At 40.6% G+C, this 72089-nt stretch overlaps 1 protein-coding gene across 2 annotated transcripts; it reads right to left on the bottom strand.

Moving 5' to 3' along the window:
- Positions 1-46853: 46853 nt before the first annotated feature.
- On the bottom strand, positions 46854-66202 carry SARAF (store-operated calcium entry associated regulatory factor). Of its 2 annotated transcripts, none has more exons than XM_060653147.3 (6): positions 65929-66202; positions 56339-56517; positions 53155-53572; positions 51146-51275; positions 50354-50448; positions 46854-47892 (listed from the first exon to the last, which is right to left on the bottom strand). In XM_060653147.3, the coding sequence occupies exons 1-6, from the start codon at positions 66026-66028 to the stop codon at positions 47867-47869; spliced, it is 948 nt and encodes a 315-aa protein (XP_060509130.2). In that variant the 5' UTR covers positions 66029-66202; the 3' UTR covers positions 46854-47866. The 2 variants fall into 2 exon arrangements, with proteins under 2 accessions (XP_060509130.2, XP_060509129.2); XM_060653146.3 differs by having other exon boundaries at positions 50354-50508; positions 65929-66198.
- Positions 66203-72089: the final 5887 nt, after the last annotated feature.

Genomic DNA, 72089 nt, shown 5'->3' with positions numbered 1-72089 from the left:
GTAGTAAGGAATTAAAGCTGTTTGGAGAGGGGCGCCTGGGTGGTTCAGTCTGTTAAGCCTCTGACTTCAGCTTGGGTCGTGATCTTGCAGTTCATGAGTTCAAGCCCCGCGTCCGACCCTGTGCTCTCAGCAAAGAGCCTGGAGCCTGCTTTGGATTCTTTGTCTCCCTTTCTCTCTGCCCCCTCCACACTCATGCTCTGTCTCTCTCTCTCTGTCTCAAAAATAAACATTAAAAAAGAAAAAAAAGAAACTCTTTGGGGATAGGTAGGTAGGTAGATAGATTTATAGACTTGCATATATAATATATAGATATTATGTAATTATATAATACATGCTATAATGTTATTATTAATTCTAGAAAGATAATTTTATATAATATCTATTATATGTAGACATAAATATGTAGTGTATTAACATATTATTTCTATTTATATAAATAGGAAACAGGGTGCCTGGGTGGCTCAGTCCGGTGAATGCCCGACTTCAGCTCAGGTCATGATCCCGCAGTCTATGAGTTCAAGCCCCGCGTCAGGTTCTGTGCTGACATCTTGGAGCCTGGAGCCTGTTTCAAATTCTGTGTCTCCCTCTCTCTCTGCCCCTCCCGCACTTGCACTCTGTCTCTCTCTCTCTCTCTCTCAAAAAAATAAACATTTAAAAAAATTTAAATAAAAAAATAAATAGGAAACTATAGAATATAATATAGACATTTATAATATATATCTAGATAATCTACTTTTATATATCACGTAAAATTGCCTCATATAATTTTCATGGTTTCTACTTATCCATAACATGAAGTAGGTTTAACAGAAAAATCAGAGGTGGAGGAGAAAACTGGAAGAAGTCCTACACCTTCCTTCCCCTTGGACCTCCACCAAACACAAGGAGGCCATTTCGTAGCAGCCAGTCACACACACAAAGTGGGGACACCGAAGTTTTTCTTTCCAGGAAGCCGCTTTATTTGTGCCTGCAGGGGCTCAGTGGGCTAAGACCGAAAAGGCTGAGCCCCCAGTGTAGCAGGGTATTGCCTTTTGTACAATTTTTGCTCCTTTGTCTCCCGTATATGGTAACCTGCCTTCTGAATGGGCGGTCTATGTTACAGACTTGTGAGGAAGGTCGTGAATGCACACATAGCCAAGTTGCCCTCCCTTGTTTCGAGGTTTTCACCACATTCCTTTGAGTTGAGCTCTATCATATCCTCCCCTTTTGATGCTTGGACCCCCTATTTTGGGTCAGAGAGCATCATCTTGGTTTAGAGGTTTACATTTCCATAACATCATCATATCAGTGGCTGTTTTCCTTTTGACCATTATCTCAATGAGGCTGGAGACAGACTGTATAACCAGGGGAGCTAGGCAAGATAGGATTAAACAAACTCCCAGAATTAAGAGGATAATACCTATGAGGGTTTTGAATCCCCCAAGAGTTGAAAACTGTCCTGTAAATACTTCCCCGGGGTTCCAACCTTTCCAGGTCTGGACTGGGACATGAGTGACCTTTCTCATTCGATCTGTGATCTCCTCTATGACTTTTCTTTCATCACCTACCTGGTGGCAGCGGTTGCTCAGTTCTACAAACTCCTCCCTCAGAAGCAAGCAAGTAATCTACGCCCAAGCGATTTTGACAGACAGTATTGCAGTTTGGTTTGCTGCTTGGCTAGTAAGTTAAGAGCTCTGGCAGTTTCATCGGTTATAATTTCTACAACTGCTTGCAGTCTGATTATGCGGTTTCGCATGTAAATGGGAATGCGGCAGCCCCAGGACTCATCGTCTGCCCAGGTGGCAGGGCCACAGATTGGATTATATGCTCAGGAGGCCATTCATCGTCTTTCCAATTGCCAATTTCTAGGACACGTCGTTTCCTTTGAGTCTCCCTGTCCCCATATGCTTGGACTCCCAAATGTTCCCCTCTGGCAGGTGGGATCAGGAAGAAAGATGGACAAAGAGTTCCCAGCACACATGACCCTGACCAGCCTGAGGGAAGTACTGTATAGGCTGTCCTTCCACATATCCAGTATAGTCCACTTAAGGCCTGCCATTTGATGGCTGCATTGACATTGTCCCAGTCCTCTCAGAAAAGAGAAGTTAGAAAAGGGGTGGGGATTTGGCTCAAGAAGATATGGGAACCCTCACCATTGGGTTTCCTGGGTGGTTGAGTTAAAAATCTCTGGCCTAGGCACATTAAGCTTCCAAAAGATATGGTGAACTTTCTTCCCCACTGGGCAAGGCAGTTTTTCCCAATAATTGAGGTTTTGACAACCCAAACCCTGGTAGTAGGACTAGGGTTTTCTGTTCCATTATAAGGTTCGCAGGCATCTAATCCTCTAGCCTCCCATGGCCATTGATCCCCCATGGTGGTTCCCCCACATACATAGCAAGAAGAGACCTTAAGAATCTGGGCTATAGTCTCTTCTAGGGCTAGAAACAAGTTACTAGCTATGACTGAAATGGGAGGGGAGCTACTTTTTTTTTCTTAATGTTTATTTATTTTTGAGAGAGAGAGAGAGAGAAAGAGAGAGAGAGAACTAGTCAGGGAGGGGCAGAGAGAGAGGGCGACACAGACTCCGAAGCAGGCTCCAGGCTCTAAGCCATCAGCACAGAGCCCAACGCAGGGCTCAAACCCATTGACCCAGAAGGGAGCTACTTCTTATTTCTTCATAGAAGGAGTGGAAGGGATGTGGTTGGATGGACAGTAGTGACTCTCTTGAAATGTAACACAGTCCCGGGGCGCCTGGGTGGCTCAGTCGGTTAAGCGTCCGACTTTGGCTCAGGTCATGATCTCGCGGTCCGTGAGTTCGAGCCCCGCGTTGGGCTCTCTGCTGACAGCTCAGAGCCTGGAGCCTGTTTCAGATTCTGTGTCTCCCTCTCTCTCTGCCCCTCCCCTGTTCATGCTCTGTCTCTCTCTGTCTCAAAAATAAATAAGTATTTTTAAAAAATTGAAATGTAGCACACAGTCCCTGGGTCTCTGCCTCACCCATGGATCTGCATGGCAATTCTGGTGCCTCATTGCCATTTGGAATCTCCTGGGTTAACTATGGCAAAATTAACAGGGTAACAGGCCTTTGATCGACACCCCGATGTAGCAGCCCCCTTCTGAAGGAGCGCTGTTGTGCCTTTTTTCCAAGTAGCCCATGAAACATCTCCAGCTGAGGCATAAAAACTCAGGTGTATAGGCACATAAACAGTTTTCCTCACACATGTATTTGTCATTGAGTCGGTATTCCCACTCCCAATCTAAGCCTCTGCATGGTATATCAAGAGTCCTTGGGTCCTCTATGACAAGTGCCCACTTTTTTCATATGACAGATGCCTCTGGGCCAATACCTATAACTGCATATATGTCAAACAGCGTTGACACTGGTCGTTTTGGGTAATTTCTGTCCATCTGACAAAGCCCCCCCACCTCCCCAACTCTTGGTAGGATCGGACTTCTAACCAATCTTCACTGGGAGTACTGTGGGTCAAAGCAAGTGTTTTGACTCTCCTGTTGGCAGATAGGATAGGTGGTCTTATTGTGTCTGCTGGTCCCCAGGACTTTTCCTTGGCAAGAGAAGTGGGTATGGTATAGTAAGGTCCAAGTGACTTCCTGGCCTGACCTGGTTATACGAATACATGGGTCACGTGATGAGGAATCTAGGGCTACCAAAAGGGTCCAGATTAGAAGCGACCAGGACCAACGAAGCATCCTATCCATAAAAGGAAGGTGAGCGCTAGCAGAAACCTCTCACCACACTGCCCTCCGGCCAGAGTGGCCTCTGCCAACCCTATGGCAAAAAGTAGAGCAAGAATCACCACAGTGAGACACAAGGGGTGACAGTGCATCACAGTAAGGAAACATAGAAAATAAGGACAGTCGATTTGTTCCAGCGGACCATCGATTCCTCAAGCTTCTGCCATGCGTGGATTAGTCAGCTTCCGGAGTGACTAAAGCAGGGCTGCAGTCTCCCAGAGCCTCTGGAGTTGCAGACTGCTTCTTCTGTATGGTCAGCTTGCACGGCGTTGATGGATCAGGAATGCACTCCCAGTTTCGAGATGCCGGCTTCACTCTGCTGTGGTGAATCCAGGGACCCCCTTAGCTACCATTACTGCAGTAGGGATGGACAAAATGACAGTGAACGGACCCCTCCAGAGGGGTTTTAGGGGTTGGACATTCCATTCCTTCACCCATACAGCATCCCCTGGTTTAAAGGGTGAGCATCTGTGGTCAGACTCACAGGTAATCACTCCCTAACCCAGTGGTATACGGTGGTTAGGGTAGAGCCGAGGGCCCACATCTGCTGCCTTAGAGTTAGACTGCCTAACTCATTTCAATCCCACCCTTATGCCCTTGATAATGGGGGGAGGGCGCCCATAAAGGATTTCATAAGGGAAGAACCCCATCTGCTTAGTGGGGCTACACCTGATTCTTAACAAGGTGATTGGCAACACCTGGTCCCGGTGTAGGCGGGCTTCCTGACATAGTTTACTTAATTGCAGCTTCAGGGTTCCTTCATTCGTTCCACCTTTCCGGAGCTCTGGGGTCGGTGTGCCATGTGTAACTTCTAGGTAACCTTTAACCCCTTTCCTCCAGCCACACCACCTCAGCCATGAACAGGGCCCGTTATCTGATCCCAGAGTGAGAGGGATCCCAAGTCAAGGAATGATTTCTTTTACAAGAAGTCGGGCCACGTCATGTACCTTTTCTGTGCGAGTAGGGAAGGCCGCCACCCAGCCTGAGAAAGTGCACACAAAGACCAACAGCTATTCACAGCCCCGAGCCCTGGGGGACTGCAGTGAAGTCCACCATCATATTTTGAACCGGGGCTCCCCGGACACCCTGTACCCCGAGGGTGGCCTTGGGCCCCTGATGTGGGTTATTCCAGACACACATCACACATTCCTCGCATACTGCTCAGGCTACGCTGGAGAGTCGGGAGATGGAGAAACGTCGGCTCCACATAGTCTGGAGAGCTGTCCGGCCCATATGGGTTTTCTGATGGAAATGCTTGACGAAAGCTGGAGCCAGGACCTCAGGAATTGCCACTCGGTCATCTTTAACTTTCCACCATCCACTTGGGAGGTAGCTTCCATTGTCAGTCTCAAACCAGGTACTCTCATGTTGTGAGTAATTAGGGTCTCATTCTGCCAGTGGACTAGGGAACAGTGCGGTGGCTAAAGCTGCTGAGTCTGCTGCTCCTTTGGAGGCCACAAGCTTTGCCTCTCCATCTGCCTTAGGGTTTCCCTGTGCAGCCGTGGTGTCTCCCCTTTGATGTCCCGACAATGCATGACTGCCACCCTCTTAGGGGCCCACACAGCATCTGAGAGTTCAAGGATTTCCTCACTGACCAGACCCTTTATCTGGTGTCAAAACACCTACGACCCACAGTGCCCGGAGAAGAGGAATCCCGTGTACCAGATGCGCTCCAAGAAAGGAAGCACAATGTGTAAATGCATCTAGAGCCATCAAGCCTGACCTCTCCTTCCCCTCCTCATATCCTCCTTCCCAGAACCAGCAGCTGCCCCCAAAATCCCTGAGTGTGCAAAACCTTCGTGTCACAAATTACACATTTTGATTTAAATCTCATGGATGAATGGACTAGTACGTGCTAAACATGACATGAGATGAAGTCACCTTCTAAAAGTCGTCCAGTCAAGTTAAATCGGCAGGTGTAGCACACAGAAAATCGAGATAAAATAAATAGCATAATGACATTTAACAGTGCACAACTTCACGGCAGAGTCCGTCAGTGTTTCTTTAGTACACATCACCTGAAAAAACTTATTTTAAAACTTCTATTTAGAAAAAAATAAAATAGGGGCACCTGGGTGGCTCAGTCAGTTAAGCGTCCGACTTTGGCTCAGGTCATGATCTCGTGGTCCGTGGGTTCGAGCCCCGCGTCGGGCTATGTGCTGACAGCTCAGAGCCTGGAGCCTGTTTCAGATTCTGTGTCTCCCTCTTTCTCTGACCCTCCCCTGTTCATGCTCTCTCTCTCTCTCTCTGTCTCAAAAATAAATAAATGTTGAAAATAAAAAAATAAAAAAATAAAATAAAAAGCAAATTCAAACCATAAAAAAAAAAATCTACTTAGTAGGCCTGGAGTAGGCTTGTGTTCTTTTAAAGATCATGAGGTGATTTTGATGCTAGGAGGTCAAAAAGATACAGCACAGAGATGTACCACAATAGGTATCACAGATTACTTAGGGTTTTCCTTGCAATAATCAAATTACAACTACAATTTCTTTTAAGTTTATGAATTTATTTTGAGAAAGAGAGAAAGCATAAGTCGGGGGGAGTGGGCAGACAGACGGGGAGAGAGAGAATCCCGAGCAGGCTCCGAGCTGTCAGTGCAGAGCTGGACGCAGGTTTGAGTCCATGAACCGCAATATCATGGCCTGAACCAAAGTCAGATACTTAACCGACTGAGCCACCCAGGCGCCTCATGGCTAAAATTATTTAAAACTATCTGTTTTGGGGGGCACTTGGGTGGCTCAGTCACTTAAACATCCAACTCTTGATTTCGGCTCAAGTCATGATCTCGTGGTTGTGAGATTGATCTCCTAGTCAGGCTCTGCACTGAGTGTGGAAACTGTTTAAGATTCTCTCTCTCTCTCTCTCAAAATAAATAAATGAACATTAAGCATTTAAAAATATATATATCTGTTTTCTTTACTAGCCAGTTCCATTACCACACCAGTTACCACTCAGCAAAACCAACTACTCGATGTCGAAAAGGAAAATCAAAGACTAGTGAAGTGACACTCATTCAAATCTCAAACACACTCCTTGACTTCAATCCAGATAAACAAAAAATCTATTGTGTACCTCTGTGAACATCAGGCAAAAAATATATTCACCTCTTCTTTTGAGGGACTACTAAATTTTGTTGCTGTGGGTTGAATTGGGAATTGTGGGAAGCTACTGTAGTTGGTACTGTGAAAACTTGAATTTTTTTTTAATTTTTTTAATGTTTATTTTTGAAAGAGAGAGTGTGTGTGAGCAGGGGAGGGGCAGAGAGAGAGGGGGAGACAGAATCTGAAGCAGGCTCCAGGTTCCAAGCAGTCAGCACAGAGCCCGCCACAGGGCTGGAACTCATGAACTACAAGATCATGACCTGAGCCAAAGTCGGATGCTTAACCGACTGAGCCACCCAGACGCCCCAAAATTTGAATATTTTGAACTTCCTCAAGCCTTAGAACCTGAAAACTTCAGTACCACCCCACCACCACCACCACTACATCTCCCCAGGACCTTCGGCCTTTCACCAGCAGGATCCAGCTCTATAACACTAAGAGGAAAAACATTGTTAAAAGAAAACCATGATCTGTTTTATGTCTGTATTTCTAGCTCAAAATGGGTTCTCAATGTTTTTTACTATAATAATGAAAAAAAACCCCAGCAAATTGCCCAAATTATTTTTCTCTAACTCAAAGACCTCTGAAAAGGGAAGAAAATAATGAGTCGTTTCAGGGGGATTTATATGAATATTTCAGTTGACATTAGAGGTAGAGGATACCTCTGGCTTCTTGTCATCTTGGTCAATCTCAGCCTCTGGGGCCAGAAACACAATCCCCAGGCCAGACCTGCTAGGGCCACACCCACAGCAGCCAACTTGGTGACCTCTCCTAAATCATGGACAGCAAGCTCCATGTGAGCTAGTGCCGGCCCCACTTGCTAGGAAAGAGCCGTGCAATTCAAAAATGGAAGCCATCATGGTCATCATTTCACCTTTTACAAACCTGGTCATTTTACAACCAGAGAAACAGACACCCAGAGATTCAAGGTCACGGAGCTAATGCCACCCCCTCTAGAATTCAGATAGGAGAAACCCCCATGCTCCCTGCAGTCCAAACTTGGTCTCTCCAATTTTCGTTCTTTTGGAAAGAGCGTTACAGAAATGAGAGCGGACCCCACGCACAGCCTTGTTATGACAATATTTTTAGCTCTGCTGGGGGCCCACTAAAACTTGTTCTCCGGTGGAAAGGGGGCTAAATGACTCCCAGTGAGTGACAATCACTTCTCAAGGAGACAGAGGACATCAAGTAGGAAACAGGCGCTCATGGGGTCACTGTGTTCCCTACACGGAGCCCAGAGCTAAAAGGCAAAGGGAAGGCTCTGTCCAAGCAAGGGAGCCAGCTAAGCTTTGGTTTGAGGTTTCCTTTATACAGATTGTAGGGAAGGAGGTGCTCCCAGAAAAGGGGGGGGGGTTCGGGAATGCTCCATCTACACCTCCAAGCTGTGGCAGGGCCAAGTGCCTAAGCACACGGAAGAACATCTCAGCAGCCCAGGCAAACTCAAGGTAGGTCTGGGCTGTCAAGCGCTGGCAGGGGCAGGATGGGAGGTTGGCCTCCGGGTTCCAGTGCCAGAGGTGTGGGCAGGCAAGGAAGGAGGAGGCTCTTTCCGCTGACTCACCTCCTCCCCCTGCAGCTGCTCTCCCTCTCCCACTCTGCCTGCTCCACTCCCACCTTTTCCCGGTTTGGGTTCAAACCTTAGCAACTAGCTCCAACAGCTAACAACACCTGCCCACTCAAAAACCTGGCGTGCCATCACGGGACCGGCACAGAATCTACTATTTTGACACAGCGCCTTCCGTTGAAGCCAAGATGTTCGGGAGAAAGAGAGAAGGAGCTCAGTGGGCTGGCTCCTGGCAACCTAGTCGCCTCATAAACTCGCATTTGCATTTGCTTCCCCAGGTCCCCACCCCCCGCCCCAGTCAGTGGAGCGCACAGAAACAGGTGGCAGGCGTGGACTCTGGCAGATGCATCACGCGCCCACAGCAGATGCAACGTCACTTTCCTTGCAGGTTTCTTGGCACCTTCTGGCCCTTCGTGAGCCAGCACCTCACAGGAGCCTGCTTCCTGGTGCGGGATCCAGCCCCTTTGGTATAACCGTCCAGGATGTGTCACTCAGCCCACAAGAACTAGGGGCCGGCGTTTTCTGGGTCACAGAAGCCTCTGCCTACACCTCACTGCCTGTAGGTCCTTCCAGGTCACAGACACATGAAGTACAGGACAGGCCCAGGTCACAGAGGCCTTGAGGAAAATGAGCATCCCCAAGCAATGGCAACAGCCAAAAGGAGGTTTATGCACCCCTCCAGATCTAACCATTTACTTGTCCCGGCCTGGACAAGCCAAATGATGCCCCATTTTCACACAGCTCTCTCCACACTCATCAGTATATTTAATTAAATTTAAAAAAAAAGATTTGGGGGGCACCTGGGTGACTCAGTTGGTTAAGTGTCTGACTCTTGATTTCAGCCCAGGTCACGATCTCATGGTTCATGGGTTCGAACCCCATGTCTGGCTCTGCACTGGCAGCGTGGAACCTGCCTGGGATTCTCTCTCTCCCTCTCTCTCTGCCTTTCTCTCTCTTTCTCAAAATAAATAAACTTTTTAAAAAACCTTTTTTTGTTGTTGAAATGGCTACCGAATGTTAGATTTCAAGTCACCAGAACTTTCTGTGTATGAGGTCAAGTGCCTGACCTCAAGGCACTGATGTTCTCATAGGAAAAACAAGGCAGGCAATTATAGGTAACACATGTGTAGTTGGTTCTGGGGCTATAAGAACCAACTTATATATGTTGGGGATATAAGAAATGCCTTTTTTTTAGTTAAATTAAATCTAATGAGAGCTTACTTTCCAAAGGTGATGAAAAGTCTAGTGTCTATTATATGAAGCTTATAGGATCCAAATAATCAGAAGTTCCTGATCATCACCCCAAGGTGATATACACTGCTTTGCTCCCAATCCAGGATATACATACTACATGTATTCAATGGCAGGCAGTTTTATTCGCTCCTCCATGCTGAGTTCAACCATGAGGGAGAATCCCTTAATAACCAGTGTTCAGACAGTCTGGCAGCCATTGACTTTGTAGGTCTTTCCATCGCTGAGATGCTGAATTCAGATAAGTTCAGCTCTTCCCTGTCTGTGGAACTCACAGTCCTCTTTCTAGCCCTGGGGGAGCTTGGCCACTGCCTCTCAAGCTTCCAGTCCCTCAGCTCAAATCGCACCTCATTCCTGTGTCCCACAGCCCTATCATATGTCTTCTTCATAGCACTGATGACTCTCTGAAACCAATGGATTTACTGAGTATGTGTCGGTTTTCAGCGTCCCTCAGAAGAACATCAATTCTATACGAGGAGGATCCTTGCCAAGCCTACTTGCTACTATCTACCCAATATCTAGAAAAGTGGCTGGTGCATGTCAGTGACAAATATCTGTTGAATGAATAAGTGCATATGCCAAGTCTCCAACCTCTTCCTTCTCTTCTACTCTCCAACATTCTTCTGCCAACAAACCTTACCCCTAATGGATCTAGATCTTCAAAAACAGCATAACCCAGGGATGGAAAAATGAGAGTCTTTTCATTGTTCCAAACTGAGTCCATACCAGCATAAAACTCAATTTTCCAATCACTTATTACACATATATATACAGATGTATCTATGATGTCAGGATTATTTTTAGGAAACGGAATTGAATTAGAGATTGAGCTGGATCTGAATTCAACAATTTGCAGAAAGATGATTCAGACTGGCCTTAAGGTTGCTTTCACATCTGTTTGCTACCCAACTAACTGACAGGCAATGAAAAGAATATACACAAGAATAAAGGTACAGATGAGTAGAACACTTTCTGTTGCCTTCCTAATTCCTCACACTCTGTGTGAGGCCCCAGGATTGAGTGGTTTCATCAGGTCAAGTAGAATAAGGAATCCACCAAGATAGAAGAACCCAGAATAAGTCACTGACTTTCATAGGAGCTTCCTAAACCATATGGGGACACTTTGGCTGCCTGGTTGCCTATATCTGCACTCTATTTCCAACAGTACCCATGGGCCAGCTTCAGGTGTGGCCCAATAGGCTTGGCTACAACCCACTGTAGAGATTATGGTAGAGAATAGCTTGGTATCTATCAGATTACTCTTTAAGTCTTGATCTACGGTTTAAGCAAGGAGAGTAATGTGCTATGGAATATAGGAAGAAGAAGCTGCTTTCAAACCTATTAAGTGGTTTTGTTTAAAAACTTGGAGAAGAGGGTCGCCTGGGTGGCTCAGTCGTTTAAGCGTCCAACTCTTGGTTTCAGCTGTGATCATGATCTAACAGTTCATGGGATGGAGCCCAACAATGGGCTCCATGCTGACAGCCAGGAACCTACTTGGGATTTTCTCTCTCCCACTGCCTCTCTGCAACTCGCGTGCACAGGCACGTGCACTCTCTCCCTCTGTCTCTCTCAAAATAAATAATTTTTTTATTTTTTTTTTAACTTGGAGAAGAGTAGAAGTTGAGCATGCTGAGCATGTAGAGAAGAATAACCCACAAAAACAAGGCTGGCTCAAAAGGAGACTGTGGATAGGAGTTTGCATTGAGAGACTAGAGCCATCTGGTGGAGAATATTGAAAGCAACGAAAAATAATAATCAGTGAAAATCTGCTAATGAAATCAAATCAAATGGCAACTGGAAGAAACCCTTCATTTTTACATATGATGAAATTGAGACCTAGCTAATTTTAAACTGAAAGAATTAGATAGTGGCATTATTAAAACTGGTCGCCCTTGGATATCATTTAAGTCCAATATGAACCAAAAAGTGGAGAAATTTGTATTTGAAGAGGCTCAATTATCAGGGGATTTGCACACTACCCTAAAACTTCTCAATTCTTGCCTCTCCCATTAGCCATGAATCTATAAAGGATTAATCATGATCTCTTAGTCTGTCTTGATTCTCTACCTGGTTGATTTCTAAGATCACACAACCAGATTCCCAGCTATTTGTCACAGCCTCCCTACCCAGCCTGAAGGACTCCCAAAGGGGAGGGAAGCAGAGGGGCCAGCACCCCATCAAGGGTTAGGATCGCCCTCTCAACACCACCTCTCGTCATTAGTGGCAATGATGAGATTCCAAATCAGACGATCCTACCTCAACTTCAGAAGAATTATGAAAAAGAAAAAAAGAATTAGAAATATTTACCTTGTTCTCATTTAATTTAGGAAGGTTCTTATTTAGTTTAGTTTAGGTGTCTTTGGGCTTGAAACTTACAAAATGGGTCCATTGTGAACAAGTTTTGCACACATGTGGCCATAGGTTTGTTATTAACACAAGTAAGGCATACAGGCTACTGTGCAGAAAGAAGCAAACTCTATTACTTATTTCAGTAGAGAAATAACTCCGAGGCCCCATCTCAAAGATAAATACAAATAACCAAAAGAAAAAGACAATAAGAAACTACAACACTCAGGATTCTTATCTACAATTCATGAAATCCACACAGGCTAGTCCAAGCAGTCAAGGGACTTGCTGAAGGATAGTAGACAGCCAGCAGAATTACTAGGAGGGATAGAAGGCCAAGTGCTGAAGCTACATGAGCAGGAAGAACACACAACTACGTTGTGGAGTCTTCTGTTGAAGTACCATTGCCACACTGCTCTGAGATTTAAAAACCTCCACTATCGCTTTCCCCCAAGGAACCAGCCAACTGTCACCACACTAATCAAAAGATCATTGCACCATGGAGCAGAACTACTGTGCATTCACCAAAACTCATGACTAGATTATATTTCTGTTGCTGTTAGGTGTGGCATGTGCCTGAATTCTGGCCAATAGAATGTAGGTAGACAGGAAGGGTACTGTCTCCAGGAAAAGTCTGTAGAAACCTCCTTAGATCGTCCTCTCTCACCTCTTCCACTGCCTAAGTCCCTGAGAGACCACATGGAAGGCTGCTCCACCAGGAACTCCCACATCAGACTTTGATAATAAGTGAGAAGTAAATGTATTATCGTTTCAGTGCCGAGAATGAGATTGATACAGCAGCTACTGTTACCCTAAAGATACCACTCACATTTCTCCCTTGTAAATTAAGCCTTAGATAGGCCCATCTGATTGGAAGAATCTAGGTTATATGCTGAACACTAGCTGCAAGTTTTCTGACGTCATTCTTGTGAAAGCAAGATTCTGAATGTGCACAGTTACCAAGATGTAGAGAGAACACTTAAAGAAATTATAAATGAGGCATGATCCCTACAGAAAGGAACGGTCCAAAGAAAATGAAGCCCAAATGGCCAGTAAATATATGAAAGGATTGTCAATTTCACTAGTAATCGTGGAAATGCAATTTTATACCAAAAACAGACCACTGTATAGCCAATAGACTGCAAAATTTTGTTAATTATTTACAAATTGAGTAATGATGTGGATAAATGGGGTTCTTTCTTATCACCTTGGCCAAAGTATAAATTATTGCAAGCAAAACAGACATTATATAATAAAGTTGAAGACATACATAGCAACACAACCCATAAAGTCTGCTTCTAGACACATATCTTAGCAATAGAGTGTCTCACACTAACAGATAAATGCTTCAGCTGGAAAATCACACATGGCTTTTACTCATACCCCATTGGCCAGAACTAGTCACATGCAAGGGGCAAGGAAAAGGATTCCTCTCACATGTCCACAGGGGGAATAAACCTGGAGATTACTTAGTACTAGAAATCTCTACCACACTTTTCAAAGAATAGCAATGTTGAAGCTTTCCTTGCATGCATCAGCAAAGAAAGTCTAACTACAAGACCTTCTCACAATGCAGAGACTTGTTGTTATTGAAGGACTGCAAGAACTTGTTATTGAAACAGAACCCATAGTTGATGAAAAGGAAATTTTTGTAGAGCTAAATTTAAGAAAGGTAAAAAGTAAATTCCAGTGATGAGATCAGAGTGATTCATCCCTTGTCCAACGTAAAAACTCAGTCTATGATGACATCCTGCCATCCGTTGTATCTGAGAGTCCCAGTAATCTACATGTAAAACCACTTCTCAAGAACTCTTCATCAAGAGTAACAGTGTCTTGTTTATTTGCAAGTGGTCCAGGAAGGCATCTTGATATCCATATGTTGAAAACCAGCCAACAGGTAGCAGCAATTAGGCCTATGAAGGGTATAGATACAATCATTTAGAGAGTCCAAGTTCAGACATGTCTGTACTATTGAATCCACACAATCTCCTAGACTATTTAAGCAACCAGCAAAAAACCTACTGCCTTCCACCTCTGTTTCAATTCAAATTAAGGTGATGTTTTCATACTTGGTTCTCACACCAGCACCTAGCTTAATACCTGTCACACAGACACTTTGTTAAATGAATTGATCAGTCCACCATCAACCTGGATAATCATATGCATACCATTGGTATCCACCCTGCAAACTAAACTCCAGGACAAACACATAGCCCATAAAATCACTCCCAGAGCTAAATAGTTGTATACGTACAAGGATTTTTGTCCAAATGCCAAAGGGAGATAGAGAAGGAAGATGGGAAACGTCCCAGCTGGCACGGCTCTGTATACCCCACTGCCAAAGGAAGCACAGAGACAGAAATGGATCTTCGTGCCAATTCAGTGAATTCAGAGGCTGAGAGATTTCATCCCAACTCTCCTCATGAATGACTGAGGTGAATCATTTATTCTACGTTCTTGTTTTGCCATCTTTAACAAGCAGAGTGAAACAGAGGGGACTGAAGTTCTGATCAGCTTCCCAGGCATGCAGAAAGGAAGAGCTTCTCTGGCTGAATACTAGGCTCCCAGCTTTAAAGGCCCAATTTTCCTGTTTGATTTGGAAATTGAGGTAAAAATCCACACAGACGAAAAATTGCAAATTTACCTGTGTAAAGCATATATACACCCCTAGGTCTCGGTGATTTAAGTCCAAATCCATCTTGATCTTTGAAGGAAGTGGTCTCTGAAAAAAGTTTTCACAAGATTATGGAAAGATCATAACTGAGCAGAACTACCTAGATATTAGTGGGAAACTTCCCCAGGAGAATGCAGGCAATAAAATAGATGCTGCTACTATGATAAAACAGCAAAGGGAGGAATCTGGGAACACCCTCGCCCAATTCAGATGGCATCTACATGGGATCCAAGTAACCCAAATATCTTCTCAGATGCCTACTTCTCAGCTTTTTCCTCTCTTAATGTAGTTTGCTACTTCAGGTTCCCCTTCTCCTGGCTCTAGATTTTATGCTATTAGAGTTTTCCTCGCTCAGAGTCAGCTAAAAACAATTCATATTATTATAGTGGCCACCTACTAGGACTTACTACCTGTCAGACACTGTGCAGTGCTTTACATTAGGTCTCTCTCTCTCTACACCCCCCATTCCAAGAGAAGCATCATCATTCCATTTTTTAAGTATTTATTATTTTACTTATTTTATTTATTTGTTTGTTCATTTATTTTGAGAGAGAGAGAGATCGCTAGCAAGGGAGGGGCAGAGAGAGGAGAGACAGAATCCCAAGCAGGCTCTGTGCAGCATGGAGCCCACCATGGGTCTGGATCCCAAGAACCATGAGATCATACCTGATATGAAATCAAGAGTCAGACGCTCAACTGACTGAACCATCCAGACACCCTACATCATTCCCTTTTAACAAATGAGGTAGCTGAGGCTCAAAGATGCTGACTGGAGGATTAGAGCTCACAAAACCAGCAAAGTGTAAAGCTAGACCTCAGGGTTCTTTTTTTTTTTTTTTAATGTTTATTTATTTTTGAGAGAGACAGAACACAAGTGTGGGAGGGGCAGAGAGAAGGAGACAGAGGATCTGAAGCAGGCTCCAGGCTCAGTGTCATCAGCACAGACCCCAAAGCAGGGCTCGAACTCATGAACCATGAGATCATAACCTGAGCCAAAGTCGAACACTTAACCGACTAAGCCACCCAGGTGCCCCGGGCACCTGCACTTTAAAAGACCACCACCCCATGTTGGGGGTTTTGTTTTCTAAAATGAGTCCTTGTCCTTTAGTGACATCCACTGAAATATTTCCAGATGAAATGTGATGGCTAAGTAATCTTGAGGGTGGTAACAGATGAAGCACCATTGGCCAAAGTAGATATAACCACTGAAGCTGAGGGGGATCATATGATTTTAAAACATTTTGTTTTATAATATATTGGCATTTTTCCAAAGTAAAATGCTGAGAGAAAGAAGAAAGAAGCTGAGTTGAAACTACCAGCACACAAAATTTAAAACAGAGTCAGAAAACGTCGTATTCTGAAAACTGATCTAGCAAACTTTAACAAAAAAAATGGATGATAGTAGTTATCAACTGAAATGCCCCAGTCTTGGAGTGTGCAAAAATATTTCTTCCCTGGCCCATAGAAGTGCATCATACAAAGATAACTGGAGTATTCATCACATACTAATGATGCACATTCATCATTGGTTGAGTTGTAATCTGCAGAACATTTGGATAAGGAGTGGAACGTTAAGAATGTGCCCATCTTGTTTTTAAGGAATAGCGGTTCCTTCCTGGGCTGGGGAAATGTATAATAAAGGAATGGCCAAGCTCCCACAATTCAGTGACAGAATCCCCCAAGTCATCCGAATCCTGACTCTGACTTTACAGATCAAGTAAACATCTGATATTAATCTAGTTTCATGAAAGAGGCAATATACCAAAGGATTCAATTACTGAACGACATCAGTAAAATTGGCAAAGAAGGGAAATTTAAAAGCCCATCTCTCCATAAAAGCAATGAAGAAACTGGCAAAATTTGTCAGAATCCACTTTTTCAGAATGCTGGAATTTAATCAGTATATTGCAAATAGGGGGTGTTTAATCAAGGAAAAAACAGCTGAATCCTGGGAAGAATGCATTGTGGTGTTTGTAACTTACCCCGGCCCCATCCTCTACCCCAACTGGGCAACAGCCTTAAAGACAACAGCCCACATTCCCAGTGCAGGCACCTGGTACTGGAGGGAGGAGGGCAGATCTTATTCTTAAAGATTGTGGTTGTTTATTTTGACCAGTCTGGTGGTGCCCTGAAGGACTAGATCAAAGGGCTTGCCACTGTTTCACAGCAGTGAGAACTTTCCCAGGGCTGAGACAGCTATTTAGAGGGGGGAGAGTTGGGGTGGGGGGGAGGGCGCAGTGTTTGTTAAAAACATTGAAATGAAAACATATTAGCTGATGCCACCTAGAGCAGATGATAAAATTTTGAATGAACAATAGACAAACTGAAAATCTTGGGAGCAAAGGCTAGGATATAAAATGCTTTGGAGAAATAAGGTTTTGAAAAGGTCCCATATATTCCTAAGAATCTAAAAGGCCATACATATGCTCAGGACTGAACACATGCTCAAAAAAGACCTGAGAAAGCTCCAAGCTCTCACCTCTGGCTGATGTTCAGGCTCTGCACAGGCAGGAAATGAAGGCTAAAGCAGAGTTGTAAACTACTGGCTGAGCGTTGAAGACATGCCCAACACACACACAGCCCATCTCCAAAGAATAAGAGATTTTTGTTCAGGTTCTAGGCATTTAAAGACATCTCTGTAGAATCACTGACTGACCACTAAACTAACAGAGCAGAGATTTCAGTAACCATGCATGATGAAGAATACAGACTCTATAAAATTAGTTCAGAAAAGTCACTACACAAACAACAACTACAACAAGCAGCAACAAAATACCCTAGGGGAGAATAGGGAGAATAGTGGGGGAGAATCTGACAAATGAAATTGCCATGTTCTAACATTCAAAATGTTCAGCTTTAAAAAAAAAAAAAAAAAAAAAAAAAAAAAAAAGTTCAGCTTTCAGTAATTACAAGGCATGAAAAGAAGTAAGTCAAAAAAATAGAGGGTGCTTGGGTGGCTCAGTTGGTTGAGCCTCCAACTCTTGATTTCAGCTCAGGTCATCATCTCAGAGTCATGAGATCGAGCCCCATGTGGGGCTCTGTGCTGACAGCATGGAGCCTTCTTGGGATTCTCTCTCTCCTTCTCTTTGTCCCTCCCCCACTCACTCACTCTGTCTCTCAAAATGAACATTTTTTAAGTCAAAAAACAGGAAATAAGGAAATTAATAGAAACTGTCCCTGAGGACAGGCATTGGGCTTACTAGACAAAAACTTTTATTAACTATTTTAAATATACTTAAATCAGCAAAGGAAACAACGTACAAGATGTAAAGGAAACCATGAGAATGATATCTTACCAGATAGAAAATATCAATAAACAGCCAGAAATTATAAAAAAGGAGCCAAATAAAAACTTTGGAGTTAAAAAATAAAATACAATAATGAAATGAAAACTCCAGTATCATTACTCAGGAAATGCAAATCAAAACCACAATGAGATACTATTCATACCCATTAAGATAGCTGTAATTTTTTTAAATGGAAAATGGCAAGTTTTGGCAACAATGCAGAGAAAGTGGACCCCTTATATATTGCTGGTAGTAATATAAAATGGGGTAGCCACTGGGGTAAGTTTGGCAGTTCTTCAAAAAGTGAGACATCGAATTACCACACTACCCAGCAATTCTACTCCTAAGTATATACCTAAGAGAATTAAAAATGTATGTTCAGGAGCACCTGGGTAGCTCAGTTGGTTAAACATCTGACTCTTGACTTTGACTCAGGTCATGATCTCATTGTTCATGGGTTTGAGCCCTGCGTTGGGCTCTGTACTGACAGTGCAGAGCCTGCTTGGAATTTTCTCTCTCTCCCTCTCTCTGACCCTCCCCACTAGTGCTCTCTCTCAAAATAAATAAACTTTAAACAAAATGTATGTTGGGGTGCCTCGGTGGCTCAGTCGGTTAGGCATCAGACTTCAGCTCAGGTCATGATCTCACAGTTCTTGAGTTTAAGCCCTGCATTGGGCTCTGTGCTGACACCTCAGAGCCTGGAGCCTTCTTCGGATTCTGTGTCTCCCTCTTTCTCTGCCCCTCCCCCACTCATGCTCTCTATCTCAAACATAAATGAACATTTAAAATTTTTTTAAAAACAAAAATAAACGTATATTGAAATAAAAGCTGTACAGGAATGCTCATAGCAGCATTATTCATAAAAGCCAAAAGTTGGAAACAAAATTGAAACAACTCAAATATCATTAATTAATGAACGGATAAACAAAATGTAGTATATCCATACATTGGAATATTATTCAGGCATAAGAAGTTATGAAGTACTGATACATGCTACAACATGATGAGCCCTGAAAACTAATGAAAGAAGCCAGACACAAAAGACCACATATTATATGATTCCATTTATATGAAATGTCCAGAATAGGAAAACCCACAGAGACAGAAAGCCAGTTAGGGTTTGCCAGAGGCTGATGGGAAAGGAAAGTGGGAAGTGACTGCTTAATGGGTAGGGGTTTTTTTCTGGAATGATGAAACTGTTCAGAATTAGTAATGATGCTTGCACCTCCTTGTGAATGTACTTAAAGCCACTGAACTGTATACCTGAAAATGGTTAAAATGGTGAATTTGTTAGGTGAATTTTACCTCAATTTTTAAATTGTGTGTATGCGTGTGTCTGTGTGTCTCTGTGTACCACAGTATTAAGTTATGGAAGCTGTGGTCAGTCCATAGATTCAATGGGATGCCCAGCTCCACCAGTTAGGTGAGTGAGAGCACAAAACTTAATCCCTCTGAGTCTCAGTTTCCTATGTAAAAAATGGGGATAATAAAGCCTGCCTCACTGACTTGTTGGGAGGCTTCAATGAGCTAATGAAAGTAAAGAACATGTCAGGAGCCTTGGAATATAGTAAGACCTCAAGAAATATTGCAAAACATAAATAAATGCCCAGATAGAGAGAGAGAGACCGTGAGAGAGAAGAAAGGTAAATAGACTCCTGCTGGGAAGAATGTGCTCATCAGCCCTCAGGAACTTTCTTGTCTTGAAACTTAACTAGTAGGAATTTATAATTTATCAATCATTCTCTTAGATTTGCCTAGAATGACTCAGTCCCCTAAAGGCATAACACCTGATAAAATGACAAAATAAAGTCATGGAGTTAAAATGTTGAGAGCCTGTACACACACACACTAGCCTCCCTGACATAACATACTAGTTCATCTTTAATTAAATGGCATCAGCAATGACTGAGGAAAGCTATTCGTTGCAAGGAAACAGAAGTGTCGTGAATTTCCATTTTGTGCAATTCACCAAAATTATAGATCCACATAACTTTCAGCCTCTTTGCGCATACAAATCTTTCCAAGGCCAACTCAAGTCTTACCTCAGTTGAGCCTTTCCAATCACCCCAGCTGAAGATACCTTCTCTTCCACTGAGCTTCCCAGGAAGAAAGGAAGAAAGGAAGGAAGGCAGGGAGGGAGGGAGGAAACAGCACTAATTGAAAAATCCCAATCTCCTATGCTAACATTTCCTTTCACATCACTTTCTCAAGTTCCTCCCCTCCCAGTTGTCATCAATGTCCCCAACACGTTGACATCTCTACTTTCATTGTACCCAGCACAACCCTCCTCATCCAACTTCAATACCAGTGCCTAACGCCACATTTGCTGTCTTGCAAATACCTTCAATTTCTTGACCTTCTCCTTCCAAATTAACTATGCATGGATCCAATATCACCTACCTTCTCTGTGCCTCAACCTGGAACATTTGTTATTGCTGGAGAAAAATACCCAACTAGGCAGAATGGTAACAAGTCAAATTCATAGTGAACAATGTCAGATTTACACAACCATGCCAGAAATATTCCTAATATTCTCTACGAAAGCCCTCTCCCATTTTCCATTACTATTGCATACCTCTCCACTCCAGTCAAACTCTGACTTCCTCCTTCCCTTCTGCCCCTCAGCTGGTGACCATTCCTCATACTTCATGAAGAATACAGAACCCACCATGCCAAGTCTCATGTTTCAGCCACCAATCTCCCATTTGCAAGTATTATCATCGTTTTCCTTCTATTACACTAAGAAAGTGCCTTTTCCTCCATGAAATGCCTATTTCTCCGTATCTTCCCTGGACTCATTCTTCTTTCCACTCTGAGTCTTACTCTATACCCAGGTGTTAATATGGCGATTTCTGAGTGATCATGGGTGATCTGGTTTCATTTTTTTCTTTCATTTATCTTTATTACAGAAGTTATCATGGATTACTCATATAATTTTTTTTAGTAACAACTTAAGAGAAACTATCATCTAAAAGTTCTGACAGGCTTGGACTGGTGGTAACACCCCTTTATGCTTTGAGTCAACATTCAGCTGCCATTCAGTTTTAGGGTGGGAACAAAACAAAATCCTGCCAGCCAAGGAAGTAGAAGAGCCCAAGTCTTGAGATCATATTAAGTGCTACAGAATATACTATGTCTTGACAGGCCATATATTTCAAGCCTCTCCCATAGCCAATTTAATTGTCGCTAATTTTCTAATTTACTTTAGTCATAAAAACCGAGTCGGAGAGGTTACCTAATCACTGATCTCTAAGAGAGGAGTGAATTTAAAAGGAGTCAGACAGCATTTGAGAGGCTCTCCTGTGGGTTTACCTCCGCAGAGCTGTTTCTCTTGTCAGTGAATCACACAGTCAAATTACAGGAGAAAGTGACAGGAATTAGGCTAAATTCCAACTCCTAGTGTCAGGAGGTTATTCATCAAGCCTACAGCATCAGCTCTCTGTTTGGCAAGGGATGCAGTTTCTAATTATGCATTACTCCCTGTGGGCCACCCAACAGGACCTTTATTTTCTCCACGGTTACTAATCAGCCATCCACAGTTAACAAGAAGATCAGATCTAGAAGTATGTAAATTCACTCTCAATTCTTTCTCCTAATCACTCAGCAGGACACCTTAGGAGCTCTAACGAGGTGCCTAGCCAACTAACAAGCTGGCCAGCTACTTCTCTTAACTATGGCTTCCAAAAGGGATCTTTTATTTCAGACACATAGACCCATTCAATACACTGAAATATGTAGCTTTCTTGCAACTTTCTGGTAAAACTTTATCTAAATTAGGCAAAGTTAAAATTGAGTAACTAAATGAAAATTGAAGAAATGCCCAGCCAATGGGGAATTCAAATGCACACAATTCAACACCTGGGGACTTTTCTGTATGTCCCCAGAGAAGGAGCCCTCATCTGTATTTCTGTTGTCAAAATTTCTTCCTGCTGACATTTCTTCCTCTAACAACTTCAAATCAGATTCATACTCTGAAACAAACCTTATGAAATTACCAATCTTTGATGCTTTTTGACCTACAACCATGGCAATTTCATATAGTTCAGCCTAATACACAGGATCTCAGAGTTTTTTTGAAGGGGCTTGAGTTTTTTCAAGCATAAAGATAAATAATAATAATTGCAATAACCAACATATTATCGAGATCTTTCTGTATGCTAAGCACTATGCTGATATATATACTCGCTCACTCAGTGCTCACATTTAACACTCACATCTCACAGATGTGAAAGCTGAAGCAGAAAGAGGTCAAGTAAGTTCCTCAATGTCATAGACTGGCAAAGGCTAGATTCAAACACGGGCTTTCACTGCACAGGAATTAACCACTGCATGTACTTCCCACAAAGTTTCTGTTGATGATAAATGGGGAAGTAAAGTAAAAAGCTTGCAATGATTCCATATAGTTTTCTCACCATTCAAACTTCTATTTCACTTAGACCCTCTAAAGGATAAAGTTACACATAGATACTAATAGTGAGTCTATTGTTTGGCAACAGACTTAAGTTCAGGATATGCAGATTTGATAAGCTCAGTTATGCTGTATCGCTTATCATTAATAATCTGCTGACCTTTCCATAGGGTTAAGAGAATAGAAAAATAGAAGAAAGAGAGAGAGAGCACATGCAGAAGTACATGTGTGGTATGTGCCATGCATCCGTGTGAATGTGTGCTCTTGACGCAAATCAGTCTGTGATGAGTGATATGGAGTCCTTTGATAGATTAATAGAATACTGAAGTTTTCTAGTTTTATGAGGACAGACTCAATATTCTGAAAACACCTCCCACCATTAACAAAGAGGAATGCAAGATGAAATATCTTTTTGAATGCATAGCTAAGCTCATAGGAAAGTAATAGAAATTCCCAAAGGCCAGAAAGGAAGAGGTTGCTAAAAACCAGAGTATTATATGATTGAGCTGATGTGACAGCTAATCTGGATTGATGGGCTTTATTTCCACTTTGACTAATCTAGAGAATTGGGTTTTAATGTGCACTTGGTGAGTAAAAGGTTTCGAGACTCTCAAATAGGGAGTTGAAACTGAGCCCCGCCTACTCTCCCTCCCCTGTCCCACATAAAACACAATTCAGGGTGGACTAGAAAATCTCTCTCTACCAGCATAAGGAGATGGTGAGGAAGCTTGCCTCTTTTGGCCTAGATTTTAAGTAGGGGGAGACAAAAGGAGTTTCCTCATTGGAAACTCAATTATGGATCAGTGTTTTAAGAATCCAGAAATTCTCAAGCCAAAATTAACACATAAATCACTCCTAGGATGATTAGATGACATCACTGGAGCACCTGGCAGGAGAAAACTACACAAAAGGGACACACACTTGACGAGATTTGGAGGTGATGGGGGGTTCAGAGCTGATGGCCAAGAAACAATTCTTGAAGTTGTCTTTGGTACCAAAAAAATGATTTTATTAAAGCACAGGAACAGGACCAGTGAGCAACAAGAGCTGCACTAGGGTTGTGAAGAGTGACTGGTTATATAGTATGGAATTGGGGAGGTAAAGTCCAGGGGAAGTTTCCAAAGGGATTTTCATATGATAAAGAAGACTCCCAGGATACTGGAGGCCTAGCTATTGTCAAGCTAAGGTTGTTTTTCCCTCTAGCTATCTTAACATTAAGACATCAGGGAGTTCCTGGAGAAATGTTTTACTCTGCCTGCATCAAGTATTTGTCAATGGGCTGAAGATAAGAAGGAAATTCAATTTTATCTGCCATTTCCTTCTTGCCTTGTTCCCCACATCACTATGGAGGGGAGGGTGATGTTGGGGATCTAGAAAACTAAGTCTATAGGTTTCTAGATACTACACTATTGATAAGATTGCCTTTTTCTTATAATTTACTAAGATATTTGCAAACTGATGGAGCCTCTATCAGTTTAACCATTTGTGTTTTTGTCCTTTCCTGGTTTTGGGTAGCCAGGAGTGTCCAAGGAATATCACACATATCCCACCTGGGGGAGGGGAGGTAGGTATGCTGGCTTATACTTTGCCCTCAGCCTGACTTATGCTCCCTCACCACACTCACCACTATTCCCACAAAAAAAGCCCTTCTAAAGATTAACTCATAATATAAAATAACACAACTGAGTACTTAATAATCCAACATGAGCAAGAGACAACAGAGGTAACAAGTATGTAATAAGAAAGTGCAGGTGGAGGGAAATTAGGCCCTCAGAACTTCAGATAATTGAATAATTTATCAAATGAAGACTATAAAATCATTAATGACATTTCAGAAAGGAATCAAAACATAACTGAAGACTATGGAAAAAACTTCTAGAAATGAAAATGTAATCGCTGAAACTAAAAACCCATTAGTCAAATTAGGCAGCAGATTAGACACAGATGAAGAAGGAAATTGAATACAGAGCTAAGAAAATTACTCAAACTGTAATAGAGATAGAAGACATAAAATATTAAAGAGAGTTTAAGAGACAAAGAGGTTAAAATGAGAAGATATACATATGTCTAATAGGAATTTGAGAAAAAAATAGATGTGAGAGAAAATATTCAGAGAGATGGCTAAGAATTTTCTAGAATTAATGAAACACATGAAATCCTCAGAATCAGGAACACACAAAAAGTACCAAGCAGTTAATACAGAAATAAATCTCAATACCTCATCACATTATAAATTGCAAAACACCAAGATAAAATATTTTAAACACCAAGAAAAAGAATACCTACAAAAGAATGACAAAGAGATTTCTCAATAATAGAAACAAAAGCATAGAATATCTCCAAAGTGAAATAAGATAATTGTCACCTAGAATTCCATACATATAAAGAAGCTAAATTACCCATAAAGAGTGAGGGTAAATGGGGGTGCCTCAGTCAGTTAAGCATCCAACTTCAGCTCAGGTCATGATCTCCCAAGTTTGAGCCCCATGTCGGGCTCTGTGTTGACAGCTCAGAGCCTGGAGTCTGCTTTGGTTTCTGTATGTGTCTCTCTCTCTCTGCCCCTCCCCTGCTTGTGCTCTCTCTCTCTCTCAAAAATAAATAAACATAAAAAAAAACTTTTTTTCAAAAAGAGTGAGGGCAAATGGAAGACAGTTTAAGGCAAACAAAGAATGAGAGAGTTGACCTCTGAGAAACTTTGACTAACAGAAAGAATTCCAAAGGATATAATTTAGAAAAAAGGAAAAGCAACCAGAGGAAAGAAGTAAAATGCAAAATGTGGGGGCACCTGGGTGGCTCAAAAGGTTGAGCGTCTGACTCTAGATCTCGTTGGGCTCTGTGATGATAGAGCAGAACCTGCTTGTGATTCTCTCCCTCTCCCTCTCTGCTCCTCCCTCACTCGTGCACTTACTTTTGCTCATGCTCTCGCTCTCAAAATAAATTAAAAAACTTAAAAAAAGAAACATGTGGTCAAATGTGGATAAATCTAAACAGCATTGACATATATGGTGGTTAATTTTATGCATCAACATCACTGGCCATGGGGTGTCCAGATTAATCATTATTTCTGGGTGTATCTGTGAGGGTGTTTCTGGATGAGATTATCATTTGAAGATAGACTGCCTTCCCCAGTGCGGGTAGGCATCACCCAATCCATTGAAGGCCTGAATACAACAGAGCAAAGGAAACAGGAATTTGCCCCTTTTTGCTTCCTGCCTGCTTGCTTGAGCTGGGACATCCCATCTCAGCTTTTCCAGCCCTCAGACTGAGATTTAAACCATCTGCTCCCTTGGCTCTCAGGCTTTCCGATTCAGATTGGCTTTCCTGGGTCTTCAGCTTGCAGACAGATCTTGGGACTTCTCAGCGTCCATAACTGTGTGGGCCAATTTCTCATAATTGTGTGAGCCAATTCTTCATAAGGAGCCAATTCCTCATTTCCTCAATATTTCAAGCAGGAAAAAAAAAAATCCTTAAGCCCCAAAACTGGAAGCTATGAGAAATGTGTCCTCAAAATATACGCAATAGTAAAAGATACATAGATATAGACACATATATACAGACATATTTATATATATACATATATATGTATGTGTATATTTATATCATGTATTTATACATATCTTACTGTTTCTGTTTCTCTGGAGAAACTTGACTAAGTAATCTACCACATAAAACAATAATCAGTGACAAATTCTCAGAGGAACAAAACATTGTAGAACTAGAATACTAACTAAGTGTAACATTATTAGGAGTGACTTAAGATTCTTTATATACATAGTTCTGGAGGAGGTTGATAATATTAATTTCAAACTTTTTAAAAAAGTTTTATTTATTTACGTAATCTAAATGTAACATTATTAGGAGTGACTTAAGATTCTTTATATACATAGTTCTGGAGGAGGTTGATAATATTAATTTCAAACTTTTTAAAAAAGTTTTATTTATTTACGTAATCTCTACACCCAACGTAGGGCTCAAACTCACAACCCCATGGGGCACGTGGGTGGCTCAGTCAGTTGGGCGTCCCAACTCTTGATTTCAGCTCAGACTTGATCTCATGGTTCATGGGATCCAGCCCCATGTTGGGCTCTTCATTGACAGCACAGAACCTGCTTAGGATTTGTTATGCCCAGAATTCGTGATCCCCAAAGACCACCAGGGAGCCGAGTCCGATGCAAAAGCAAAGAGCCTTTATTCGAGCTAGCTCAAGCTCAATCCCCTACCTGCACCAATGCAGCGGTGAGATACCGGAGAGAGAAAGCGAGTTTCAAAAGCACAAAGGTTTTATAGGGATCATGGCTTTGGCCGATTGGCTGGGGAAGGGTCGTGGACTCAGCTGATTGGCTGCCAAAGTGTGGTCCCAGATCAGCAATTATCAGCGTCACCTAGAACTTGTTAAAAATGCAAATTTTGGGCCTGGTGGTCACAGACCTACTGAATCAGAAACTCCGGGGGTGGGGCTCAGCAATCTGTGTTTGAACAAGTCTTCCAAGAGATTCTGATGCACCTGAAGTTTAAGAACCACTGTGTCTGAGGATCTCTAACATGTTTGGCCTCAGTGTATACAGAACGTTTCTTATGAACCATTGGCTGTCAGCCTTGCTGTGCTATATAAATACCTAGCACCAAACACTATCCCCAGAGACTCTGATTAATTGGTTTGGGGAGGCGTAAAATGCTCCCAGGTCATTCTAAGCCTGGACAGTGTTGAGGGCTCCTGCCTCTGGCCCCTACCTGAGAGAAGCCCTCCCTCTTCTACTCATACTTTCCACGCCTCTCACACTCCTCTTCCTCCAACCTCAGACTTCCGAAGAATGCATCAATCAGTAGCCTGCTTTCTTAGAAAACATAAGTTACTTAAGGGGAGGAGGCGTGTTCTGAGGTTTGAGCAGGAACTTATTTCTGCGGCCATGTAGGGGACATAGTCACTAGTCAGCCCGCCTAGGTCTGCTCTTTCAGATTCTCTCTCTCTCTCTTTCAAAATAAATAAGCATTAAAAAGGGGGGGGGGGGAGGGGAGGAGCCAAGATGGTGGACCAGCATGGAAGTTTTTTGTGTCTCTCACATCCATGAAATATAGCCAGACCAAAACTAAACCATCCTACACACCTAGAAAACTGATTGGAGGATTAACACAACAATCTGCACAACCTGAACCACAGAATTCAGCAGGTATGTGGTGCAGAGAGGTGAACTTGGGGAGCAAGAAGGAGCAGGAAGGGAGGTGCTTTTGCAAGCAGAGAGAGGACAGAGACTTGGGGGAGAGGGAATACAGGAAAAGCACCCCTTCCCAAAAACAGCTGGAGAAAATGTAGAAAATTAGAAACAGCCACAGGTGCTAAACTAAAAAGGGAGAAAGAAGAAAGGAGAGGGTTTAAATTCCATTAAGACTGTAAACAAGGGGAGGGCAAAGGCTGCAACTCTGCAGCTCCATACCTGGTGGTGCTCTGGTGGGAAGGGCGAATCCCCAGGAACAGAGTGCGGTCCGGGAGGTTCTCGGGCCACACGGGAAAAAGCGGTTCCACTGCTGGAAGGACACTTGGTAAAGACTGTTGAAGCCACCAGGTCCCAGCAGACCCCGGAAGGCGGCCACATTCGCTGGTGCTGGAACAAGGTCTTTAAGGGTGAAGCCTGGTGCCAGGTGTGTGTTGTGATTTTCCATCATCCCTGAAACGCTGCAGCTACACTGTCTCGCGAACTTTTTCTGGGACGGGCTGGCACCTGGCCAGTCTCGGGACACCGGCAGCAGCAGGGTCCAGCAAGCGTTCCTGGGTGCGGCTGATATTCGGCCATCGCTCATTCGGCCATTGCTCGGTGAGACCCTCCCGCAGAGGGGCGGACCGGGTCAAAGCCGCAGTCCTTCGGAAGTAAGGGGCCAGGGAAAACATCTGCATCTGAGGCAAAACTCAGGAGAGAGGTACTGCCTGGGGCCTGGTCACGGAGAGTGGAAAAGCAGGGAGTGGACGAGAGCTGAAGACGGAGGACCGGTGCGCGACTGCTGATCCGGGAGAATAGACTGGGTGGCTGGGTGGTGCCATTTTCCACCGTTCCCGCCCATGTAAGTACGCGCATACGCACCTTTGAGCGCTGAAACACTCCACCCCAGTAGGCTAGCAGCGCCATCTAGTGGAGAGCAGAGCCATTACACCGAGCCCCGCCCAACTGGGCTAACTTCGCTCTTCAAGAACACAAGTCTCACCGCCGGCTTAGTTTATGGACTATAAAGCGCTACATACACTGACTTCTAGGGGAAAACGAAGCAATTTCAGACCTACTTCAGTCTGTTAGCAGGTCCATCTATTCAATTTTCTTTTTTTTTTCTTTTTCTCTTTTACACTTTTCTTTTTCTTCAATACAGAGAAAAAATTCATTTTTATTTTCAATTTTTATTAAAACTATTTTTCTTTAATTTTTATTACTATATTTTTTACTTTTTTTTTTAAGATTTTTTTTTTCAACGTTTTTTATTCATTTTTGGGACAGAGAGAGACAGAGCATGAACGGGGGAGGGGCAGAGAGAGAGGGAGACACAGAATTGGAAACAGGCTCCAGGCTCTGAGCCATCAGCCCAGAGCCTGACGCGGGGCTCGAACTCACGGACCATGAGATCGTGACCTGGCTGAAGTCGGACGCTTAACCGACTGCGCCACCCAGGCACCCCTATATTTTTTACTTTTGTGTAAATTTTTTCAAGTTCTATTTTACTTCCATCGTTTTATTTTAGTCTACTTCAGTATACTCACCTTTTCAAATTTTCAATTTCCTTTTTTCTTTCTTTTTCTTTTTTTCTCTTTTTCTTTTTTTTTCTTTTTCTTAAATGCAGAAAGAGAAAAACTTCATTTTTATTTCAATTTCTATTAAAAAGATTTTTAATTTTTACTATATTTTTTGCTTTTATGTAAATTTTTTCAAATTCTATTTTACTTCCATCATTTTATTTTAGTCTACTACAGTGTATTTACTTTTTCAAATTTTTAAACGATTTCTTTTTTTAATTTTTTCTCTTTTTCATTTCTTTTCTTTTTCCTTAAATACAGAAAAAGAAAAATCATATTTATTTTTAATTTTTATTAAAAATATTTGTCTTTAATTTTTCTCTACTATATTCTTTACTTTTGTGTATATTTTTTCAAATTCTATTTTACCCACCATCTCATTTTAGTCTACTTCAGTGTATTCATTTTTTCAACTTCTCGAACAATTTTTTTTCTTCCCTCCCCCCTTTTTTTTCTCTAATCTGTCAAACCACTTTCAACACCCAGACCAAAACATACCTAGAATCTAGCATCATCTATTCAATTTTTGTGTGTGGGTGTGTTTTTAATTCTTAATTTTAATATTTTTTAATTTTAATTTTTTTTTTAATTTCAATTTTTCGGGGCACCTGGGTGGCTCAGTTGGTTAGGCGACAGACTTCAGCTCAGGTCATGATCTCACAGTTTGTGAGTTCGAGCCCCGCATCGGGTTCTGTGCTGACTGCTCAGAGCCTGGAGCCTGCTTCGGATTCTGTGTCTCCCTCTCTCTCTGCCCCCTGCCCTGCTCACACTCTGTGTCTCTCTGTCTCTCAATAATAAATAAATGTTAAAAATATTAATTTCAATTTTTCTACTCATTAATTCCTTTTCTCCCTTCAAAATGACAAAACAAAGGAATTCACCCCAAAAGAAAGACCACGAAGAAACGACAGCCAGGGATTTAACCAACAAAGATACAAGCTAGGTGTCTGAACTAGAATTTAAAATAATGATAATAAGAATACTAGCTGGAGTCGAAAATAGAATCCCTTTGTGCAGAGAAAAAAGAAGTAAAAAATAGCCAGAATGAAATAAAAAATGCTATGACTGAGCTGCAATCACAGATAGATGCTGCGGCAGCAAGGATGGATGAGGCAGAACAGAGAATCAGTGAAATAGAGGACAAACTTATAGAGAATAATGAAGCAGGAAAAAAGAGGAAGATTAAGGCAAAAGAGCACGATTTAAGACTAAGAGAAATCAGTGACTCTAAAAAGGAACAACATCAGAATCATCGAGGTCCCAGAAGAGGAAGAGAGAGAAGTAGGGGTAGAAGGGTTATGTGAGCAAATCATAGCAGAAAACTTTCCTAACCTGGGGAAAGACACAGACATCAAAATCCAGGAAGTACAGAGGACCCCCCATTAGATTCAACAAAAACCGACCATCAACAAGGCATATCATAGTCAAATTCACAAAATACTTAGTCAAGGAGAGAATCATGAAAGCAGCAAGGGAAAAAAAGTCCTTAACCTACAAGGGAAGATAGATAAGGTTTGCAGCAGACCTATCCACAGAAACTTGGCAGGCCAGAAAGGAGTGGCAGGATATATTCAATGTGCTGAATCAGAAAAATATGCAGCCAAGAATTCTTTATCCAGCAGGCCTGTCATTCAAAATAGGAGAGATAAAAAGTTTCCCAGACAAAAATTAAAGGAGTATGTGACCACTAAACCAGCCCTGCAAGAAATTTTAAAGGGGACTCTCTGAGGGGAGAAAAGATGAAAATATATATACCAAAAACAACAAAGATTAGAAAGGACTAGAGAACACCACCAGAACTCCAACTCTACAAGCATCATAATGGCAATAAATTCATATCTTTCAGTACTCACTCTAAACGTCAATGGACTCAATGCTACAATCAAAAGACATGGGGTAAAAGAATGGATAAGAAAACAAGATGCATCTATATGCTGTTTACAAGAGACCCACTTTAGACCTAAAGACACCTTCAGATTGAAAATAAGGGGATGGAGAACCATGTATCGTGCTAATGGTCAACAGAGGAAAGCTGGAGTAGCTTTCTCATACTTACATCACACAATCTAGACTTTAAAATAAAGACTATCAAGAGATGCAGAAGGGCATTATATCATAATCAAGGGTCTATCCACCAAGAAGACCTAACAATTGTAAACATTTATGCGCCAAGTGTGGGAGCACCCAAATATATAAATCAATTAATCACAAATATAAAGAAACTCATTGATTGTAATACCATAATAGTAGGAGACTTCAACACCCCATTCACATCAATGGACAGATCATCTAATCAAAAAATCAACAAGGAAACAATGGCTTTGAATGACACACTGGACCAGATGGACTTCACAGATATATTCAGAACATTTCATCCTAAAGCGGCAGAATATACATTCTTCTCCAATGCACAAGGAACATTCTCCAGAATAGACCATATACTGGGACACAAATCAGCCCTCAGCAAGTACAAAAAGATTGAGATCATACCGTGCATATTTTCAGACCACAACGCTATGAAACTCGAAATCAACCACAAGAAAAAATTTGGAAAGGTAACAAATACTTGGACACTGAAGCACATCCTACTGAAGAATGAATGGGCTAACCAAGCAATTAAAGAGGAAAATAAAAAGTATATGAAAGTCAATGAAAATGATAACACCACAACACAAAACCTCTGGGACGCAGCAAAGGCGGTCATAAGAGGAAAGTATATAGCAATCCAGGCCTTCCTAAAGAAGGAAGAAAGATCTCAGATACACAACCTAACCTTACGCCTTAAGGAGCCAGAAAAAGAACAGCAAATAAAACCCAAAACCAGCAGAAAACAGGAAATGATAAGGATTAGAGCAGAAATTAATGCTATTGAAACCAAAAAAACAGTAGAACAGATCAATGAAACCAGAAGCTGGTTCTTTGGAAGAATTAACAAAATTGATAAACCACTAGCCAGTTTAATCAAAAAGAAAAAGGAAAGGACCCAAAGAAATAAAATCAAGAATGAAAGAAGAGAGATCACAACCAACACAGCAGAAATAAAAACAATACTAAGAGAATATTATGAGCAATTATATGCCAATAAAAAGGGCAATCTGGAAGAAATGGACAAATTCCGAGAAACATATACACTACCAAAACTGAAGCAGGAAGAAACAGAAAATTTGAACAGACCGATCACCAGTAAGGAAATCGAATTAGTAATCAAAAATCTGCCAAAAAACAAGAGTCCAGGGCCAGATGGCTTTCCAGGGGAATTCTACCAAACATTTAAGAAAGAGTTAACACCTACTCTCTTGAAACTGTTCCAAAAAATAGAAACGGAAGGAAAACTTCCAAACTCTTTCTATGAAGCCAGCATTACCTTGATCCCAAAACCAGACAGAGACCCCACTAAAAAGGAGAACTATAGACCAATTTCCCTAGTGAACATGGATGCAAAAATCCTCAACAAGATATTAGCCAACCAGATCCAACAATACATTAAAAAAATTATTCACCACGACCAAGCGGGATTTACACCTGGGATGCAGGGCTGGTTCAATATCCGCAAAATAACTAAAGGACAATAACTAAAAGAAAGGACAAGAATGATACAATCCTCTCAATAGATGCAGAGAAAGCATTTGACAAAATACAGCATCCTTTCTTGATAAAAACCCTCAAGAAAGTAGGGATAGAAGGAGCATACCTTGAGATCATAAAAGCCATATATGAACGATGCCGCACTAATATCATCTTCAACGGGGAAAAACTGAGAGCTTTCCCCCTAAGGTCAGGAACGAGACAGGGATGTCCACTCTCGCCACTGTTATTCAACAGTATTGGAAGTCTTAGCCTCTGCAATCAGACAACACAAAGAAATAAAAGGCATCCAAATTGGCCAGGAGGAGGTCACACTTTCACTCTTCACAGATGACATGATACTCTACATGGAAAACCCAAAAGATTCCACAAAAAAACTGCTAGAATTGATTCATGAATTCAGCAAATTTTCAGGGTATAAAATCAACGCACAGAAATCGGTTGCATTTCTATACACCAACAGTGAAGTGACAGAAAGAGAAATCAAGGAATGGATCCCATTTACAGTTGCCAATAATTTGGATGTAAATTTAAATAAATAAATTAATTAATTAACAAACAAACAAACAAACAAACAAACAAATACAACCCCAAGATCAAAAGTCATATGCTCTTCTGATTGAGGCAGCCAGGTGCCCCAATTTCAGACTTTCTGAAATCAAGATGAAAGTTAAAGGTAATAGAAATTGAATGCATAACTTCTACTTAGCTAAGAAGGAAAATTTTCTAATAAGTTAGAAAATGATACATGCTATTAGGAAACATGCAACAAGGTAAGGAAGATGCAAAATCCTAGACCAAAAATAGGGATGTAGAAATTTTATTTTTTTATTAACTTGTTTTATTTTTTTTTTTTTTAACTTACATCCAAATTAGCATATAGAGCAACAATGATTTCAGGAGTAGATTCCTTAATGCCCCTTACCCATTTAGCCCATCCCCCTCCCACAATCCCTCCAGTAACCCTCAGTTTGTTCTCCATATTTATGAGTGTCTTGTTTTGTCCCCCTCCCTGTTTTTATATTATTTTTGTTTCCCTTCCCTTATGTTCATCTGTTTTGTCTCTTAAAGTCTTCATATGAGTGAAGTCATAAGATACTTGTCTTTCTCTGACTCATTTCACTTAGCATAATACCCTCCAGTTCCATCCACGTAGTTGCAAATGGCAAGATTTCATTCGTTTTGATAGCCGAGTAATACTCCATTGTATATGTATACCACATCTTCTTTATCCATTCATCCATCGATAGACATTTGGGCTCTTTCCACACTTTGGCTATTGTTGATAGTGCTGCTATAAACATGGGGGGTGCGTGTGTCCCTTCGAAACAGCACATCCGTATCCTGTGGATAAATGCCTAGTAGTGCAATTTCTGGGTCGTAGGGTAGTTCTATTTTTAGTTTTTTAAGGAACCTCCATACTGTTTTCCAGAGTGGCTGCACCAGCAGAAATTTTTTTTAATGTTTATTTATTTATATTTGAGGGAGAGCACAAGCAGGGGAGGGGCAGAGAGAAAGAGGAAGACACAGAATCTGAGCTGTCAGTGCAGAGCCCAAGGTGGGGCTTGAACCCACAAACTGACATCATGACCTGAGCTGGAGTCAAACCCACTGAGCCACCCAAGGCACTCCAGGATGTGCAAATTTTAAAGAGAGCAGTTTGGCTTTATTATTACTGATCACCAAATATTCTTGGTCTTTCATTTCCAGCCTATGCTAGCTAGGATTGTACTTCCCTACCATATTAACATTAAGTGTAGCCACGTGATTCACTTTGGCCAATGAAGAGCAAAAATGGCACGTGGCATTTCTAAACAGAAGCTCTAAGAACAGTGTGTGATTCCCCACGCGCCCTTCCATATGCTGCATTTGCAGAACATGCCAAGTGGAAGCTTATCAGCCAGAATCCCTGAGTAACTGTAACGAGCAGAAGCCCTCCTAACCTGCATAAGATGCTTAGTGTTAGCTATGTGTTGATTAAGCCAGTAAGATTCTGGGGTTGTTTGTCACGGCAGAACAGCCTAGCCTGACTGATACAAGTAGTTAGCATAGGCCTCATTGAGGTGGCAGAGAATAGTAGCTTAAACCTGCGTGGCAATAGTGGAAAAGATGAAAAATCATCAGAATCGGGATATATTTTTACACAGAGAAAAGAGTTAAGTCCTATATAAGTGAAAATGTGAGACCAAATGACAGCAGACCACATTGGTTCTAACGGTACGTCAGAGACATGTATGAAAAACAGCTCTAATATAAGCAACCCTTATATTCTGGTAACAGTCTGGGAGGAAATAAATAATCTATCTAATAAGTCTATAACAGCATAAACAACCCGCTAAATATTACAAGTAAGAGAAACAAACTAAAAAAGATTTCACTGCCCACTATACTTTGATTAATGGAGCATTATTGCCCTCTAGTGATGAAAGAAAAAAATGAATTTTAGAAAAAGCCAGAAAGTGGCAACCAATGTCGATGAGAAATACACATTTTGAAATTATGGGCTCTCTTTGTTGCCATGACAGGCTACTTTATAACAACTTTTTTGATTAGGAGACACCTTGAGCAATTCTGTCTTAGGGAAGATAAAATCTGGTATTGCTTTGCAAAGCTCTCCATAATTTTCCAGAAAGCAAGAATCCTGAAACCCTTTGATTGGTTAAAGTACCAGGACTAGTGAGTGTAAGTATACAAATTAGTAGTATTTGTAGTGACATCCACGACACAAATGTTTTCTTGTCTTCCGTTTAAAAAAAAAAAAGATTATGAAGTTTAATGAATCTAACTAGAAATTCCTGAATTTAGTTTTTGGGTTTTGTTTTTTAAGTCAATTGCGTTAAGTGCAGAATCATGGCAAATCTCTTGCCTGCAGTTCATGTGAAACAGAATGGCATTTTTTCTTATCCTTTCCATAAGCTGAATATGAAGTAGCAGAGAGATGTAGCTACCAAAAAGGCTACAATAATAAAATGTTCATTCACATCAAGGAAGTAATATACCCCCTGAACTTTGTACATGATTTATTTAATCCACTTGAGGAACAGATATGGTCGCATCTCTTATTTTTTCCTAATTCAACTGGTCCAGAAACTCAATATTTTAGATTTTTTAAAGTAATCTCGATGCCCAAAGTGGAGTTCAAACTCACAACCCCGAGATCAAGAGTCACATGCTCTACCGACTGAGTCAGCCAGGTGCCCCTCTGATATTTTAGATTAGCTGGAGGCATAATACCTTTTAAGAGACCTCGTTTCTTCCCTCCAACCCCACTTATTCAAGAATCCCAAGGACATTGTCCAGAGTGGCTGAACGTATTTCTTAAATGCTTCTGGAGAGCAATCTGGAGAATCTGATCCATACACCAGCTGCCCAGATTATCAGCTACTGTTATTGCCACATTCTGAAAACCGTCCAGTCTGATGTATTCTTTTCCGCTGTCCTTTTCAGTCCCTATTCCTGTGGAGGCCAAAGTGGTGCCCTACTCCTAGACTTCCCAGTTTACAGCTCTCTGGTTTAGACCCACACCTTTAGTCATTCATTCCAAAGTACACTCATTGTGTCCTGTTGTAAGATCTGGGCAATTCTAGCTCCAGATATAGCCACTAAGTTAACTCAGAACCAGATTTCCCCCAAGACCATCTAGAATTTCATAGTAAGCCAGAATCCCCAGTCTAAATTCATTCTTCTCTACCTCGGTAATAAGACCTATCTCTAATCATCTAGGAGGTACAATTCGTGAGGAATTCCAAAAGAGAGGGGCAAAAATATTGCTACATTATTTTTCAATCGTCACCTTGGTCTCCAAGAAAATTAGTTCCTCTTAAGCAACCTTTGGTCTCTACATATTAAGAAATATTAAAAGAAGTAGCCTTCATCAAGCCACTTTTTGAAGTCCTATTATCTGCTTCCTCAAGAGCAATGGCCTGCCTACTTACCCTATATTTATTTACTTAAGAAAATCCACGAAGAGAATCCTAGAACAAAGAAGATCTGCTTCAGAGTGACTCACTTTATCCACCCATGCAGAAAGACGGAAAGCCATGTTTAAATAGCAGCTCCTCGGGGCGCCTGGGTGGCTCAGTCAGTTAAGCGTCTGACTTCAGCTCAGGTCATGATCTCGCGGTCTGTGAATTCAAGCCCCGCATCGGGCTCTGTGCTGACAGCTCAGAGCCTGGAGCCTGTTTCAGATTCTGTGTCTCCCTCTCTTTCTGACCCTGCCCCGTTCATGCTGTCTCTCTCTGTCTCAAAAATAAATAAATGTTAAAAAAAAAATTAAAAAAATAAATAAATAGCAGCTCCTCTTATACCCAATTCCTAAGTTCAGTCTGGATCCCGCATTTAAGCATGGATAGTAACACTCTAGAAACATGTCTTACAAATCTAAACATATACATATGTATGTATGTGTAAATACACATACATATATATATATATATGATCTAAACTACAATAACAAGTGATTCTGTTGTTTGAGTGGGGGTCCACCCTCTCTTTACAGAGTGACAATTAAACATTTTGCTAAAGATATCTCTGTATGTTCATTATTGCTTTGTTGAAAATAGAAAAAAATTTTAAGACATGGTAAACATTTAAAAATAAAGGAATGGACAGAGGCATCTGGGTGGCTCAGTCGGCTGGGCATCCGACTTCGGCTCAGGTCATGATCTCCCAGTCCGTGGGTTAAAGTCCCACATTGGGCTCTGTGGTGACAGCTCAGAGCCTGGAGACTGCTCAGATTCTGTGTCTCCCACTCTCTCTGCTCCCCACCCCTGCTCATGCTCTATCTCTCCTTCAAAAATAAATAAACATGAAAAAAAATAAAAATAAAGGAATGAACAGATTAAATTATGCTATATCCATATGATGGAATACCATGCAGCTGTTAAAAAAAAATAGATCTATTATTTAAGGGGGAAAATTGTTGGTGTCATGTATTATTTCTAGAACAATAACAAAACCCAGCTTACTTCTGAGTAGAGAGGCCACATTGACAGGACCGGAGGGGAGGAAGGGCAGATGCAGACTTCTTTTGCTTTTCTCTTTATATCCTTCTAAACTGAATGTTTTACAAAGAATTTGTATTACTTTTATTTCTTTTTTTTTTAAGAGAGAGAGAACAGGGGAAGGGCAGAGGGAGAGAGAGAGAGAGAGAGAGGGGGAGAATCTTAAGCAAGCTCCATGCTCTGCGCACAGTCCTATATGTGGTTCAATCCCATGACCCTGGGATCATGACCTGAGATAAAATCAAGAGTCAGACACTCAACCAACTGAGCCCTCCAGGTGCCTCTACTTTTTGTTTCTTTATATATATATATATATATATATTATATATATATATATAATATATATATATTTATATATATTATATATATTTATATATTTATATATAATGTATTATATATTTATTATATGTATAAATATAATAATAAAATATAATATATTATTTATTTATATTATATATGTATATATAATATATATATTATATGTATATGTGTATATACTATATATATGTATATATACTATATATATTCTATATACATATATATAGTATATATATATATATATATACACAATGATTATAGTCTAAAATTATTCATTGCAAATTAATTTAATCTAAACAAATATAAATTTATTTAAATAATTTAGCTTAGGGGCACCTGGGTGGCTCAGTTAAGTGACTGACTCAATTTTGGCTCGGGTCATGATCTCACAGTCGTGGGATCATGCCCTGTGTTGGGCTCCATACAGACTATGGATTCTCTCTCTCCCTCTCCCTCTGTCCCTCCCCAGCTGGCTCTCTCTCTCTGTCTCTCTCTCTCAAAAAAATAAAAATAGGGGCGCCTGGGTGGCTCAGTCAGTTAAGCAGCCGACTTCAGCTCAGGTCATGATCTCACAATTCCTGAGTTCAAGCCCTGCATGGGGCTCTCTGCTGTCAGCAAGGAGCCCACTTTGCGTCCTCTGTCTCCCCCTCTCTCTGTCCCTCCCCAGCTCATGCGCTCTCTTTCTCTCTCTCTCTCCCAAAAATAAACCTTAAAAATAATAATAAATTTTTAAAATTTTAAATAAAATAAAGTGAATAATTTAGCTTAATAAGCATTCTTAATAGTGAACGCTTTAAGGTCAAGAGAAAAAGTGTTGTCTTTTCTCCTCTGGTATTACAAGAAAACTAGAAAAGACTGTGCTGGGGGAAAAAATATTATCAGACCTAGAATGATGACCACATGGCAGAGGAACCTAAAAATTAGGTAAAGTAAAACATAATTGAACGTGTTTGGGATTTTACCTTGGTCAAAGATAGAGCTGTCTTCAGATATGTAAAGTAGGGGGAGTCCACTTCCCAGTAATTGAGCAATAGACGATTTGGAGCAATCTTATCACGCAAGGAAACTAGCAATGCTGAACAAAATATGAAAAGACATTTGCCTGAAGGCATCATTGAGCTAACAAGATCATGGGGATGTACTACTTCTGGATCCAGGAGAGGACAGAGGCCTCTATTAGTTCCATTGTTGCCCTTCATTCACTATAAAACGAGTTCCTGAGAAACAACGCAGGGTGGACTGCTGTGATATTTAATACAGCGTTCTGTAAGCCCACGTGTTGTGGTTTTTCCAAGAAGCATTTTGAGTGGCAAAGGCGAGCCCAAACCCAGAGTAAATGCCTATTCCAATGACAACAAACCATGACAGGTGGTCTAATGTAATCAATATGCCACCAGGTGGCTGGCTGGTCCCCCAGGAAACGGTACCATATCCAGAGCTCAGTGCTGGTCTCTGCTTTTGGAGAGCGGGCACTCAGCAGCGGCTGTAGCCAGGTGAATTTTGGTGAGCGAAAGCCTCTGTCACTAAGTCTGTACATACCCTTCACCCCCACCACCATTTTGTTCATAAACCATTTGAGCAAGAATAAGGCTTGCTGAAGAAAGAGGCTGAGTAATAGCCACAGAAAATGTCGTGTAAGAGCCTCCACTGCCCAGGTTGCTCTTTTGTGAACATTTGTATTAGACCAAAAAAATGCTTTGTGTGTGTGTACGTGTAGGTGTGTCTGTCTGTCTGTTCAGAAAGGACCATCCACCATCGAGCTAATTCTCTGAACTTCTGAGTTCCATGAACTGGCCCTTTGCAGCCATTCAGGAAGCCATATTCCATACCTGGCAGTAATGGGCTTCATTCCCGTCTCAAAGTGGAATCACCTGCTGTGGGTGAGACACCAACCAAGTAAAAGAGGACAGGAGAGCAAATCTGAGAAAGTTCACAAGATGGTACTAATCCAGGGATCTGGGAGCTCTGGTGCCTGAGGAAGGAATGCTTCTACCAGGAAACACTATCGTGGTAAATTGGATACCTGGAGCTGAACTCTGGCCGGTTTGGACTCCTTATGCTACTGAACAAACAGGCAAAGGAAACGATCACTATATTGACTTGGGTAATTCATCCAAACTCCCAAGGAAAAATTGGGTTGCCGCTACTCAGTGATGACAAGGGGCACTGAGCCTCTTTGTACTCTTTACTCAAAAGTTCTTCAGCCCTAGGAGTGCAACAGTCCAATTGTTACTTACCCTGTTGTGTTATACCACTCTTGTGGTTTCCCTACATTTGCCCACAACTTTGTAAATAATCCCTTTATTAAATCCATCTATTTCCTGCTAGGATTCTATCTACTATTCTAGGCACTGAAGATATAGCCATGAACAAAACAGGAATATCCCCCCAAAATAACTCCTGCCCTCATACAGCCAACAATCAAATGAGACCAACCAACAGCTGTGCCCACCAATGGACCTCCAGAAATTTCACTGTCAGATTTATTTCCCACCCTCTGACACCCACATCTCTTACTAAAACGTCTAGAATCATTGCGACTTCTTACTTACCAGGTCCAATCAGTGTAATATCATCATTCTCGTGGACTAATGTGGTGTCTTGTGGAAGGGAAAGGTTTATGACATGGGGCTGGAGAGTTGATATACTTTGGAGGTAGGACAGTGGAAGTGTCTTGCTGGCCATGCAAATTGCTTCTGGTGGTCACTATCAAGGTATCAAGGAAAAGTATTTGCCAGATCAAGGGCTGCATATTAGGTACCAGGAAATGTATTAATGTACTCAAGTAATGAAAGCACATCTGAAAAACAGAGAGGGAGGCAAACCATAAGAGACTCTTAAATACAGAGAACAAACTGAGGGTTGCTGGAGGGGAGTTGGGTGGGGGGATGGGCTAAATGGGTGATGGGTACTAAGGAGGGCACTTGTTGGGATGAGCACTGGGTGTTATATGTAAGGGACGAATCACTAAATTCTACTCCTGAAACCATTATTACACTATATGTTAACTAACTTGGATTTAAACATAATTAAAAAAACAAAAAACAAAAAACCACACATCTGGAACAGCAGTTGCAACTGGAGTCACCACCTAATTAAAAATATGATAATTCACTATTATTCTCCAAGAGCCATCTGTTTTCTGCACAGGCCAGTATGAGAGTTGAATAGGAATGGGATAGGAATTCCCAGCCCTGAATCCTTCAAGTCCTTGATGGTGGCACTAAGCTCTGCAGTCCATCCAGAAATGTGGTTTTTCTTTGGTTTACTTTTCTTTTTTTTTTTTTTTTCCTTAAACAATAGGAATTTGTCTCATAGTTCTATAGTTCTAAAGTCTACAAGCCTGAGATCAAGGTATGGGCAGGGCCATGCCCCCTCCGAAGGCACCAGAGAAGAATCAGTCCCAGGCCTCTCTCCTGGCTTCTGGTGCTTTGCTGGCAATCTCTGGTGTTCCTTGGCTTATGGCACCATAACTGCGGTCATCACATGGCATTCTTCCCGTGTATACAACACTGTGCCCAACTTTCTCCTTTTTATGATGACACAAGTCATATTGGACTAGAGGCTCACCTAATCCAGTATAACTCATCTTAATTTAACTAATTACATCTGCAACAACCCTATTTCCAATTAAGGCCATGTTCTGAGGTACTGGGGGTTAGGGTTCAATAAATGAAATTTGGGGAAACACAATTCACCTCATAACACACATCAAACTCATTATTCTATGGGCTTTCTGTGCCCATTTTATTTTCTCATTTCCACTCTATTCCTAGCTACTGGCATTTCTAACTTAGATGTTTTTTCCTTCCAGGAGGGGTCCCCACACATCCTCTTGGCCCCTTTAATCCAGTGTCTGTATTGCAGCCACCACCGGTTTTCCATTTTGTAGGTAGAGGCAGTTCTGTAGCTTCCATGTGCGTCTCTCTTACCATAACACTCCTCACGCCACAGGTCAGGGAACCAATGTGAAGACTGCCAGTTACTGAGTAGGTCTGTTCCAGCTATGCATTCCAGAGCTGGGGAAATGATCATAGGATTCATACATTTGGGGACCCACGGGACTCACTGAGACAGAGATCTAAGCTAAAACTCCATTAATCACCTGAATTTCATGGACCCCTGCTCTGGCTGGTGGACCAGAGTAGCATTTTGGACCTCCTACAATTAGTGTCAACTCAAAGACAGTATCCAGTAATCCCCAAAGGATGATTGTTTCCCTTTCCCCAGTGCACAGCCTCCCTAGTAAATAGCCATAGGTCCTTCAGGGGAAACAAGTCCTTGGGGAAAAGATTAACAATATAAATTTTGGCAGTGTAGCAGAGGTAGGCTTCTGCTCAATCTAGAACTCTTCCATTTACACAGATCAAGCAAGAATTTAGTAGACCACTCACCTTTTCTTTTCTAGGTACGCCATAATCAACACCAACACCCTAGGTCTCTGTGAGTTAAGGTAAATGTTACTCTGACTCTGCCATTTATTACCATAACCAGGCCATGTTGTCTTTGGCAACTAAGTGTCGCCACTTGGCCCCTCCTATCCTGGGATCACATTAACCTCATTGCATTTAGGGACCCCAGTTTGATGGAAGCAGTTCTCACTGTATTTTCTGACCTACAAAGAGCTACCACTGTGCTCAAGGATGCTGGGGCCCCACACCCAAATTCATTTCTAAAGTAAAATTCTGAAAGGTGTCTTCCCAGGGTGGGTGAGTAGGTCTTAACATGATAAATCTACCCTAACATTCCAATCCCATTAAGCCTTCAGATCCCTTCCTCTACAATATACCTACCAAAGCAGTTGTGGCAGTCTGACTTTAGTGTGGGCCATTTTTGAGTCCATGTTTCAGCCAACTAACCAAGCTGTTAGAGCCCTTTCAAATCCCTTGAACTAAAATACTAAATCCAGAATCTGTTTAGTGGGCCCATATCAATAAATTTGGCCTGATTCAACTTTATATTTATCTACAATTATCTTACAACCTTAAGATCCATTCCCACATAGACCCCAGATTTCCATCTGTATAGATTGGAAAAATTATGCAGTTCTTTTGGCGTGTAATTCACCTCATGGATTATACTTTGTACTTTACCCTTTGGTAACTGCTGGGACAGGAGTCTACTTGTGGGTTCTAGAAGCAAAGTAGGGTGGTGGAATCCTGAGGAGAAGCGGTAATGCCTTGCAAGGAACAGCTCTAGAGAGGCCATATCAGGTGTTTCAGACAAAGTAGGATTAATGTTCTCAGACAAGAGTTGAAGGGCTACTTCTGCTGGTAAGAAAGAAACAGCAGACCTTAGGGGTTCAATGGCCCTAACCTTACTGGGATCTTCCCATACGTCCCCATTCCACTGTTCAGGCTCCCATTCTTTCCCACTCAATGCTCTCACTGTAAACAGCAGACATTCCTTGAGGTTGGGAAGTCATTTGTGTTGTAATTCACCCACTTGCAGGATAAGATTCTGGGTTTGGTTTTCAGAAATCTCAGCCCTGTAGCTAAGGACGTAATGGTTTCTTTCAGAGAAAATACAAAAAGAAAGCTTTCAGGTCATTAATGTGAAGCTTCAGCTAGGAATTTGAAGCACTGAGCTCATCTTTTTCTTTTTCTACTTTGTCCAGCTCAGTTAGGAGCAACCAGCCAGTCCCCTTACGCTCCTTGTTAGACTAAAATGTCCCAAGGGATGGTCATCCAGAATCTTGCTTTTTATGTGTTACCAAAATGTGGTACTTTGTGTGTCTCCATTGCCACAACACTCCATGGACTACTAGTACCCTCTTGAACACTGGAAACAGTCATTAATGTCTTTCAATTAATCAGATTAGAGACCATATTCCAGAAAACCCAGAACCAATTTTCAAAACTCATCCTCAAGGTTCTGTTTGTTTAGAATCACTTCTGGGTTCAATCAGAGAAACAGAACCAGCAGCAGATGTATATGGAAGAGATGTATTAGAAGAAATTGGCTAACACGATTGTTAGGGCTAGTTAAGCAAGTCCAAAGTCCATAGAGTAAGACATCAGGAAGGGCGGATGTTACCTCTTGAGCTGAACTGCTATCCACAGGAAGAATTTCTTCTTTCAGGAAATCTTAGTTCTGCTCCCAAGGCCTTTCAACGGATTGGATCAGCCCCACCCATATCCCCAAGGATAATCTCCTTTACTTAAAAATCAACTGATTGTGGGGCACCTGGGTGGCGCAGTCGGTTAAGCGTCCGACTTCAGCCAGGTCACGATCTCACGGTCCGTGAGTTCGAGCCCCGCGTCGGGCTCTGGGCTGATGGCTCGGAGCCTGGAGCCTGTTTCCGATTCTGTGTCTCCCTCTCTCTCTGTCCCTCCCCCGTTCATGCTCTGTCTCTCTCTGTCCCAAAAATAAAATAAACGTTGAAAAAAAAAAATTTAAAAAAAAAAAAAAAAAAAAAAAAATCAACTGATTGTACATGTTAATCACATCGACAAAGTATCCCCACAGCAACACCTTGAATAGTGTTTGAATAAGTGATAATTATAACCTAGCCAAGGTGACACATAAAACTCATCTTCACACCTTCTAAATCAGACACTCTGAGGGTAGGGCCAAGCAATCTGTATTTAAAGCCTTCTAGTGATTCTGATGCTTCTTCAAGTTTAAGAACCACTGGTTTAGAGAACAAATCAACAGGGAGGAACAGGAGTTGGGAGTCAACCACAATGTTTTATTACAATCAGCCAGTATCTGTTGCTTACAGTTAAAGAATCTTAGAAGATTCACCATACACACAAGGTCCTTAGTAGCAAACAGAAAATGACTCTACTAAATTGGGCAGAAAAGGAACTTATTAGCATTTATATTAAATAGCTCAAAAAACCCATGGGAAGGCTGGAAAACCAGGCTTAGGAAGAGGCAGGTTTTCAGACATGGGCATCCAGGCAGCACACAAACCAGCCAAGACATACCACAGCAATCATCCAGTTAATAGGGTCCCCTGGGAAGTACCACCAGACACTCACCAATACCTCCCTGAAATCTTGAACTACCCTATCACTGCTGGGAATAGTCTCTTAATTGTCCTGAGGTCTTTGTGCCATTCTCTCCAAAGACCTGGAGGGAACATAGGACAGAAATATTGACAGAATTTAGTCACATGACCATGCCCTAGCTGCAAGGGGCAGGAAGAAGTAATTTTTGGCCCTCTTTCCTAAAGAGCTCAGAGTAGTAGAAAGATCTACACTTGAGATCATTACAATGAAATGTACTAAAATCAATGGTAAAAGTGTATATATAATGTATTATGGAAGAACAGTAGATAAGTTTAACCCAGTCTTGGAGGATAGGGGTCAGAATCTAAAAGATCAGGAGTTTCAGAGAGAAGCATTCATGAAACTACAGAAACACACCTAACTTGTTAAAATACCAGAAATCCTATCCTAACATCTGAAGTTCTGCTGAACCCTCATGTGAGGAAAACTGTAAAGCCCCCTTTCACCTCTCCTTTCTCCTTTTCATGCCCACCCAAGCAGGTCCACCAAGCTCCCAACTTCAGTACCTTTCTTTCCCTTGGTGCCATCCCCTACTGTGGGCCATCAACACACTAAAGAGACCCAGTTAGTTGTACTGTCTTTTATTCTGTCTTAGATTTGGTGGCGATACCTCAGAATCTTTTCCACAAATAACAAAGATGTGTAAACATACAACAATAAAGGAGAAGCACCCTAGTGGGGGTTCGGGGCTGAGGATCTTGAGCCCTATATGCCCAGTTTCTTTCCCCTTTCCCTCCAAGCAGTCTTTGAAAGAGCCTCAAAGAAAACCACCCCTCGTGGGGCGCCTGGGTGGCTCAGTCGGTTAAGTGTCTGACTCTTGATTTTAGCTCAGGTCATGATCTCACAGTTCACGAGTTCAACCTTGCATCGGGCTCCGCGCTGACAGCACGAGCCTGCCTGAGATTCTCTCTCCCTCTCTGCCCCTCCTCTGCTCTCTCAAAATAAACTTAAAAAGGACTTTTTTTTAATAATAATAATAAAAAGAACATCCCTCGTGCTGAGAGTAATCTAAAGTCACCAATTTAGTCAACTCTATATTCACTCATCATTTTCTTAAAATTCCAATGACCTGAAATAATGTATCCAAAAATTGAAATTGGGCCTGAAACTAACATAACATTGTGTGGCAACTGTATTTCAATTAAAAAAAAAAAAAAATCAGGGCGCCTGGGTGGCTCAATCAGTGTCCAACTTTAACTTGGGTCGCGATCTCACGGGAATTGCTCAGAACCTGGAGCCTGCTTCGGATTCTGTGTCTCCCTCTCTCTCTGCCCCTCCCCTGCTTGCGTCCTGTCTCTCTCTCTCAAAAATAAACATTAAAAAAATTGTTTTTAAATCACTTTGTTAAAAAAAAGTAAATTTAATATGCAGATCACTATCACTGGGACAATCCACAGCAGTTTTAAATTAACAACTTTCTTTTTACTTTGCTCTCCAAGTAAAACATACCTGGATTCAAGATTATAGACCCCTGTAGCAAAAGGTAAATTAAAACCCAAAACACTGAGCAACTGGGGAAAAAGGCAATAAGCTGGATTTTCTTTTATTCCATCTCCCTTTACTAAGAGGAAATGGAGTAAGGATTTAGCGCAATACACTTAAATAAAAACTGTTTCTTGTGTGACATGAATTAAGATTTCTACCAAGTTTTACTGATGAGAGGGCAGTTCTGTTCACAATACTCTTTCAACTGGCCCCTAAATCACATTTTAAAGAATAAACACAGGTTTGTTTTTAAATGATTCCTAAGAGGTAAAAATAGGACTCTCGGGTTGCAGAGTTTAACTGAGACAAATGGTGCAATCTTTGAGAGTTGAGAGACTTGGAGATTTCTTTTTTTTTTTTTTTTAAGTCATTTTTTAGCAGAGGCCTCCTTCCACACCATGTCTGAATTCCTTTTTTGAAAACACCAAGTGACTGGAAGCTAAGGCAAGACTCCCAGGGGAAATTAGGGAGACCCCTTTTCCTTTGGGAAGAAGGATAAAAAAAAAGTTAATACCAATTTGTGTCAAGGCTGGTAGAAAGAATAAAAATTAAACCCTTTGTTTTTACTTTTCCTGTCATTTTAATGTAAGACTGAAACAGACTGCTACAATATTGGAGATTCACAGAGAACGGCATGCTTCTGCTATTAAAAGACCTTTGCTGAAACATTTAAACTTTACTTCCTAAGAAATGAATACGGAGGTTTCAAGCATTTTTGTCAGCACAACATCATTCACAACAACTTTCTAGATACTCATTTTCTACCTTTTCCCAAAAAAGGTCATTCTCACTTATTAGAACCCCACCACCACTGAAGGGTTCAAAGCTCCTGAGCTCAAAAGTGATCAGAACACAGATAAGTATAATTGGTAGTCCAAAGCTTGGTTTAAATGTTATCAGAGCAAACACCAAACAGTAAATACCAAATAGATTATTATCGTTTGTATAAAGTAATGACACATATACTAAAACCACTTAAGATTGACGTTTTATGTATGCAGGATCTAATGGTAAGAAAGCCTCAGTCTTAATGGCATCACAGGTTTTAGAAATTAAATACATTTTCAGCTTTCCATGGCAATCATCACTCTCAGAAACCATAAAACACAACTGCATATTACACTAGCATACAGTTCTCTACATAAGCATTTTCTCATATATCATATCAAGTAACAGAACACAAAAAGCAATACAGGACAAAAAAAACTACAGAACTTTTGCATATTCCCCTTTCCCCAGTTGTTAGCAGGTAGCACTTTTTTTTTTTTTAAGAAACTGATGAAAAGTCAGAAATTTTGCATCCAACGTTTGACTTCAACTTTTTACTTTCTTATCGTCTTCTGGTACCACCATATCCTAAAATGAGAAGAGTAAAATTTATATTCATTTTCAAAACTGCACTGGCATTGTTTATCAAATTACAACAGTAACACATCTATTGTTAACAAATGAGTAAGAGAGATGGGAGGGAGGGAGTGGGGAGCAGGGCTATGCAGACAATGCTTCGCCCCCCGTAACAGCCCTCCTAGTTGGTCATCCAAACATCAAGGCTGCTGCAAATCACTTGCAGGGAAACAAAAGAAGATGTGTTCCATGATTAAGGCAACGTGGGCAATTAAGGCAACGTAGTATGGGCAACACTCAAAACCTAAGCCAAAAAGCAGAGAAGCCTATGGAGCCAGCCACGCCCTGCCACCTGTCACCACGCCGGCGACAAACAGAAATAATGTGGGGGCAAGTTTCAGGCTCTCAAAAGTAAACGTTAACTTCATTACCCCCACACACAGGTACACGCACACACGCTAACGGGTTACAGATGACAAGTGTTCCCACCTGGAAAGTCCATTTTTTTTCAGGTTTTCCTTTAGATTATTTAATGTTTGATGATTTTCTTCATGTAAGTCCCATACACTTCTAGTTGATGTTTATGGGTTTTTTTATAATTTTTGTTTCCAATAAGAATGAGTGTTCTATTATTGTGTTTTGGCCTATGTAAGCTATATTTTTCTATATCCTCCCAATCACTACCTCCCCTTTTTTCTCCCCAAAAATAACTACCACCTTAACATCTAACTCCATAGGTTAGCTTTGCTTGTGTTTAAACATGTGTATTTATAAAATATGAATGTTGTAATCATATTTATATACAGTCCTTTGTGTCTGGCTTCTTTCTTTTCTTTTTATATTTGGAAGAGCTATCCACATTATTGCATACAGCTGTTTATTCACTCGCCCTGTTACACAGCATTCCATCGTATGGACATAACTCCATTTATTCAACCAGTTCACTGCTCTTGGATACGTGGGTTTCTTCCACTTGGAGGCTACTAGGAGTAAATATGCAGGGTGCCTGAGTGGCTCAGTTGGTTATGAAATCCAACTCTGGATTTCAGCTCAGGTCACGATCTCACAATCATGAGATCTAGCTCCATGCTAGGCATGGAACCTGCTAAAGATTCTCTCTCTTCCTCTGTCTCTGACCTTCCCCTTCTTGAGTGCATGTGCACACACATACATACTTTCTTTCTCAAAAAAAAAAAGAAAAAAGAAAGAAAAAAGGATTAAAGATGCTATGAGCATTCTCATACTTATCTTTCAGTGTATGAATGTGTGCATTTCTGTTGCTATACGTCTGAGAGTGAAATTGCTGGGGCTAGAGTATGCTCATGGTTTTTCAAAGTGATTGTATCAATTTATATTCACACCAGTACTATAAGAAATTCACTATTACACTTCAAAACATATTTAAATGCAGTTTTCTGTCAATATCAAGAATTCATCTCTCTTCTAGAACTTCCCCCTGCTGAAGATGAATCCAATCCACAGCAATCTACTTCATGACCCATTACCTCCCATTCTCTGCTAATTAGCTAGATGTTTAAAAACAAATAGTTATTTTTTTACTTTTTATATTATATCCTTGATTTTTACAAAATTCCCTCTTAACAATAGAAATAAACATTACCACCATACTTCAATTAATACATTTTTATTGAGTTTTGCTGAATATTCAGTATATAGAAATTCTCATTTTAGAATTTAAGAAGAACTCTAGAGGTCACAGAATTAAACACATGTAGAAACCAATGCTCAGGAAGGTTGAAGGTCAAGCCCTGGTTGGTTAATGTTGGAAGTGAGTCTAAACCAAATCCCTACTTGATTTTTAAAGAATATTTAGAGGTGAGAGGAAAGAATGAATCTAAACTATATTCTCTCTCACCTAACTGTGCTATTAATATTTCTGATGGGTACGCCAAATAAAACTATGATTACTAATACACAGTTATCTTTTTGAATGTATTTTTTAAGTTTATTTATTTATTTTTAAATTTTTTTCATGTTTATTTATTTTTGAGAGAAAGAGACAGAGCATAGGCAGGGGAAAGGGCAGAGTGAGAGAGGGAGACACAGAATCTGAAGCCAGCTCTAGGCTCCAAGCTGTCAGCCCAGAGCCCGCCCCACACAGGGCTCGAACCCACGAACTGTGAGATCATGACCTGAGGCGAAGTCAGACACTTAACTGCTTAACCGACTGAGCCACCCAGGCGCCCTTATTTATTTATTTTTGAAGGGGGCAGTGGGGAGCAGAGAGAGAGGGAAAGACGGAATCCCAAGCAGGCTCAGTGCTATAAATGCAGAGCCCGATGCGGGGCTCGAATTCACGAACCACGAGATCAGGACCTGAGCTGAAATCAAGAGTCGGACACTTAACTGAGTGAGCCCCCCAGGTGCCCTCAGTTCATTATCTTCCTAAGTTCCAAAACTACTTCTATACTCTACTGCCACAAGATATGAAGCTCCATGTTTTCGCTCTCACCTGATGCTGTTCTGGTTCTCGTCTCTGAGCTTGCATATGCCGAATAGCTACCCGAGGCTCCACGAAGTGGCGAGTAGGCACGGCTATTCCACATGCTGGAGGACGAAGGAGGAGGAGATGGGTAATACCACGAGTCAGAAAAGGGTGTGGCTGCTCTATGAAGACATAAAAGCGTGTCAGGCATTTTCTTGTGACCAGTTTTAAATACTCTGTTGCTAAACTCTCGGAAAAAAAGTCTTTATCAAGTGTTTTTCCTCAGTGTTCTGGTATAACATGAAATAGATATTATTTTGTTTTTCTGATATTGTATGGTCATTGCCATGGTGGGGGGGGGGGGGGTGGCAGAGAGTGACAGGGAGAAGAGACTCTTTCAGAACTCACAGTCAGATAAAATCTAAAATTAAGCTACCAATAATACTGAAGACATCCCAAAATCTGGCTCCAAGCCCTGTCCAGCCTTGCTTCTATCATTCCCTACCAAACCTGACTGCTAACTGTTCCTCAAGCGCGATGTTCTTTCCTATCTTCTCATTTTCTCAGATGTTAAGTAAACAGTCTTTTTCCTATCTCATAGTGTCTATAAGGATGACATCGGAAGAAGACACAATGAAAGAAAGTAGCATATACAGTATTGATGAAAGCCCATATAGCAGATACTCTGATTTAATATGGTAATGTCACCATTATTTATTTTCCTCAACAAAACCAAATCCACTCCAACTGCAAGTAAAACAAAGAAGCTTCCAAAGAAAAGTGGAATTTAAGAGCAAGTGAGATCAATGCAAAGCCTACCGATTGCTGCCAAACAAATATCCTAGTATTCCTCCAGTTCCCAAGCCAGTCCAGAACCCAGGTCCTGAATTGCCATATCCTTGTTGTCCTGTGAAAGCACTGCCAAAACCAGAAGTTGCACCAGGTGGTCCTAGAAATAAAAATGATTTATTATATACCCTCATGTAAACAAAACATGACCTACAACACCAAAAATAACATGACATTTCAATTACTTCACCTGTACTGTCTATTGCTAATACTCAGCCTTCAACTCATAAACAAGTTGTATTCAAAAAGTATATTCATAAAATACCGATTTATAACTAAGCAGTGCCTTTCCCATAGACGTGGAAAAAAGGGATGTATCTTAGAAGGGAGGAGGGTCCCTTTCTGAAAAGTCATATTTGCCCTGCTCCGGATCAACTACTGCAAGACGACCCCACTTGTCGGAGGTCCTTCCTTTCTGCATTATGAACATCTATGAAAGCTTCATGTGATAGCTGTACTTGGGTGCCTGATGCAGGAATCCAAGTGGAGGCAGCAAAGATATTTGTATTGATTGGGAAGTCAGGTCTTAAACCAAAAAAGCATCCTCTGCTCAGAGGAAGTTTTTTTTAAATTGATGTATAACATACATAGAGGAAAGTGTGCTAATCTCACTTGTATAGCATAAGAAATTTGTACATATGTACCCATGCATGTAACCACAACCCACATTAACAAAACATTTCTAGCACCCCAAAAGGCTCCCTCATGACAATTCCCAATAGATACCCGCCCACATCAGAGACAGTATTACCCCGACCTCTCTCACTATACTTTGGTCTTACCCATTCCCGAACTTCTAAATGTAATCATTTACTAGGTACTCGTCTGTGTCTGGCACATCATTATGTCTGTGAGAGGCAACCCCCACTATTGCACACATCTGGTTTTGTTTTTGTTTTTGTTTTTTAAAACCAATCTACAGTATTCCATTGTGTGAAAATAACCACAATTTGTCCCATTCTTATGTTTATGGACATTCTTTTTCCAGTTTTTGGCTATTGTGAATAAAACTGTTATAAATATTCCGTGCATATCTTTTTTTGTACAAATGCATGCATTTCCCTTAGATATGTTTCAAGGAATGTAGCTGCTGGGTCATAGGGGAGGTGAATGTTTGATTTTAGACAGTGACAGTTTTCCAAAGTGTTTTCTATTTTAACTCCTACCATCAAGTTGCAGTTGCCATTACTTGATACTGTGCCTTTTTAATGTTAGCTCTTATGGTGGTTACACGGTGGTTAATAATGAACTCAATGTGGTTTTAATTTGCATTTTCTTGAAGACTAATGATGCTAGGCACCTTTTCATATTGTTACTAGACATCTGGATATCTTCTTTTATTATAAAATGGCTGTTCAACTCTCTTGTCCATTTTAAAAATTGGATTGTCTGCCTTTCCTCAAACTTGTGGGAGAGTTCTTTACATATTCTAGATACACACCCTTTGTTGGAAATAATGTTTTACAAATATTTTCTCCCAGCCTGTGGCTTGCCTTTTCACTCTGTTAATGTTGTCTTTTGATGGCTAAATGTTCTCAATTTAAATAAAGTCGAATTTATCCATCTTGTCTTTCTGGCTGGAACTTTTTGTATTCAAAGACATTTTTGCCCATCCCATGGTCGTGACAAATATTTTCATGTTTTCTGGAAACCTATGTTTTACCTTTTATACTGAGATCTATATTTAATGAATAGATTTTTGTGTATGGTATGAGATGGAGTTCAAGGTAAATGCCTATTGCCAAATCTGATCAAGTTCTTCTGATTAAGATGATTTATAATTTAACCATGCCACCTTAACATAGTGGTTGCAATTACCTTTACGCAGAAAAATAGGTAAAAGAAGTTGAAAAAGTAAAATATGAGAACACAAATCTGCTTTGGTCTCCCAATGCCACTATGTTTCTATTTCAGAAACCAGCACAAGATTCACTACCTCACATCTACCCTACTTATTGCCATTACCTAGGGAAACATACCTGTGAAGTCAGACTTAAAGCCTGCAGGAGGGGGTCCTGCAGAGTTGGTGAATCTCTGGTAACGATGGGAATAAGGAGGATACTCAGAATATGGGGGAGGAGAATCTTGACCATCACTAAGGAACAATTTATAAACTCCAAAAGCAATAGCAAGTAGTACTATGACGGTAATCAATCCACTGATGCCACAGGAATCTGAGGAATACAGCTTGTTATAATAATCAGAGAAAGAGTTAAAGCCGTAGTTTTTTCCAGACTCTCTCAGTTTCTTCAGGCCAAGTTCTGTGTAATCTAAATTATACTCCAAGCCACAGGAACCTCTTAGTACATATTGGTCTTCAGAGGATTCATAGCCTTCACAGCTCACTACAGTTTTTCCAAATTTATACGCAATATCTAAATCAGTCTTACATTCCCACTGTGAAGAAAAACAGAAATAGATTATGAGAATCAAATTTTTTTTAATAAATACTATTTGGGTTATACAGTTGTCTCAATAAGGTAAAATGAAGTTAGAGAATGATAAACAAAATTCAGAACAATGAGTACTTCGGCGCTGGGGAGAAGGCAACCTACAGGGTTCAAAGCTAGGTAGGAGGTACCTGAGTGTGCGTTTTATTACTATTCCTTATTCCTTACATATACACATGAGGAATTCTTTTGTACATATTAAGTATACCACAATTTATAAACGTTAAGCAAAATTTTTTTTTTTATTTTTTTTTTCAACGTTTTTTATTTATTTTTGGGACAGAGAGAGACAGAGCATGAACGGGGAAGGGGCAGAGAGAGAGGGAGACACAGAATCGGAAACAGGCTCCAGGCTCCGAGCCATCAGCCCAGAGCCTGACGCGGGGCTCGAACTCACGGACCGCGAGATCGTGACCTGGCTGAAGTCAGATGCTTAACCGACTGCACCACCCAGGCGCCCCCGTTAAGCAAAATTTTAAATGTCAACTTTTGCTACTGTAGTTCAAGATGTTTACTTTAAAAATAAGGGTTCTTGGGGCACCTGGGTGGCTTAGTCAGTTGAGCACCCAACTCTTGGATTCCAGCTCAGGTCATGATCTTGCAGTTTGTGGGTTTAAATCCTGTGCAGAGACCCATGCAGAGCCTGTTTGGGGATTCTCTCTCTCTCTGCCCCTTCCCTGCTCATTCCCTCTCTCTCCCCCTCAAAATAAATAAATAAAAACTTTAAAAATAAAAAATAAAAATAGAGGTTCTTTAAAGGTTAGGGCTCAAAAATCAGCATCATACATGAATATCTGGTAACTACGTATAGCATCAGAAATAGTACATAACCTTGCGAGAAAAACTTTCTAAACAGGGGAGCTTGGGTGGCTCAGTCACTTAAGCGTCCAACTTTGGCTCAGGTCATATCTCACAGTTCGTGAGTTCGAGTTCTGTGTCAGACTCTGTGCTGACAGCTCAGAGCCTGGAGCCTGCTTCAGACTCTGTGTCTCCCTCTCTCTATGCTCCTACTCCATTCAAACTCCTGTTTCTCTCAAATAAACATTAAAAAAAAAATTTTTTTTTAAAACCTTCTACACAAATCTTATAATAGACAGACTAACACAGACTAACTTTTCAGGGTCCAATCCTGTACGTAATCTCTTAAAAAACATTTTTTGGGGCATCTGGATGGCTCAGTCAGTTGAGTGTGTGGCTTCAGCTCGGGTCATGATCTCACAGTTGGGGAGTTCAAGCCCCGCGTCAGGCTCTGTGCTGACAGCTCGGAGCCTGGAGCCTGCTTCAGATTCTGTGTCTCCCTCTCTCTCTCTGCCCCTCCCCAGCTTGCACTCTATCTCTCTCTCTCTCTCAAAAATAAATAAACATTAAAAAAAATTTTTTTTAACATCTTTTTTAAGTAATCTCTATGCCCAGCATAGAGATTCTTAAGCAATCTCTATGCCCAGCCTGTGTTCAGAACCCCAAGATCAAGAATCACATGCTCTGCCACCTGAGGCAGTCAGGCAACGCATCTCTTAAATTTTAAGATATTTAAAAAAATGCAAAGAGTTCACACTAGCCTTAAATATTTCCACCTTAAAAAAAAAGTCTAAATTTAGTTTAAATTCTGTAATTATATATTGAGCTAAATAGGTAATATGCTTCTTTTAACAACATTTAAAGAGACACAAACTAAAATAGATCTGATTTGTTTTTCTGCCTTTCTGTAAGTTTTGGCCAAATTATCTTCCTCTCTCAAATTTCAGATAAGCTGTTTATTTTTTGTAACACCTTTATTGAGATACAACTCATATACTATACATTCACCCATTTTGATGGTTTTTAGTACATTTGTAGTTGTGCAACCATCACCACAATCAATTTTAGCATATTTTCACCACTGCAAAAAGAAATCTCATATTCATTAGCAGTCACTCCTTATTTCCTCCCAAATTTTCCAGCCCTGGGCAACTACCAATCTGTCTTTATAGATTTCCCTATCCTGGACATTTCATATGAATGTCTGATCAGACAATATGTAACTGACTTCTTTCACCTAGCATCAAGTTTTCACGTATATTGTAGCAAGTATCTGTACTTTATTCTTTTTTATGGCTTAGTAATATTCTATTGTAAGGCTATACCACATTTTGTTTATTCACTCATCAATGACGGACATTTAGGATGTTTCTACTTTTTGGCTATTATAAATAATACTGCTACAAACATTTATGTACACATTTTTGTGTGGATACATGTTTTTAATTCTTTTGAGTATATACCTAGAAGTAGAATGATTGGGGCATTTGGTAACTCTATGTTTAACCTTTTGAGTGCCTGGCAGTTTTCTAAAGCACCTGCACCATTTTACATTCCTAATCATCTACAATTCCTGATCATATTAACATCATTTCTCAAAAGTAGGTTGGTATTTTTTGAGGAATGACAGTAACATGATAACCAGCAGAGATTCTCTGTCCCCACCCCAAGTGTATAAAGTTTTGGACATTTACTAATGTCTTAGAAGAAATTTATGGATGAAAATTACAATGAATATTTCCAGGCTTTAAAATCAGTTTTCTTTGGAGGATGTTCTTCCAGAAAATAACTGATTTATATTTATATATTTAACTTGAGATTTTCTACATGCGCTTCCCCAAAATACTGAATAATATCCCAATAAATACTTGAATAAAAATTCCAACTAGACTGCCATCAACATAATAAATATTACCTGTACATCATAACCATCCCAACCTTTGTTCTGACATTGTATGACTTTTGGGGTATAAGAATCACATCCAGCTGTGCCTCCAACACATTTCAACTGTGGGATCGGATCCAGCCTACGGGAAGTGGTATAGCGGTCGTGGTGGAGGGTAAGAGCTTTTACATCCCGCAATAATATTCTGTCTGAAACAGGAAGAATACAGATGAACAGGTAGTAAATATCCTGTCAAACATAGAAAGGGTCATCCTAATAAAATTCATGTCATAGGAAATACTTTCGAAAGTACATGGGTATAGAATTCTAGATTGTCACTCAAGCAAGAGGGTGGAATTTTCAGACATCTGAAAAGTTTCAAAATATATACCTTGTAGGTATCAATTCTCAGTAAGACAATGAAAGATATTCACCACCAAGAGAAAAAAATAAAACAAAGAGAAAGACATAAAACCCAGAGGACTAAAGAAAAAGTAATGGCATACAAAGGGACAAAGGAAATCCCAAGGAGAACGAGGAATGAAGGCAGCAATATGACAACCATGGCCAGGCAGAGGGCAGCAAGTCCACACTGGAAGAGTACTGCTCAAAAGCCAGACAGTAGGGCTGCCAGGAAAATTCCCTGCTGCTATCATACCATCTCTTTTAAACCTAAGGAAACAATGTCCAGGTGGACCTGGCTTTGGTTTTTATCTGTATTTGGTCTGTCTTGACCTCAAGCTGATCAATTCCTCCTCTTCCCCACCATGTCCTGCTAACTGGGCTCAGTTGAGGACACTCATGTCACCCCACAGAAGCATTCTGGCTTTAACCTATTCCTGAGTGCAACAGATAGACCATGGGAAACTTAGAAGTAAAAGACCAAGAACAACCTACTCCTTCTGACCATATTTCTGCCCAATGTTCAATATCGGACCACTACAGTCTTCGACAGATACCTTAATTATAGTGAGTCCTATGTTTCCCATGATTTTCCCCAGTGATTTCTCCAGAAGGGGCGCTTAAAATCTCAGGAAACCTGAAGCCAGAGACCTTTTTTTTACACTGCTAAGAAATGAGCTAGTCAGTTTTTCATAAACTTTTAGGGTTTTACCACATACATGAGTAGAAAAACTGGAGTAAAAAAAAGTAATCATTCAAAAATCAGGAAAGTAACTACCTCCAGGAAAGGAAATGTGCTTAGAAAGGATCATGAAGAATTCTTTCTTTCTCTTAAGTGATTAACAACCTAGTAAGTACTTTTTTCTTGCTTACCCAGACACAGATACAGGAGTTGTTTTGATTTTTGTTAGCTTATTTTTATAAAAACTGAAACATACAGCCCACATTATTCTTCACATGGTTTTTCCACTTAACCAGACATCATGGACATTCCCTCATATCAGCAGATACAGATCTTATTTATACTTATTTACCAAAAAAAGAACTTAATAAATGCGACTAAGCTGAGATTTATCAGCCACACTCTCACCAAAATGCAATAAAATTAGAAATACAGTGACATAGTGGCGCCTGGGTAGCTCAGTCGGTTGGGTGTCCAACTCTTTGATTTCTGCCCAGGTCATTATCTCACAGTTAGTGGGACACAGCCCTGAGTCAGGCTCCGTGCTGACAGTACGGAGTCTGCTTGGGATCTCTCTCTCTCTCTCTCTCTCTCACTCTCTCTCTCTGCACCCCTCCCCACTAGTGCATGCATGCATGTGCTCTGTCTCAAAATAGATAAACTTTAAAAAAAAAGAAATATAACGTCAAATACATATTAACATATAAAATCAATATGAAAAGACAGCTGAAAACCAGTAACAAGAAAGGAAATTTAAACTATATATACTGAAATATATTATTAAATCTATAGTAATATAAACAGTATAGTATTGGCACATGATTAGAAAAATTAATCATTGGACACCATGGACAAAAGTTAACCAACGATGGCTAAAAACTTACACCATAAAACATACAACAAAAAAATACTGTACAAAAGCACAAAAGAGTATGTTTATGATCATTAAGACACCAAAAGCAAAAGACTGACCAGCAAGATAAAGACTGCAATTGATCAAGTTATATTCAATCTATGAAAATCCAAAGTCCATAATAATGCTCAAAAAGAATGCAAAAAACTCATTTATCACTAAAAGTTGCTACCTACCTCCTCCCCTGAAAATTGGTAATTAAAGATTAAAAATTAAATTTCTATTCTGACTTTCCACCAGGAACTGTAATCTGAAATAGCCTCAGGTGATAATGGAAATCTCAACCTTATTTTTTTTTTTAATTTTTTTTTAATGCTTATTTATTTTTGACAGACAGAGACAGAGCGTGCGTGGGGTACAGGCAGAGAGAGAGACACACACAGAATCTGAATCAACTTCCAGGCTCTCAGCTGTCAGCACAGAGCCTCATGCGGAGCTTGAACTCATGAACCGTGAGATCATGACCTGAGCTGAAGTCCGAGGCTTAACTGACTGAGCCACCCAGGCGCCCCGGAAATCTCAACCTTATTGAAGAATGACAGCTAATAAATGCAGATGAAATGACAGAATTAGAAAAAAATCGTCATTTTATAACCCCTAAAGAAACAGATTCAGACAAGGATTTATTGGTTTTAAAATCATTAAGAGACCAGATATTGGTATGGTGCTAGAGTGCTTTCTGGAAAAATATAACTTCACAAGGGAGAAATAACACCACTTTTAATCCACTAGTAATCTTAGCATCAATAATGGTAGAACAAATTGATATTAAAGAATCTACTATCATGTAATCCCTGAAAGTATTTAACATGAATTTTATCAATCCTTAGGAATTAACATTCAGTCTACAAGAAATACAAGGAAGAAAAAAAGTAAGCTAAAACAATGCCACGAAAAAACACAATCTAGAAGGTAGGATATTCTAAAGGACAACAGGCCCAAGCCCTTCACCAAAGCAGCAGCATAAAAAAAGGATTTCTACATTTAAAAAGACTTAAAGAAGAATACAATCAAATGTGATGCACAGACCTGGATTGGGTCTTGGTTTGAACCAACTAGTTTAGACATTTTGGGCAAAAATGTGTTATCTGAATATGGAATAGATAATTAGTTGACATTAAAAATTTAAGATTAATTTTGCCAGGGGTAATGTTATTTTTACCTTGTGGGGAAAAGTTCCTTTTTTAAAAAGGGGAAGAGCATACTGAAGAATTAGTTGTGGCCTGTCATGATGCCTAAAATTACATGGAAATATTTCAACCTTAAATATGGAATTGAAAGGAAACAAGGAATATACAAAGATTGATTAACTTGCCATCAAAATTTAAAATATCTTTCCCAGGGGTGCCTGGGTGGCTCAGTTGGTTAAGGATCCAACTTCATTCAGCTCAGGTCATGACCACCCAGTTTGTGGTTCAGGCCTCTTCAGGCCTCTGTGCTGACAGCTCAGAGCCTGGAGCCTGTTTTGGATTCTGTGTTTCCCAATCTCTCTGCCCCTCCCTGGCTCATGCTCTGTCTGTCTGTCTGTCTCTCTCTCTCTCTCTCCCTCTCTCTCAAAAATAAATAAAACATTAAAAAACTAAAAGACATAGAGATAGATATAAATAAATAGATCTTTCCCAGAATTCCTCCAATAGACAGACTAGAATGACTTAGTATCAAGTAATTCTAGTAAAATAAGTATTTGGCTTTTCTAGTATTTACCTGGAGGTATACAAGGAGAAGGTAGACAACAGCTTCTGATTAATCGTCCAATAGTACCAAATTTTTTTGGTACACACAAGAAAACAAGTAACATTTTATTTAGAGTTTCTGGACCTACAAAATCCAAGAGAACTTCCCGAAAGACAACCATGTTATAATAAAAGAATTTGATAAAACAGCTAGATATTTTATCAATTACAAAAGTCAACAGGTTTTTCTATACGTATAATACTCAATTAGAAATGAAAATGGGAAGCCTAGGGGTGCCTGGGTGGCTCAGTCAGTTAAGTGTCCAACTTCAGCTCAGGTCATGATCTCACGGTTTGTGGGTTCGAGCCCCACGTCGGGCTCTGTGCTGACAGCTCAGAGCCTGGAGCCTGCTTCAGATTCTGTGTCTCCCTCTCTCTGCCTCTCTCCCTCTCTCAAAAATAAACATTAAAAAAATATATTTTTAAATAAAAAAAAGAAAATGAGAAGCCTATCTGAAATTAGTGCCAAGCTACATACATACAAAAAATATCTGGAAATAAATTTAGGATCAATATGTGATCTATATTTTTTTTAAAATGCATATATAAGAAGTCCTAATACACTTCCAACCAGGAACCCAATTGGGATTTTTGGAACTGGGAAGAAATATGTTAAAGGTCCTATGAAAAAAACTAACATCTATAAATAGCCAAAAAATGTTTAAAAAAGAATTGCATTACCAGATAATAAACTTACTGTAAAATTACTATAGGGGTGCCTGGGTGGCTAAGTCGGTTAAGCATCCAACTTCAACTCAGGTCATGATCTCTCAGTTCATGAGTTCGAGCCCTGTATCGGGTCCTGTATGGACAGCACAGAGCCTGGAGGCTGCTTCGGATTCTGTGTCTCCCTATCTCTCTCTGCCCCTCCTCCGCTTGTGTCCTCTCTCTCTTTCAAAAATAAATAAATAAATAAATAAACATTTAAAAGCATATAAAATAATATAATATAAAATAATAATATATATAATAAATTAAATTATTATTTATATTAATTTATTTGTATTATGTTTAATATATTTATATTAAATTTATATATTTATATTATTTAACATTATATTATTAATATTGTTATTTAATAAATTTATATTATATTTATATTTTATTTAACATATTTATATTAAATTTATATATTTATATTTCTATTATTTAATATTATATTATTTAATAAGTATATCATATTTATATTATATTTGATATATTTATATTAAATTATACATTAATTTAATATATTTATAAATTTATATTATTTAAATAATATTAAATATTAATTTAATATTAATATTAATAATATATCGATAAAGAGTACTAAATATTAATAAATAATATTAATTTAATATTAATGTTATATTAAAAATATTAATTTAATAAATATTAAAATGATATTAATTTAATATACTTATATTGAATATACGTATATTAAATTTATATATTTATATTACTTAACATTATATTATTATATTATTTAATAAATACATATTATATTATATTTAATATATTTATATTAAATTATATATTAATTTAATATATTTACGTTAAATTTATAATATTATTAAAATAATAATATAATAAAAGATAGTATGGGGGTGTCTGGGTGGCTCAGTCGGTTAAGCGTCCAACTTCAGCTTAGGTCATGATCTCACAGTTCGTGAGTTCGGGCCCTGCGTCAGGCTCTGTGCTGACAGCTCAGAGCCTGGAGCCTGCTTCAGTTTCTGTGTCTCTCTCTCTGCCCCTCCCCTGCTTGTGCTCTGTCTCTCTCTATCTCTGTCAAAAATAAATAAACATTAAAAAAAAATTTTTTTTTTTTTTAAAAGATAGTACGAAGGCGCACCTGGGTGGCTCAGTCTTCAGACTCTTCAGGGTGGTGCTATCGAGCTTTGCCTGAGGCTCCACACTGGGTGTGGAGCCTGCTTAAGATTCTCTCTCTCCCCTTCTGCCCCTCCACCACATGCATGTGTGCTCGCTCTCTCTCAAAAAAAGAAAAAAGATAGTATGGAATTGGAACAGAAATAGGCAAGGGAACCATGAAACAAAATAAAGTCTAGAAATTAATCCAGACAGGGGTGCCTGGGTGACTCAGTCGGTTAAGTGCCCGACTTCAGCTCAGGTCATGATCTCATGGTTGGTGAGTTAGAGCCCCGCATTGGGCTCTATGCTGACAGCTCAGAGCCTGGAGCCCGCTTTGGATCTGTGTCTCAGCCTCTCTCTGCCTCTCCTCCACTCGCGCTCTGTCTCCCTCAAAAATGAATAAACATTAAAAAAAATTTTTTTAGAAATAAATCTAGATATATATGGGAATTCAATATAAGATAAAGTGGGCTTTTTAATTTAGTAAAAAAAAAAGGGGGGCCTTCCTTAATAAATGACACCAACATAACTATGCAGCTAGAAGAAACTCCACCTACAGCTAGATAAAAACTTAATTCCATATGGACTAAAGACCTAGAATTTCCAAGAATTATATTAAAATAAAATATGCTATGTGCTATATTAACCCCAAACTATTACCTCATACATTAAAACTATAACAATGAAATTATTGAATGGTTTAAAAAGTCATAAGGTGGGGCACCTGGGTGACCCAATCGGTTGAGCATCAGACTCTTGATTTCCACCCAGGTCATGATCCCAAGGTAGTGGGATCAAGCCCTGCGTCAGGCTCTTTGCTGAGCATGGAGCCTGCTTGAGATTCTCTCTCTTTCCCTCTGCCCTTCTCCCCTACTGGCACATGTGCTGTCTCCAAAATAAAAAAATTAAAAAATTTTAAAAAGTCACAAGATAAACTAAATAACAGAAAAAAATAAAATAAAATAAATAACAGGAATAACAATAACTTGAAATTATTGTAGCAGGGTTGAGATAAGCAAAGAACACCAAACTAAATTCCCATCACCAACTTGCTATATGACTTTGGCCAAGTCACTTAATTTATCTGTACAGAAATTTCCTCACTTGTAAAATTAAGAATATCAACTTTAAAATTGGTCATGAATCTTAGATTTATCAACCTTAAAATAGACGGCAAAGCTTAGGTATGATTTACTATCATTATCCAGCAGAGTACTTGACACATAACAGATGATCGGGTACAATAAATATTTTTGAGATGTTTAAGGAGCTATATACACATGCGGTATCATTACCCTAACCCTACAGCATCTTTCCTCCCTAGACATCCTAAAGCTCACTAGGTTTTGTGGCCCTAAAAATTCCTATGTTGAAGCCCTAATCCCAATGTCACGATATTGGAGGTGGGGCCTTTGGGAAGTGATTAGTTTTAGATGAGGGCTTGAGGATGAAGTCCCTCATGATAGGATTAGACCCTTATAAGAAGAGAAAAAGACCACAGCCCCCCCTTTCTCTGCCATAACAACAAAACAGCCATCTGCAAACCAAGAAACCAAACACCAAACATGCTGGCACCCTGATCTTCGACTTCCCAGCCTCCAGAAAACAAGAAATAAATGCTTGTTGTTTAAGCAACCCAGTCATGGTATTTTGTTATACCACACCGAACTGGGACAAGGTCTAAGTACCAAAAGCTAATACCCATCCTCCACTAGTTATCAGTCAACGGTCACAGGGAGTTCCCTGAAGTCCAGACTCACATCAAAATCCACTTACAGGTCTCAAATTTAAGATGAGCAAAACCAAAGTCCCCCAAACATGCTTCTCTCACAATCTGCCACATCTCAGGAAATATTAACTCCACACTCCTAGCCACTCAGGGAAAAACCTTGCCTTCTCTCACCCCTACATCTAACCCATCAGAATATCATGTCAGCTCCACCTTCTAAATAGGTGAGAATCCAACCAGTCTCACCAACTCCACTGCCTCTCCTCTGGCCAAACCATCACTACTCTTGGAACTCACTGTACCAGCAGCCTCTTCACTGGCCTCCCAGCTTCCCTGGACCTCCTACAGTCTGTTCTCCCCAGAGTGGACAGAATGAGCCTTTAAAATACAATTCACAGCAGGTCATTTATGCCTCCTCTCCCTTCAGGTTTCTGATCAAATGTCACCTTAACAGTGGCTTCTTCCCTGACCAATGCATATTTTAAAAATTCTACTTCTACCTGCACACCCTAGCTTCCTTACCCTGTGTTATCATTGTCCACACCACTTTTCACCACATGACACGCTACTTACCAGTCTGTTTACTGTCTATTTCTCCTCAATAGATGTAAACTCCTTGGGGTCAAGACATTCAGTTTTGTTAACTGCTATATTCCCAATGCCTAGAAAAGGGACTTAAATATAAAATAATTCCATAAAGAATTCTGAAAAGTCTTAGGTAATCTCTTTAGAATGGGTGTACAATTTTTTCCAGACAAATTACTGCTCTATGTTAAAGACAAAGTAAGTGCATCCAAAGCCCAATATATGTATCTATCTATCTATATAGTAAATATAGATAGATAGATAGATATATACACACACACACACAAAATGAGGGAGTGATTATTGCTTTACTAAAGGGCTTGATAAAACTTAACCCAATAAAATACTTTCATAAAACAATTCCTCAAAGTAAATTTAAGGTACAATAGAATTTATAAATATCAATTGTGTTTACTCTGCAAAATATTTTGGTGCTTTTTGTTCCAGAACAATAGTGTATAGAATAGGTAGACTAAGATTTCCAAGAAGCAGTTCACCATTAATTTAAATTTGGTCCCCTTTTTCTTTTTTTTAATTCCCCGGATTCTTCATCTGTAAACTTTTTTTTACTTAAGAACTGAAGTTCAACTAATGTTTCAATCCAGTTTTTAAATTATAATTCTGACCAAAGTGTGATCTTTATATACAACTTTCCAGAAATACATAAGGAAATTACATGGACATTTAAACCCAACATGACTTTTATTACTAATAAAACATCCACATTCAAACATCCACACTCAAAGTCAAGCACCTTCTCTCTCATTGTAGCATTTAGGAATCAAATAGGAAACTACAGAAATAAATCTGTTGCTTAAGAAACATAGGCATTTCCTATCGCCTAAGTCACAAATGCAATATTGACACTTTTAATGCTGTAACATCTTCATTCCCCAAACCAAAAATGATGTTTTAACTTGTTTAAAAATTATTTCTTACATAATTACAATTTAACAGCATGCACCATTAAATGGAAATCTGTATGTTTATGTATAAATTACCCGGAATATTACTTATCCCACAAAAATTCTTCAGAAAATTCTAATAACATAGTAATTTAAAAAAAAAAAAGTCCTTTCTCAGAAAGTATTTATCATATACCATGACACACAAAAAATAATGTTTTTTAAATTCTAGTGTTCGGTGAAAAACAATGGGAAAAGCTGACGTAACGAAATGAACTTCACTGTAGTGGTCAGATTAAGAAGCAGGAGTTCCGCTCACATGTCTGTGATTCTGCTAACCTACCTGCAAGGTTTACATCCCTGTCCACTAAGTGTGACTCACAGACTGCCGGTGCTGTAGCAACTGTCAGCCACAGCAACAGGCAGCCATGAAAACAGGCAGCGAAGATTACATCAGACAGTCGTAACAACAAAGCAAAATGAGCAAGTGAGTATCGAGCTTTCCAGTTAAGTCTTAGAGATGAGGGCTGTTGTCCGAGGAAGGAGAAGGTAGACAAATTCTGGGAGTCCAGGAAAGGGAGAAAGGAGATCTTTAAATATAGAGTCGTCCCGCCCCGCCCACTCCCCAACTGTCCCCATCAGTCCCACAGGACTTCTGGGAAAAGCAAAGAGGCCAGGTAGGACGCAGACGACTAGGAAAGAAGATGGAAATGAGAAATTAGAATAGAATGGCCCAAACGGCGGCGAACGGAAATGGTCGCCCGCTGGGCCTCTGAACGCTAGGTGAATTCAACAGAAAGGGGCGGGTGAGGACAGCACTCACCAGGGTCGTTCCAGGCGAGGGCAGGGCCAGTGATCAGCAGAAGCAAGAGGAGGCTGAGGAGAGAGCGTCCAGTAGCTTCTGGCCCACCGGCTGTGGCCATGGCTCCGGTGAAAAAAGCGGACGGCTGCCAGGCGCTCGCGGGCCGGAACCCTGGCTGCGGAACTTGCCGCTACGCGACAACACCCAGCACAGGGGACGGCGTCGAAGAGAAGGTCTGCAGAGCCGCAGCGAAGGTCCGTGCGCAAGTGTTACGTCACTACCACTGCGTCGCGCGTTGGAACACGAATGGACGCCGCGGGCCCCGCCCCTAAAGCTTAAAGCGGCTGGGGGCGGGGCCAAGGGAAGGACGGACAATCCGGGGGGGGCGGAGCCCTGGGCGGGGCGCCGGATGTTGTGGGCGGAACCGAAATTTGGGCCCCTCCCTGTTGCGTTTGATCTGCGGCTCAGAATGGTTCCGCGCGAAAGTGCAGTGGTTAGAGAGATTGAAACCAACGCGAAATCTAAGAAGTGTAGTTAGGTTATGCATTTCCGAAACCTTCATAAGCTCCCTGAGGGAAGTGACTGTGCATTAGAAAACTTTTTGTCCTCAGCACCTAACATGGAGCCTGGCATATGACTCGCGTCCGACTACTGTTTGCGAAGATTGGGGTGAAAGGTAGCATGGAAATATGTTGTGTGGTTCAGAAGCTCAGGACCTCTACCTATTTTCTTGTACGTGGAGGCAGTAGGAATTTACAGAATATCGGGAGAAGAAACTACCACCTAAAGAACCAGTCAGAGAAAACAGTTCTAAGAGTGCTGGAGCATTATCTTTGAGGTCTGACAGGCCTGGGTTTCTCTCATTCATTCATTCAACAAATGCCAGGCACTGTTTTAGGCATGGAGGATATGGGCAAAGTCCCAGTACTCATGGACCTTACACTGAAGTGGGATAGGACAAACAACATTAAATAATTAGTAAACAAAGAAAAATAGACAGTGACAAATGCATTGGTTAAAGTAACACAGGATATTACAATAGAGACTGGGAGGTGACTTTAGGGAGGCATTTTCTTGCTGAGGAAGTGATTTTGAAGTTTGAGACCTGAAAAAGAAAGAACCAGCCATACAAAGGTCAGGGGAAGGTCCTTCAGGGCTTAGGGAACAGTGGGTGCACAGCCCTAGATTTTTGTTTTGAGGAATAGTCATTAATTCAGCCAATAACTTTATATATTGAGCATCCACCAGTACCTAACAGGACCTGCCAGACACTGTTCTAGGCACTGGGGATACAGTAGTGAATAAAACAAAATTCAGGGGGTAGGAGAGGCAAACAAGTTCAAAATAACTGAAGCAAAGTAAATTAGGGGAAGAGTGGAACAAGAGGAGGCAGAACAGTGGAGACTTGGGATGGGACAGAGTGAGACTGGAATAATAAAGGTAATAGAAAATTCTGTTCTGAACATGTTGTTTTCAGGGACTATAAAGCATCCAGATAGACCTGTCAAACAGACACTTGAATATACAAGTCTGCATTTCAAAGCTAAAGTAAATTTGGTAGTTATGTTATCAAAATTAAGATGGTATTTATTGTCACAGGAAAAGGTACGATGCATATGGAGAGAATTTAGATATGCCAAAGAAGGAGGCCCAGAACTAAAACTAAGAGAACACTATCATTTGGACTCTGGGCAGAAGATCCTAGAAAGAGTCTGAAAAGTTGCCTCTGGTGAGATATGAGAAAAGCCAGGAGAATAGTTATATGGTAGCTGAGAGAAAGAGAAAGATCACCAGTATTTACTGTTGTTGAATCACAAAGCAACTTTTGGATTTTGCAATGTAGAGGTCATGAATTACCTTGACAGGAGAATTGCTGTTATTTGAGATCACATCATTTGCCACATACAGTCCTAGAGAGTGGTGAACAAAACATTTAAGTTGTACTAACTTACACTCTGGTGGGAGAGACAAACAACAAGTAATGTATAGTTCAGAAAAACAATACGTGCATTCAAGAACAAAACAGAGTAATGCACACACACAAAACCAGACTCTTAAATACAGAAAGCGAAGTGATGGTTCCAGAGGGGGGCGATTGGGGGGAGTGGGTGAAATAAAGGGGATTAAGAGGTTTCCAGTTATAAAATAAAAAAGTCACAGAGATGAAAAGTACAGCATAGGGAATATAGTCAAGAATACTGTAATGATGTTTGGTGGCAGATGGTTACGACACCTATCATGGTGAGCACTGAGGATAGAATTCTTGAATCAATATGTTGTACGTCTGAAACTAATATAACATTGTATGTTAATTATAGTTCAATTTTTTTTTTTTAATTTTTTTTTTTTTCAACGTTTTTTATTTATTTTTGGGACAGAGAGAGACAGAGCATGAACGGGGGAGGGGCAGAGAGAGAGAGGGAGACACAGAATCGGAAACAGGCTCCAGGCTCCGAGCCATCAGCCCAGAGCCTGACGCGGGGCTCGAACTCACGGACCGCGAGATCGTGACCTGGCTGAAGTCGGACGCTTAACCGACTGCGCCACCCAGGCGCCCCTAGTTCAATTTTTAAAAAAGAAGAAGAAAACAGGGTAATATAACGTGAAGTGCTACAATAAATAGGATGTCCAGGAAGGGTTCTGAGAAGCTACCGTTTGAGCTGAGATCTAAATGATAAGAGGCAGTTTCTTAAACCATCTCTGAGACACAGCAACAGGAATGTGTGGACCTGATTTGGGTCCTGATTCAAACAAACTATAAAATAAATGACAGTGATGAGACAATTGGATATTTGAACACTGACTAGGTGTATGATGTTAAAGAATTGTTTTTTAGGTTTGATAAATGCACTGTGGTTACCTCATTTTTAATGATCCTTTTAGAAAAATACTAAACTACTAAAGATGAAATTATGTCTGGCATATTCTTCAAAATAATTTGGTGAAAAGTAATATAGGAGGGCAAATATAGGAGGGCAAAGAGGATGGGGAGTATAGACAAAACAGCATTGACCATATGTTCATATTTTAAGGTAGTTGATGGTACAGGGGAATTCATTATACTATTCTGACTACTTTTTATGTATTTAATTTTTCCATAATAACATTTTTTACATTTTTTAGGGTTTTTATTTATCTTTGAGAGAGACAGAGACAGAGCATGAGCAGGGGAGGGACAGAAAGAGGGAGACAGAATCTGAAGCAGGCTCCAGGCTCCAGGCTGTCAGCACAGGGCCTGACGCAGGGCTCAAACTCACACACTGCCACATCATGACCTGAGCCAAAGTCAGACACTCAACCGACTGAGCCACCCAGACACCCCCATGATAACATTTTTTAAAAACCAAAACTAGGGGTTCCTGGATGGCTCAGTTGGCTAAGTGTCCAACTCTTGATTTTGGCTGAAGTCATGATCTCGTGCTCATGGGGTTGAGCCCTGTGTCGAGCTGTGCACTGACAGTGCAAAATCTCCCTGGGATTGTATCTCTATCTCATCTCTCTCTGCCCCTTCCCTGCTTGCACATGCTCTCTCTCTCCAAATAAATAAATAAACATTAACAAAAAAATAATAACTAAATCCTTCCCTGAAATTTCTCTGACTTGATCTGTAAGAGTTAGTAACTGCAAATTTATAAAACTGTGGAGAAGATGAAATCAGATATTTAAAGCACCAGGCATATACCGGCTGCTCAACCGACAACAGCTCTCTCTTCCTCTCACCCCCACCCCAGTCTTTGTGAGTCAACTTTGGAGGATAAGAAGCCATCTGAGTAACTTTTGAAACCATGTAAGGTAACACAGATTAACTGTTTTATAAAGATATGTAGAGGACATTAAAGGATATAACATTAACTCACGTTTAGGATTCACTTGGCAAACAGATTAGGAAAACCCCTGACATTCCACCTTTTCCAGACAGTTATTTTCAAGCTTTCATTTTCTTAGGAAATCTTCAGGGTGCTTGATAAAATTTCAGAGTCCTGGGCTGTGGCCCACAAATTGGCATTTTTAGGAAGCATCCCAAAGAATTCTGCAGGTAGTCTTTGAAATACAGTGGAAACAGTGTTGTTATGGTCTCAAGTGCCTCCAGACAACATGAGTAGACCAAAAATAGTCCTTAGGGCAGTGAGTCTTTTCTTGCTAGTAACATTGTGGATCTCATGGAAAAATCAACGGAGCATAATCTCATTGGATTCTGTGACCATGGAAGCAAAAGAAGTAGATAGATCCTTCTAACGTGAAGAACAATCCTAGTTGCCTGTTAATGTCATCAAGGATGAATATTTGTACTCCCAAGAGGAAATTAGGGGACTAGTGCTTAACTCAGTTACTGGGGCTTGTGGAAGCCGAGAAAGGCTTCCTCAAATGTGATCTTTCCCCCAGAAGCTAGGAATCTATGGGATAAGAACCTATCACTTCCACCACCACAATTACCACCACCACTGGTCAGCTATCTCTATCATGTTCCCTCAACCATTGTGCTTTCGAGGATGAATACTGCAGAACAAAACAAGAAAGGTGTTGATGGTGACCATTTGGGATGGAATCCTTTACTTCTCCAGGAATTTTACCTACTCCTTTCAAGATGGTTGGGAGGAGGACCCATACACCTGCTTCAGTTTAGAGAAGTGAGCTGGTGGTTCACAGACTGTCTGAACAGCAACATGTCCATAGCATATGTTCAAGCTTGCTACAATCCTTAAATGGAAACTTTCTGGATACAGAAAACACCAGAATTGTTTGCACTAACTTGAATAGAAAAGAATTCTACTGCTCCATAAGATATCTATAGATTTATTGGGGGGCATTAAGCCTCAAGTGACCTCTTTCTTAAAAAATTGTAATTCAACCCTGAAAGTAATGGAGAGAAGCAGGGTAGGGCAATACCTTTAGCTCCCAGGACCTCTCATCTTAAAGCATTTTGGAAAAATCTCTTTAACCAGTCACTCAACAAAGTTGTACATGCCACTTTTTCTTACCCCAGTGACTGAAAAGATTGAAAAATTCAAATCTTATGTCAAGCACCTCCACCTGTAACTTTTAAAAACTCTTCAAAAGGGGCACCTGGGTGGCTGTCCGTTAAGCATCTGACTTCGGTTCAGGTCACGATCTCATGGCCCCTGGTTCAAGCCCCCATCGGGCTCTGTGCTGGCAGCTCAGAGCCTGGATCCTGCTTCAGATTCTGTGCCTCTCTCTCTGCCCCTCCCCCGCTCACACTCTGTCTCTCTAAAAAATAAATAAACATTTAAAAAAAAAAACTTTCGAAAGACTCTTATTGCTCAGGAAAGGGGGGAAAATCTAATATAGGATGCTGCTGTCCTACTCTGACACAGAGCAGTCCCCCTGGCCTTCTGTCCTCTCTCCAACAGACCAGGCTCCTGGGGCCCAGTTTGCCTCCCAAGTTCACCATCCAACCACTCCCCCAACCTGCACCCCCAACATATTTTCTCTTCCCCATAACGGTTTTTCCCTTTTGTCTTCTAGTTATGCACCCGTTCATACTTCCCTTGTCCCTCCCTTGGGGAAATCTCTCTTATCTAAATAAAGGCTTTCAAAGGACTATCTACCCTTCTTCCTAGCAATTATCAGTCCCAATTTTACCTTTTGCCGGGGGGGGGGGGGGGGGGGGGCGGGGGCAGGGGGGCTGTGTCTCTCTACAAACTGCAAGCTCCTTCAGGGCAGAAACCGCATCTAGGTTTGCTCACCGCAGGGCCTAGCCCTGTTCCCACACATAGTAAGCGTTCGATACATTTGTAGGATGACTTAAATGTATTTGTACCTCTGCTTTCTCCTTTTTCCTCTAGCCCTGCTACTACTAAAAACAAAAACAGCGATTCTCACAGACTCCCAAGAGATCGGATTTGTATTTAAATTTGTATTTGTTTGTAGTGGGTCCTGCTGCTCCTAATCTCTGGAGGTGGGTCTCAACAGAATCCTAGCTGTGTCGGAAATCGGGGAGCCAAGTGCAGACGTTCTAATTAGCCTTATTTCTCCTACTGCAAACCAAGGGAGAAGAGAGAAAAGGGTGCGCTTTAAAGATCACATTTAAATGATGATCCTCCAAGGACATCCCCCCATGCCTCCCAAAGCACGGCGGCTACTCCCGCTCCTTTATCCTCCAAGAATCTGGGAGGCTGCGGAATCCGCGACGAAGGCTTCGGAGTGGAGTTCGCCCGAGCCTG

Source organism: Panthera onca, chromosome B1, assembly GCF_046562875.1.
Source record: "Panthera onca isolate mPanOnc1 chromosome B1, mPanOnc1 haplotype 2, whole genome shotgun sequence".
NCBI classification, from domain to species: domain Eukaryota; kingdom Metazoa; phylum Chordata; class Mammalia; order Carnivora; family Felidae; genus Panthera; species Panthera onca.
Note: the sequence above shows the minus strand (reverse complement) of the source record. Positions and strands in the feature narration are given on the sequence as shown.

Coding starts and splice junctions, on each gene's coding strand:
- SARAF (XM_060653146.3), bottom strand. CDS start 66,028: ATGGCCACAGCCGGTGGGCCAGAAGCTACTGGACGCTCTCTCCTCAGC. Junction 53,573..56,338: donor GGGATGGTTATGATGTACAG/GTAATATTTATT, acceptor TTTTCTTCACAG/TGGGAATGTAAGACTGATTT. Junction 51,276..53,154: donor CTTTAAGTCTGACTTCACAG/GTATGTTTCCCT, acceptor TTTTATTTCTAG/GACCACCTGGTGCAACTTCT.